The sequence below is a fragment of the Lampetra planeri genome, chromosome 57 (genome assembly GCF_965212315.1).
Source record: "Lampetra planeri chromosome 57, kcLamPlan1.2.h2, whole genome shotgun sequence".
Lineage (NCBI taxonomy): Eukaryota > Metazoa > Chordata > Hyperoartia > Petromyzontiformes > Petromyzontidae > Lampetra > Lampetra planeri.
In genome coordinates this window covers 1,185,750-1,246,697 of record NC_136163.1, presented here as the reverse complement: position 1 = coordinate 1,246,697, position 60,948 = coordinate 1,185,750, and the positions used below count along the sequence as shown (strand labels likewise).

At 55.5% G+C, this 60,948-nt stretch overlaps 3 protein-coding genes across 6 annotated transcripts in view; all 3 read left to right on the top strand.

Annotated features, from left to right (window-relative positions):
- The first annotated feature begins 202 nt into the window (after nt 1–202).
- LOC144735877 (uncharacterized) lies at nt 203–45,571 on the top strand. Its single transcript, XM_078618440.1, has 24 exons — nt 203–249; nt 368–488; nt 15,542–15,626; nt 15,833–15,893; nt 16,463–16,514; nt 18,548–18,661; nt 19,996–20,093; nt 21,173–21,286; nt 22,836–22,957; nt 23,709–23,878; nt 25,198–25,515; nt 26,154–26,328; nt 28,968–29,213; nt 30,981–31,198; nt 32,100–32,315; nt 33,471–33,498; nt 38,387–38,563; nt 38,925–39,193; nt 39,615–39,742; nt 40,214–40,330; nt 41,414–41,536; nt 42,111–42,203; nt 44,329–44,662; nt 45,255–45,571. The coding sequence occupies exons 3-24, from the start codon at nt 15,596–15,598 to the stop codon at nt 45,378–45,380; spliced, it is 3,330 nt and encodes a 1,109-aa protein (XP_078474566.1). The 5' UTR covers nt 203–249; nt 368–488; nt 15,542–15,595; the 3' UTR covers nt 45,381–45,571.
- Nucleotides 45,572–45,766: 195 nt separating this feature from the next.
- LOC144735878 (uncharacterized) lies at nt 45,767–53,197 on the top strand. Its single transcript, XM_078618441.1, has 3 exons — nt 45,767–46,391; nt 47,583–47,733; nt 48,254–53,197. The coding sequence occupies exons 1-3, from the start codon at nt 46,339–46,341 to the stop codon at nt 48,779–48,781; spliced, it is 732 nt and encodes a 243-aa protein (XP_078474567.1). The 5' UTR covers nt 45,767–46,338; the 3' UTR covers nt 48,782–53,197.
- A 7,128-nt stretch (nt 53,198–60,325) lies between these two features.
- Nucleotides 60,326–60,948, top strand: part of PGM3 (phosphoglucomutase 3) — a 17,225-nt gene continuing 16,602 nt past the window's right edge. For all 4 annotated transcript variants that reach the window (XM_078618420.1, XM_078618417.1, XM_078618419.1 and 1 more), the window contains exon 1: nt 60,326–60,603. The gene's annotated coding sequence lies outside the window, so the exon portion shown is untranslated. The remainder of the gene's footprint in view (nt 60,604–60,948) is intronic.

The following is a 60,948-nucleotide window of genomic DNA, read 5'->3' as shown; positions in this document are numbered from 1 at the left end:
TCTGAATTCCAGCAGTCACGAAAACTTTAAATCAAGATGGCCAGTCTCCCTCTCCCCTAAGTAAGATGGCCACCATCTCACTCTACCCCGAGTAAGATGGCCACCATATCACTTTTCCCTGAGTAAGATGGCCGCCGTCTCGATCTCCTCCCCAAGTAAGATGGCCGCCGTCTTGGATGTTGCTTCATTTGCCCGCGGTGACGCAATCAATGTCATTCGAAGTGACGTCAGTCAAGAGGTTCATCACGCGTAAGGTCTGTTGACGTCGTGTGTTGGCTTTCGTCATCAAGTTACGTCACGTCTCCCTCCATACAGACCCCTCGACTAGGCTCTGATTCCCCCCCGGTCTCTGCTGCTCCCATTGCAGCGACTGCTGCTGCGTTCCACACAAAGTGCGGTGCCTGGAACCTGGGCCTCGTCAAAGCGACCGGCCCTTTCCCCCGCCAACCCTCCCCGGCTGGGAGACACCGGACCCCGCCGTGGCTCAGGCAAGAGATGGGGGCCCGAGGCAGTCCAGGCCGCAGCTTCCATTGCTGCGAAACTTGAATTCTGAGTTATTGGGTCTCTTGTGGCCTGTGTCTCCCATGTCTTCTGTTCGTTCCCCCCTGTTTTCTCCTCAGGTTTTCGTGTCTCCCGGCCCCCGTGTCTCCTGTCTCCCTGTATCTATTTCCCCTCGTCTCCTGTGTCTCTCTGTGTCTACTGCCCCCTGTGTCTTCTGTCTCCTCTCCTCGTGTCTCTCTGTCTCCTGTCAACCTTGTCTCCTGTCGCCTGTCTTCTGTCTCCCCGTGTCTCCCGTTCCCCATGTCTCTCTGTCTCTCCGTGTCTCCTACCCCCTTGTCTCATGTGCATCTTGTCCCCTGCGTATCCTGTCTCTCCGTGTCTCCTCTCCCCCTTGTCCCTCTGTGTGTTCTGTGTCTCTCTGTCCCCCCATGTCTCCATTATCCCTGTGTCTCCTCTTTCCCCTCGTCTCTCTGTCTCCCGTCCCCAGTGTCTTCTGTGTAGCCTGTGTGTTTTGTCCCCCGTGTCTCTCTGTCTCCTGTCAACCTTGTCCCCTGTGTCTCTCTGTCCCATGTGTCTCTCTATCTCCCGTGTCTCTCTGTGTCTCCTGTCCCCCCGTGTCTCCTGTCCCCCCGTGTCTCGCTGTGTCTCCCACGTCTCTACCCACCCCCCCACCGTATCTCCTGTCCTGTGTCTCCTCTTCTCCTTGTCCCCCGTGTCTCTCCCCCGAGTCTCTCTATCTCCTGTGTCTCTGTGTCTCCTGTCAACCTTGTCTCCTGTCCCCCCGTGTCTCTATCTCCTGTGTCTCTGTGTCTCCTGTCAACCTTGTCTCCTGTCCCCCCGTGTCTCTATCTCCTGTGTCTCTCTGTGTCTCCTGTCCCCCCCGTGTCTCCGTGTCTCGCTGTGTCTCCCACGTCTCTACCCCCCACCCCCCACCGTATCTCCTGTCCTGTGTCTCCTGTTCCTTTGTGTCCCCTCGTCCCCAGTGGCTTGTGTGTCGCGCCTGCTTAGCCTCTTGAGATGTGGGTGAACGGAGACGTTCCATGTTGCTTCTAGTTGTGTTTGAGACGGCTAAGAACCTGGCTGGGGGAGAGCTGTGGCCGCTTTGGTTGGCGCACTTCACCGCGAATCCAGTCGCGATTGATATCTGCAGTGATCTTCCCTGGTCCACCCGGTACTCAGCAGACACTTGACCATGGTGGTGAAGTATGATCTAACACATCTCATGGCCAATACGGCCTTCATCCGGCTGTGAATTGTCAAAGGGCTGTCAGTCATAGTTACGTTTTGATTATTAAAACGCCTTCTTGAATCCAGAAGGATATTTTTCAAGCGAGACCTGGATGGCGTATAAATACATTGTAACGGCGCGGATTATCGTGCAACACACAGGATTCAAGAGGATGACAGCAAACAGCTTCCAAGTCTACAGATTGAAACGCACGGTGCATATGTGTATAGGGGTCCCTCTGAGGTTCATTTACCAATACCGCCTTGCCACCATCCATCCATTCAACCTCACTCGAATTCCCTTCACTCACGTTGAGGACTCGCTGTATCAGACGTAAATGTTTAATCTCATTCACAATGTGCACAATCGCCACCACCAACACTGCATCTCACAACCACCCACTCACTTGCCCACTTAAGCAAAAAGACAAAGATCCCCCCTATAGGCTGAACAGACTGTTGGGGCAAATTCTGTTAGCAAGCAGCTATGAAGGCCGATACAGCACATGAGGGTGTGGGTGGCCAGCAGCATGCCAGACCGCCTTTGTCTCTCCACTGGCGATGTTTACACACCGCACCAGTTACTAATTTGAGGCTGAGTCAACCTAGGGGAGGCCCAGGACCAGTTGAGATAATCGTCACTGGTGTTAACCGTGAGAATAAATTGAACTCGGGTCGCCGGATTCGTAGAGCAGCGCGCTAACCACTAAACCGCCGGTCCCCATTGCACCCAAACACACACACACTCATCCACTCCCCCACTACCTACACACCCACTGTTATTTGACCAGGTAAGGTCCGCTTGAGCAACGTAGCTCTTTTTCAGAAGCGACGTGGCCACAAATGACAGCTCAACGAAGTGGCTAATCGTGTGGGACATTCATAGCAGGAGACAGAATACTCGAAACGCGTGATGCTGAATGTGGACGGAAATAAAACCGGAAGACCCGGAGAAACATTAACTCTATCACGGGAAGAACATGCAAACTCAATATATACAGGGGCTTTAGGGTCGGGATCGAACCCACGACCTGCTGCATACCAGGCAGTTAACGTCTCACCACCACTGCGCCCATAACTCAACCACCACAAGACAAATATCCCCCATACAGCTGTAACAGATTCGAGATTTGAAGCTTTCGTGACTGCAGGAAACCATACTCTCTGGTTCTTTCGGTAAAGTCACGTAGGTAGAAAAAATTACTTATTTTATTTTATACCTACGTGACTTTACCGAAAGCTCTAATAGAGTTTTGAGGCACATGCTGTTAGCGAGCACAACGCACTCTTTTATCACGCACACACCCGCCCGATGACAACTCACAATCTCACCCACCCAGCCACCACACCTGCAGATCAGAGCAAAAGACACAAACACTTCTCTCCAGCTTCCAACCTCGTACTGCTTTGACTCGGGAATTCGCTCCGGGTCTTTCTCTTCCCCAAGCTGTTATAAACCTTGCTCAACTCAGGAGACACGTTCACGGCCACCTATTGTTACATCTGAAGTATTGGAAAATGACGGCAGGAAACTCCTTGACGGGAACACACTTCTTTTATTAAATCTTGACTTGTAACAATACAACGCGTGGCCTTTCTTCTTCACAATGCGCTTCTCTTGACTCTGGATTCTGTGCTGCTGGCTCTCTGTGCCTCGTGTAGACTCCGCGCCTCGGCTACACTCCTCTCTCGCCTCGTGTAGACTCTGCGCCTCTGCTACACTCTCCACTCGCCTCGTGTAGACTTTGCATCTCTCTCTCTGGCTACACCGTATGCATACTCGGCTCGTGTAGACCTTCCTCTCTCTCTGGCTACACCGTATGCATACTCGGCTCGTGTAGACCGTTCTCTCTCGCTGGCTACACACTATACATCACTCAGCTCGTGTAGACCGTTCTCTCTCGCTGGCTACACACTATACATCACTCAGCTCGTGTAGACCGTTCTCTCTCGCTGGCTACACACTATACATTACTCAGCTCGTGTAGACCGTTCTCTCTCGCTTGCTACACACTATACATTACTCAGCTCGTGTAGACCGTTCTCTCTCGCTGGCTACACACTATACATTACTCAGCTCGTGTAGACCGTTCTCTCTCGCTGGCTACACACTTATACCTTACTCTCCTCTACTCTCCATTACTCTCCATTACTCTCCTCTCCGGGCTCTATCTCTGCACCTTCGTCTTCATTCTTAGATGGTTCCACTTCTGCCCCTGCTCCTCTGTGCATCACCTTATATACCCCTTCTTCCCGGGAGACGGAGCGGATGCGGACCTCAACGTCGGCACCGCTCCTCAGTTACCCAATCCCCACGCGCTATCCCTACGATCCGGTTCCGCTCAGCGCGTGTTTCCACTCCCCGACCAATCACACCGCGCTGCTACCCGATCACTCCCTCTGGGCGCGTCACCGGCACACAGCCAATCAGCAGCACTACCCCCACCCGCGCACTGACGCCTGCTCCTCCCCGTCAGCGCGCGTCACCACACACACACCCGTACATACGCGCTGGCACACGACATATACACCCAGCGCGTATCACCACTACATCACCCCCTCCCACATAGCTCGCAGCCGGCCCGGCTGCTAACAACAACCAACCGCGACGATAAAACGACAACCAACAAAAAAAAACCCCGTAGCCCCCCGAGTGTGCCCCGTAACATAACACAACAACAACAACAACAAGAATAACTATGTACAGATTGACAATGAACCCGAAAAGTCAACAATAACACGATACGAGCAAATTCGAAACGAACGCGCCCCACGTCCCTGCGACTACACGCAGTGACGAGGCGCTCCAACTGCCCCGACTCCTCACGAGGCAGGTCATGCAAAGTAGCACGACCTGGCGCGAGTCCGTCTGGCTGGTCCATCGTATGGGGCGGGACACTGACGACCGTCCGGCGGTTCCGGCTGCTCCAGACGGCGCGGAACGGGCCTGAAAGGGCCGGCCCCGCCGCGGAGATCCGGCCGCCGGTGATCGGCAGCTGTCAGTTCCGAGACACCTGGGAGCAGATCAGGCGAAAATACGTGTGGATCAGGCAGAGACATTTCCCCCTCTGGGTCGCCGGTCACGTCACACACCCGGCCATCACGACACAAGGGGAGGCCATATGGAGGCGAGAACGGTTTCAGTCGGGAGGGGTGAACGTACCACCGGCGCTTTCCCCACTTTATCTGAACGCACTGGGGCCGTGCAACGCGCACGACCTCCACGGGTCCCCTCCACGGTCTCAACAATTTAGGCGACGTAGCCAAGGGTGCCTGAGGGCAATGCAGCCAGGCCCTGTCACCTGGTTTCCATTCGTGCATGGACACCTTCCGTGCCCGCAACCGTTCATTAGCAATTTGGCGAGCCCGCGAATTAAGCCGCGCGGCCTCCCTCGCCTCTGTCAGCTTGTGAATATTAAACTTAATATGTTCTGCCAAATTAGAATTAGTTCGTGGAGCGGACAGGCCAAGTTGCGTTTCTATTGGCGGGTCAGCTTCCCGACCGTACATCAAATAGAATGGGGAAAACCCCGTAGCTGCATGGGGGGCCATTCTATACGCGGCAAGGACTCCCGGGACCTGCAGGTCCCAATCTACATGTGCCTCGCACACCTGCTGGCACAGCATGGAAGTCAAGGTTTTGTGGAGTCTCTCCACCATCCCGTCAGTCTGCGGGTGGTACGGGGAGGTACGCACCTTCTTGGTACCCAACAGATCGCACACCTCTTGCAACAATTTACTCGAAAAATTTTTACCTTGGTCGGTCAGCAGGCGTTCGGGAGCCCCCTTGTCCAGGACATAGCCCTGGACGAAGGCATCCGTCACAGCCGCTGCCGACTGGTTAGCGAGAGGCCACGCCATAGGCCATCGGGTAAAGTATTCGACCCCCACTAACAAATATTTATTCCCTCTCGGCGTGACTGGGAAGGGCCCCAAAATATCGAGTGCAACGAGCTCGTTGGTACGCGAGACCTGAATAGATTGCAGCGGTGGATTAGCTGCCACGGCCGGTGGTTTACGCCTGGCGCACTCAACGCACCCCTTCAGAATATGCACCACATCACTTCCCATTCCCGGCCAGTAATAGTCACGCTGAAGCAGGGCAAGCGTCTTGTTAACTCCCAAGTGCAAGAGGCGTTCGTGTGCCGCCAAGACAACCCTCCCCCTCACAGCGGAAGGCACCACGAGTGCGTTCCGCCGGGACAAACTGTCCCATTTCAATAACACGCCCCGCTCAAGTACATAGGAGCCGGTACGCTCCTGGTCCCCCTCGGGACCCCCAACCTTGCGGCGCAATGCTAGCAGCGAGCTGTCCGCCATCTGGAGGCGGCCCCATTCGCTGAGCGACAGCGAGAGCAGCGAGTCCCGACCCTGAGAGGCAGTGGAATCATCCCCGATCGGTGCGCCCGCTGTCGCAGCCAGTGCCCCCATCTCCCCCGCAAGCGTCGGTTTACAGCGCGCCGATCCCGACAAACACGCGCATTCATCACAAGGCAACAACCGCGACAAGCAATCGGCATTCGTGTGTCGCAACCCCTTACGGTACGTAGTCGTAAACTGATAGTCCTGGAGGACTTCCAACCAACGCGACAACTGGCCCGAGGGCTGGGCGACCCTCAATGAATACTGTAGCGCCGCGTGGTCCGTTCGGACTGTAAAGTGACGACCATAAAGATATGGCCTAAACTGCTGCACAAAAAAAACAATGGCAAGCAGCTCGCGACGGGTGACACAGTAGCGCTGCTCCGCCGGAGACAACACCCTACTACCGTAGGCGACAACTCTTTCGACACCCCCAACGACTTGGGATAGCACCCCCCCAATGCCCGTGTTGCTAGCATCCGTGTCCAGCAAAAAGGGACTGGCAAAATCGGGATAACACAAGGGTGGGGCACCCACCAAGGCGTCCCGGAGGGAGCGAAACGCGGCCTCCTCCTCCGGTCCCCATTTGAACTTCACTCCCTTCGCCGTTAGAGCGTGCAAGGGTTTTGCAATAGTGGCGAAGTGCTCAACGAACCGCCGATAATAAGAAGCAAACCCGATGAAACTACGCACGTCGGAAACGGACGTAGGTGTCGGCCACGAACCGACACAATCCGTCTTCGCGGGATCGGTGGAGATCCCCGAAGAATCGACAATGTGACCCAAGTATCTAACGGACCTACGAAGGAGGTGACATTTGGCCGGTTTAAATTTCAACTTAGCCGATCGCATTCGCAAGAACACCCCTCTCAATCGCCGGAGGTGTTCCTCAAACGTTTTACTGAAAACAATGACATCGTCCATATAAATCAAGCATGTATCCCACTGCAAGCCCGACAAAACCAGCTCCATAAGTCGCTGAAACGTCGCTGGAGAGGAGTGAAGTCCCATGGGTAACCGGTTAAACTGGAACAGCCCCCCTGGAGTCCGAAATGCTGTCTTAGGTTTCGACTCTTCGTCGAGCGGCAACTGCCAAAACCCCGATAACAAATCAAGAGTCGAAAAATATCGCGCACCAGACAATGCATCGAGGGACTCATCCATCCTGGGGAGCGGATACGCGTCAGCCACAGAGATCTTATTCAGGCGACGGAAATCAACGCAGAATCGCAGGGACCCGTCCTGCTTCTTAACCAGCACAATAGGCGCTCCCCACGGGCTAGAGGAGGGCGAAATAATATCGGCTTCTAGCATATCGTTAACAGCCGACTGAACATGTTCCTTCTCCACGGGACTCAGTCGGAAGGGATTTAGCCTGACCGGCGCCGCATCGCCCGTTTCAATGTGATGGTGCAACAAATCCGTGCACCCAATGTCATACTTATGTTTACTGAATACATCAGAGAATTCAATGAGCAACTCGCGCAGCGCACCCAACTGCGCCGCCGACAAATCGTCCGAGGCGGCACATAACGAATGGACCCACTCAAGGTCTTCCCTTGGCTCAACGTTCCGCGCGGGGCTCGAGCCCACCTGCGCAACCAACCCATCATCCCCAGGGACCTGCGCCGCGTGAGCCAGCACGGTGCCCTGCGGAATGACAGCTGGTCGCGACCCCGCGTTCAAAACCATCACAAACGGATCCCTGTCAGCCCGCACCAAAGTGTGAGCCACCGATAAATCAAGACCCCCGACAGCCTTGTTAGAAGGACCCAAAAGCATACTCTGTCCCGAAGCCTCCCTCACCCATGGTTTCCGCAACCGGAGGGGAATCAACATCTGTGAACCCGGGGGCACTTGCACTGTCTGCGTCGCCACCGCTTGTATCGTAGCGCACGCCGTCCGAATGTCAGTAGGGCCCGTCAAAAATGAAATCCGGCGACCCGATGGCAGTTCAATGCATCGTTGATCGATAAGAATTTTAATGGGCATTTTAGCCAAAAAGTCAGTGCCCAAAAGACACGGAACTGCCAAAGAAGACGAAACGAAAACGGGTCCCGACAATTTGATATCTCCAATGCAAATGGACGCCCTAACCTGACCGATAATGCCCAACGATCCCCCATTAGCGGCGTAAAATGGCACATCCACTGGAAGCAGCGGACGACATTGGACCGGAAGAATATTATAAATGAGGTCCGATATAATAGTTGCCGATGCCCCCGTGTCCACTAACACCCTAATCTCAACCCCATCAATAGATCCCGTAACAACGGACGAACCCGCCGAAGCAGCCACAATTCTATGCCCCAATTCCGCCCATTCAATGTCTCCCTGGTCCCGGCCGAACCCCCCTCGCCGAACCGAATCCCCGAACCTTAACCGGCCCTCCTCCGCCGCAACGCGGCGTCCCATGTGTGCCGAATAAACAGGCCGAGCGTGTGAGGTGCCGCGACTTGCCGGGGATTGTAGAGATGACTTGGGCTCTCGGTCGTCGTCCAGCCGAGCTCCCATGGCGCGCTGCCGCGGAGCGCGGCACCCGGACGCCACGTGGCCCCGGAGGCCGCAGTTATAGCACGTGACGAGGGTCGGAGTAGATCTTGGTTGCTCCGACTTTCGGCCCGATCGCAGAGGCGACCGGGCCCCCGGCCTCCAGTCCCCTGGTCGTCCCGTGGCGAACGCCTCCTCTCGTGGGCTGACGACTTGGGGTTCGGCGACCACCAAACCCGGGGCTGCGACGACAGCAGCGTTGCAACCAACGCCTTGCTTCCGTTGTAGGGCCTCGTGCGCTTGAATACTCGTGGCGACTCTCAAAGAAGAAATATCAATCTCGTCAGCTGTGTTGATAGGGACCCCCAGGTCCTGCGCCAACTTGAGCAGCTGCTCCAAAACCATCGCGTCTTGGCCCTCCTCATCCATCCGAGGGAACGCAGCATCAGCAAGAGCCAGCAACGCCGTGCGATAGGCCAGCGCGGTCTCCGTGGCCGCTTTCCGTCTTGCGTAGAACTGATGGCGGCACGTAGAGGGAGGCCCGTAGACCCTGGCCAACAAACCCAGCGCATCCTTCAGCGTGGAGCGGTCCGACTTCCGTGCAGCCCTGAAGGCCGCGAGCGCATCGTCGTCCAGCATGGCGGGCAATGCCCGCAGCGCCGTAGCATCGGACCACGCTGACATCTCTTGATGCGCCAAAAACCTTCGCTGAAATTGGCCCCAGTCTCCGCCTTCCGCCTTGAAGGCTGACAACGTGGGCAGGCGCTGCTGAAAAATGAAGTCATCCGCCTCGTGGTTCCTCTCCGCCTGTCCGTCGGTGTCTAAGATGGCGGCTCCAGCAGCAGACGTAAGATGGCGGACCCCCTCGCGCGCTGATGACGTCGATGCGCGCGCTTGGGAACCCACCACCACGTGGCGCTCGCCGTTCCCGCCAAAAGTAGGCCCAGGCGCAATGGCGGGAATCCCCCATTCGTTTTGGCGGGAATCTGCGGGGCGACCTTGTAAAATGTCCCCCACCGTCCCCGCTCCTCCCGACGAGCTGATCTCCGCCAAGATGGACGCGGCGGCGAGCAGCAGCTCCGCCAGTCGGGAGTGCGCCTCACGAAGCCCGGCGTCTGTCCCCGGTCGCTCGGCCGGCGCCGTCGACGGACCCTGCAGCGTGGGCAAGCCCTCTTCCTCACCCCCCGCCACCAGCGGCCCCGAGTCGTCCAGGTCTTCCTCGCGGTCAATCCCGTGGGTCCTACGGGTCTTCCTCGTCTCCATACTTGGAAGCCCACCCCACTTCTGACACCAGATGAAGTATTGGAAAATGACGGCAGGAAACTCCTTGACGGGAACACACTTCTTTTATTAAATCTTGACTTGTAACAATACAACGCGTGGCCTCTCTTCTTCACAATGCGCTTCTCTTGACTCTGGATTCTGTGCTGCTGGCTCTCTGTGCCTCGTGTAGACTCCGCGCCTCGGCTACACTCCTCTCTCGCCTCGTGTAGACTCTGCGCCTCTGCTACACTCTCCACTCGCCTCGTGTAGACTTTGCATCTCTCTCTCTGGCTACACCGTATGCATACTCGGCTCGTGTAGACCTTCCTCTCTCTCTGGCTACACCGTATGCATACTCGGCTCGTGTAGACCGTTCTCTCTCGCTGGCTACACACTATACATCACTCAGCTCGTGTAGACCGTTCTCTCTCGCTGGCTACACACTATACATCACTCAGCTCGTGTAGACCGTTCTCTCTCGCTGGCTACACACTATACATTACTCAGCTCGTGTAGACCGTTCTCTCTCGCTGGCTACACACTATACATTACTCAGCTCGTGTAGACCGTTCTCTCTCGCTGGCTACACACTATACATTACTCAGCTCGTGTAGACCGTTCTCTCTCGCTGGCTACACACTTATACCTTACTCTCCTCTACTCTCCATTACTCTCCATTACTCTCCTCTCCGGGCTCTATCTCTGCACCTTCGTCTTCATTCTTAGATGGTTCCACTTCTGCCCCTGCTCCTCTGTGCATCACCTTATATACCCCTTCTTCCCGGGAGACGGAGCGGATGCGGACCTCAACGTCGGCACCGCTCCTCAGTTACCCAATCCCCACGCGCTATCCCTACGATCCGGTTCCGCTCAGCGCGTGTTTCCACTCCCCGACCAATCACACCGCGCTGCTACCCGATCACTCCCTCTGGGCGCGTCACCGGCACACAGCCAATCAGCAGCACTACCCCCACCCGCGCACTGACGCCTGCTCCTCCCCGTCAGCGCGCGTCACCACACACACACCCGTACATACGCGCTGGCACACGACATATACACCCAGCGCGTATCACCACTACACATCTATCCGTCTGCCTGATGCAGAAGGGTGGACTTAATAGAGGAGCAGTTTGAGCGAAACGTCTCGCAGGGCGATGTCAAATTTAGCCACGAAAAGTCTCAGGCCCCCACCGTTGAGTAGAGAGGAGCTTTATCGGTCAGAATATGATCAATATATTGGCACGCGTGAATTATGTCTTTGTATGCGTGACAAGGTTGTGGAGAGTTGAGTTGACAACAATTTTGGTGTAGGACTGTTACTCGCTCTACACCGGAACACACTCCCACTGCTCAGAAAACAATCATCTTCGCTATAACCTCCTTCTGTTACTCCCTTAAAACAACCTCCATCTCTTCACCCCTAGCCCATCATTCTGCTGCTACTGCTGCTCCCTGCCCCCGCTCGCCGGCTATGACCAGGCCTACCGTATCCCCTATCACTACTCCTATTACTATCCCATCCCATATCACTACCCCATCCCATATCGCTACCCCCATCACTACCCCCTATCACTACCCCATCCCATATCACTACCCCAACCCCCATCACTACCCCATATCACTACCACAACCCCTATCACTATCTCTATCACTACCCCATCCCATATCACTACCTCTATCACTACCTCTATCACTACCCCATCCCATATCACTACCCCTATCACTACCCCTATCACTGCATCAACTTCTATTCACTATCCCTATCACTACTCCCACCCCTATCACTACTCCCACCCCTATCACTACCCCAACCCCTATCACTACCCCAACCCATATCACTACCCCATATCACTACCACAACCCCTATCACTACCCCTATCACTACCCCTATCACTACCCCTATCACTACTCCTATCACTACCCCTATCACTACTGCTATCACTACCCCAACCAATATCACTACCCCTATCAATATCACTACCCCTATCACTGCATCAACCTCTGTTCACTACCCCTATCACTACTCCCACCCCTATCACTACCCCAACCCCTTTCACTTCTCCAACCCCTATCACTACCCCAACCCATCCTTAACCACTCCCACCTGTTCTTCTAACTGTCACCACCTCTACACCACCACCTTTTTCTTTAATAACAATCCCACTCTTTATTTCAACCACTGTCATCTTACGTACAATGTTACGATTGTTGTGAAGCGCCTTGGGTTTAAGGCGCTATGTAAACCTATGTAAGGTAAATAGACTTGGCCTGACCCAAAAGACAAATACTGAATGGATCCTTGATCGTGCTGTTTGTTGCTGGTCTCTTGACGTGTTTGCCGCCTTTGGGCTCCTGTGGCGGCCAAGGTTGCTGAGAAATTAATAACGGTGGGATGGGTTGTGTTTATTTACTTCCGTGTATGTGGGAGTGCAGTTAACCGATAAGCTGTGCGGGGTCACCGCCACCGCCTCCTGAACAGCGTGAGAAGCTGCTTACCGTTGTGTGATCCGCGTCACACCACGCGGGGTCGATTCTGCCAAGACACACGCACGCCTGTGTGGCATGGGAGATCGTTCCATGTTGAAGCGGCAGTTGTGTGTCTGAGCTAGAGTGCGCATGTTTTTGCTATGGGGACGATTCAAAAGTTTTGATTTTGGGTCCAAAGAGCAGCGTTATTACTGGAGTAATATCACCGTCACGATCCATGGGCAGATTGCCCGTAGGTGTCCGCTGTACACTTGAACATTTGTTTCCACTTTCCTCCGTCTTGTGCCAACTTGCTCAAGGAGTGCGTCACCAGGCTACTGGCACCAATCTCTTGTGATGTCGTCGTCAAGCCATTCTCTGTGAGGTCTTTCTCTCTTTCCGGTTCCTTAAAATTTTTCCCGAACAACAACACGCTGTTAATTTCCCTGTTGTTGTCCATCCTGCATGTGTGTCCCAATAGTGCCAGTTTCATCCTCATCACTGCCTGCATCATCAGGTTGTCTTCTATGTGCTACTTTTTTCTTACTTCTACGCTGCTCACTCTTTGGGTGCAACTTAGATGCAGTATCCTTCTGTAGCACTCCATTTCGAGTGCCAATATGTGATCTGATAAGTGTTATATAATAGATGCCCAGTGAGACAGACTTCCATTGCGCAGCGCGTGGTGGCAAGTGACGTGGATTTGATTGTGTGCGTGTATGGTTATGGCAAGTAGCTGTTGATGTGTTTGTGCGTCGGTATGGGGAGCGGTGGCGCAGTGGCCAGGAGTGCATCGACAAGCAATTGAGTGAGTCCTTTAGGGAGTGAACGGGTGTGTGAATGAATAAGTGAATGAGTGTGTTGCATGAGCGAGTGCGTAACTGAAGGAATCTTGCTGGCTATAAACTAAACAAAACTATAAACTATTTTCATTTTACCAGGTAAGGTCCCCTGAGCCATATAGCTCTTCTTCAGAAGTGACTTGGCCATAAATGATAGCTCAACGATGTGGCTTATGTGGAAATATAAAGCAGCCAAATACTCTTAAACGCATGTTTCTAAATGTGGACTGAAAAACCGGAAGACCCAGAAAAAAAATCCGCGCGACCATGGAGAGCGAGACACGCACACTCCAAATACACAGCAGCAGCGAGACACGCACACTCCAAATACACAGCAGCAGCGAGACACGCACACTCCAAATACACAGCAGCAGCGAGACACGCACAACTCCAAATACACAGCAGCAGCGAGACACGCACACTCCAAATACACAGCAGCAGCGAGACACGCACAACTCCAAATACACAGCAGCAGCGAGACACGCACACTCCAAATACACAGCAGCAGCGAGACACGCACACTCCAAATACACAGCAGCAGCGAGACACGCACACTCCAAATACACAGCAGCAGCGAGACACGCACACTCCAAATACACAGCAGCAGCGAGACACGCACACTCCAAATACACAGCAGCAGCGAGACACGCACACTCCAAATACACAGCAGCAGCGAGACACGCACACTCCAAATACACAGCAGCAGCGAGACACGCACACTCCAAATATACAGCAGCAGCGAGACACGCACACTCCAAATGCACAGCAGCAGCGAGACACGCACACTCCAAATACACAGCCGCAGCGAGACACGCACACTCCAAATATACAGCAGCAGCGAGACACGCACACTCCAAATGCACAGCAGCAGCGAGACACGCACACTCCAAATACACAGCAGCAGCGAGACACGCACACTCCAAATACACAGCAGCAGCGAGACACGCACACTCCAAATGCACAGCAGCAGCGAGACACGCACACTCCAAATGCACAGCAGCAGCGAGACACGCACACTCCAAATACACAGCAGCAGCGAGACACGCACACTCCAAATACACAGCAGCAGCGAGACACGCACACTCCAAATGCACAGCAGCAGCGAGTCACGCACACTCCAAATATACAGCAGCAGCGAGAAACGCACACTCCAAATACACAGCAGCAGCGAGACACGCACAACTCCAAATACACCGCAGCAGCGAGACACGCACACTCCAAATATACAACGGCAGCGAGACACGCACACTCCAAATACACAGCAGCAGCGAGACACGCACAACTCCAAATACACAGCAGCAGCGAGACACGCACACTCCAAATATACAACGGACCGCCCGGCTTGGGTTTGATCTTCAGCGCTGTGACCCCGGACCCTCCTCAAGCAGGGTCCGAACTCGCCAAGGCTGCCTCCTGTGTGTGTAGCAGAGGTCGCAACCGGGTACCCGATACCCGTACCCTACCCGATACCCGGCTACCCGGCCGGGTACGGGTACCCGTTTGCGACCTCTGGTGTGTAGCAAGGCCTAGGGCGGGTAGGGGCTCGTTACGCTGCAACCCGAACTGTAGCCGTGGCACAAGACAAACGATGACATCGTTGACGACTGCGTAGATTGTGAAGCTGCTGCCTGGCTCGCTTCTAAAGCACCACGCTCAATGTGTGAATGGTCAATGAGTTGAGTGTGCGAGCGAGTGAGTGAGTGAGTTAACGAGTGAGCGAGTGAGTGAATGAGTGAGTTAACGAGTGAGCGAGTGAGTGAATGAGTGAGTTAACGAGTGAGCGAGTGAGTGAATGAGTGAGTTAACGAGTGAGCGAGTGAGTGAATGAGTGAGTTAACGAGTGAGCGAGTGAGTGAATGAGTGAGTTAACGAGTGAGCGAGTGAGTGAATGAGTGAGTTAACGAGTGAGCGAGTGAGTGAATGAGTGAGTTAACGAGTGAGCGAGTGAGTGAATGAGTGAGTTAACGAGTGAGCGAGTGAGTGAATGAGTGAGTTAACGAGTGAGCGAGTGAGTGAATGAGTGAGTTAACGAGTGAGCGAGTGAGTGAATGAGTGAGTTAACGAGTGAGCGAGTGAGTGAATGAGTGAGTTAACGAGTGAGCGAGTGAGTGAATGAGTGAGTTAACGAGTGAGCGAGTGAGTGAATGAGTGAGTTAACGAGTGAATGAGTGAGTGAATGAGTGAGTGAGCGAGTGAGTGAATGAGTGAGTTAACGAGTGAGCGAGTGAGTGAATGAGTGAGTTAACGAGTGAGCGAGTGAGTGAATGAGTGAGCTAACGAGTGAGCGAGTGAGTGAATGAGTGAGTGAGCGAGTGAGTGAATGAGTGAGTTAACGAGTGAATGAGTGGATGAGCAAGCTCGTGGTTACTGAGCGTTGTGTTCCGCCGCAGGAGGAGAGGCACGGGGCGGTCAGCAGACCCAGTGGGATCGACGCTCCCTCGACCATGTCGGAGCGGAGGTCTAAACTCTTAAAAGGTACGTCGCTCGCCGCTCACCGTCACAAATATCTGAACCGGTCGTGGATCTCCCTCAGGTCCACTCAGCCCTTAAATGATTACCAGGTGTGGTCTGTCAACATCACCACTAGGGAGACAAGGACAGCCGGGTGTGGTGCCGGATACCCACTCCCTCGTGTGCCATGCCGGTCTTCATAAGCCTTGTGTACGTGTGTGTGTGTACAGCTCTGGATGCAGTGGAACGCATACAGGAAACATCAAGTGACGAAGAGAAACCTCGACACGAGTGAGACACGGAACTCACCCCATTCACCTCACTCGCCTCGCCTCACTCACCACACACACACAACAGCACACCACACACACACAACAGCACACCACACACACACAACACCATGCTAACCACACCACACACAGTACAACACATTCGCCTCGCCACACTCGCCACACTGCACTGACCGCAACACTCACCACACCACATTCGCCACACTCCCAACCCTCGCACAACATACACCGTTATCATATGCCCCCAACACACACTCTCAAACCCACTCTCGCCACACACGCACTGCGCTTCAAACCCCGCGACCTGAGTTTGATTCCCACTCACGGCCACCAACACCAGTTCACTATTATCTGAACTGGTCCCGGGGCCCTTCCCTAGGTCGACTCGGCCTCAAATGAGTACCCGGTGCGGTGTGTAAACATCGCCACTAGGGAGACAAAGACGGCCAGGCGTGGTGTTGGCCACCCACCACCTCGTGTACCGTGCCGGCCTTCATAGGTGTTGCTACTCGCTAACGGCACTTGCTCCAACATTTGTCTTTTGTGTCCTGTGTGCGTGTGTGTGCACAGTGAGATAATTCTGTTGAACGAGGAGGACAGCGAGTCTCCAGATGACAAGCAGGTATTTGTTGACGCCAGTTGTAATGACGACTGGACACACTTCTCTTGAGATGGCACTTTATTGCGGACACGTTCACTTGACATCGGCGGAGACCCCCACTGCAACAGCCCCGGGTCTCCCACGCATCTCCCCCTTTTATACCAACACGAGGCCACGCCCCCCTTCTCGAACCGTCTCGTTGACTCTGGACGCTCGCTCCACCGGCAGACTCCACGGCCTCTTCCATCACCTGACCACGCTCCCTTCTAGAACATTCCCGTAGCCACCAGTCCCTTCACACTCACAACTGACTCTCCTGTCATTACCTCCCATAGCCACCAGTCCCTTCGCACTCACAACTGACTCTCCTGTCATTACCTCCCATAGCCACCAGTCCCTTCGCACTCACAACTGACTCCCCTGTCATTACCTCCCATAGCCACCAGTCCCTTCACACTCACAACTGACTCTCCTGTCATTACCTCCCATAGCCACCAGTCCCTTCGCACTCACAACTGACTCTCCTGTCATTACCTCCCATAGCCACCAGTCCCTTCGCACTCACAACTGATACCCGTGTCATTACCTCCCGTGGCCACCAGTCTCTTCAAACAACTGATACCCCTGTCATTACCTCCCATAGCCACCAGTCCCTTCTCACTCACAACTGACTCCCCTGTCATTACCTCCCGTGGCCACCAGTCCCTTCGCACTCACAACTGACTCTCCTGTCATTACCTCCCATGGCCACCAGTCCCTTCGCACTCACAACTGATACCCGTGTCATTACCTCCCGTGGCCACCAGTCCCTTCACACTCACAACTGACTCCCCTGTCATTACCTCCCGTAGCCACCAGTCCCTTCGCACTCACAACTGATACCCCTGTCATTACCTCCCATAGCCACTAGTCCCTTCACACTCACAACTGACTCCCCTGTCATTACCTCCCGTAGCCACCAGTCCCTTCGCACTCACAACTGACTCCCCTTTCATTACCTCCCGTGGCCACTAGTCCACTCACACCGCATGTAGGCTCTACTGTCAATACAATAATACTAATTATTACTATTGCACCGATTTACCTCGGAAAGCATCACTGAGACTCTTATTCAGGAGGGTTCTACCAAGTTTTCGCAGTATGTGGGAGATATTGCCGCTGTGTGTAATCCCCCGCACCTCTGATTAGCACGGTTGGCTACGTACAGAGCGAAAGAAATACGTACAGTTGAGTCATTTGCAGGTAAACTGCCAGCATTTTTTTTTGCCAATACCGGTTACGCTGTGGATTTATTTTTAAACAATGGGAGGAGGAAACCGGAGAAACCCAAGGAAACCCATGCAGGACAGCAGGCGACAGAGAGAGAGAGAGAGATGATGTACCAACTCCACTCGGTGAGGGCGGCCTTAGTGGGGAGTCGAACCCAGGCGACGAGTGCCACCACGAGCTCTCTCCCGCCGCTCCAACCTAAACTCTTCAACTAAACTATTTTTATTTGACCAGGTAAGGCCTATGGAGCTCCATAGCTCGTTTTCAGAAGCGACCTGGCGATCAGAAATGATAGCCCAACAAAGTGGGTTTCCATCGCGTGGAAATGTATCCCAGCAGGCAAATACTCTCTACACGCATGGCGTCGATTCTAAATGTGGAGGAGAAAACTGGAGGACCCGCAACAAAATCCATGCGACCACGGGGAGAGAGACACGCAAACTCGAAATATACAGCAGCAGGTAACACAAGTCTCCGTCATCAGGTGGGACCGTCACAGCCAGATTAGCTGCATCAAATTGAACCCATGACCTCCTGTAGGCCAGGCGAGGTAGTTAACGTCTCCTAGCCACCGTTGACTGTCACTGTTCACCTCTGATGCTGCGGCGGCCAGCCACGGGACTCGTGGTTCTTCTGGGCGTGCCGCTGGTGATGGACGTGGCGATGAACCCACGACCTCCTGTAGACCAGGCGAGGTAGTTAACATCTCCTAGCCACCGCGGCGTCCCGCTGCTGCCGCATTTTGCCACACGGCTGAATCTGCGTGCCGCTTTTTATGTCCCAAGGAGGTGAAGAGCGTGGCGTTCACCATCCCGCTGAGGACGGATCTGACCAAGGACGTGTCCATGGTTCAGCTGTCTCCGCTGAGGCACCTCAATACGGAATGCGGTGATGTCAAGGTGGGTTCTGCCACGGTGGCGAGGAGATGTTAACTACCTCGCCTGGTATACAGGAGGTCTTGGGTTCGATCCTGACCCTGATGCTTGCTGCTGTATATTTGGAGTTGCGTGTCTCTCTCTCTTTCACCGTGGTCTTGTGAATTTTTCCCGGGGTCCTCCGGTTTTTCCCTCCACACTGAGCGTTTAAGAGTATTTGGCTGAATCTTGATTTGACGCTTTCGTGACTGCAGGAATCCATACTCTTTGGTTCTTTCGGTGAAGTCACGTAGGTAGAAATAAAATTAAACAAATCACGACGTTTCGATCGCAACACAAGCGGTTGTCTTCATGACGACCGCTTGTGTTGCGATCGAAACGAATTTGGCTGCTTTAAATTTCCAAGTGACAAGCCGCTTCGTTGAGCTGTCGTTTGTGATGTTCAGTTCGCTTCTGAAAAAGAGCTACATAGCTCGGTGGGCCTTACCGGGTTAAATACAAAATTGTTTAGTTTAGGTTGGGGTCGGCGTCGTGCGGATTTCAGCAGCGGTCACAGTAGGTAACGCGCCACGGTTGGTCGATCGTCAGGTCGCGTGCGGTGGGGTAAAGTGTGGGTACCCCACCTCTTCCGAAAACGTCTGGCCGGCGTGGGGTCAAGGGGAGAAATATATTCCCAGAGGGGCTCTCCAGAGCTCCCACTCTTGGGGGGTCTTTCTGTCAACAGCGGTGCGAGTAAGACGTTGCAGGGCTGCGCCTCTTTATCCTTTGTGCGTACATATGTTGAACTTCTTTCGCACCGTACGTTGCCAACCGTGCTCATCGGAGTTGCAGGGGGAAGGACAACAAACTAAACACAAGAAGCACTTCTCAAGAAATTAGTTTGTCAATTCTAGTGCTTGTGACGTGGCGGTGGTGACGATGTGGCGGTGGTGACGATGTGGCGGTGGTGACGATGTGGCGGTGGTGACGATGTGGCGGTGACGATACGGCGGTGGTGACGATGTGGCGGTGGTGACGATGCGGCGGTGGTGACGATGCGGCGGTGGTGACGATGTGGCGGTGACGATGCGGCGGTGGTGACGATGCGGCGGTGGTGACGATGCGGCGGTGGTGACGATGCGGCGGTGGTGACGATGCGGCGGTGGTGACGATGCGGCGGTGGTAACGATGCGGCGGTGGTGACGATGCGGCGGTGGTGACGATGCGGCGGTGGTGACGCGGTGGTGACGCGGTGGTGGTGGTGACGCGGTGGTGGTGACGTGGTGGTGGTGACGCGGTGGTGGTGGTGACGCGGTGGCGGTGGTGACGCGGTGGTGGTGGTGACGCGGTGGCTGTGACGCGGTGTGTGTTGTGCGCAGAAGTCTACGAGCTCGTACTTCGCCAAAGGAGGACGCGGGATACGAACGTCGCCCACCCAGACCAGGGCCCGGTTGCCCTCCACGGAAAACTCGTCCAGGTAGAGAACTCGGCGAGGTCGCTTCCGGGGTTCCACAATCTGTAGCCCATTACGCTTCTGTTGAACTTCTTTCGAATCGTACGCAGCCAGCCGTGCCAATCGAAGGCGCGGATGGGGGAAGGGCGGCAAATGTGGCAGGGTGGTGACAGCGCAGTGCCGACACTCCTGCCTCGAAAATCAAGAAAGCACCTGGGTTCGTTTCCCAACTCCTGACGCCTCTCTGTGTGGAGTTTGTACGCTCTCCCCCTGTTCTGCGTGTCTTGCCTCCTGCCATACGCTGGAAAATAGGCATTTACATTATTGTTCAACTGACTCGTAACCTTTTGGCCACTCCACCACCTCTCCAGTGAAAGTTCTCCAGAATCCGGCAAAATGTTGGGATTGTGGTGTGGGGTATGGAGAGCGAACGGATTTATTTAAATACATTTTGTCTGCGATTATTTTTTGCTTGTCATGTGCATTTTTTCTTGTTATTTATGTATTCATATTGTTTTAAATTTGCTAAGTAGTGGGGAACTTTTTTGTACGGAACTGAATAATTGATGTGCAATTGCATGAATGACGCTCTATAAAATTAAATTATTATTATTAATGATGATGAGTAAACAGCCATTATTATTAATAACCGAGTTGGCCAAAACATCCCAACATAGCACCCCAGAGCTCAGGCAGTCGTTGTTGGCTCCGGTTCTGGCCGCCTTGCCTCCCGTCCGTCTGTGGTTTACGCGACAACCTCGCAGCTCTTACAGATTCAGCAGCAGCGGTTCGTGCTTTCGCTGCGCGACGAACCAGGCAAATTACCCGAGTTCGATTCCCGCTCACGGCCACCAACAGCGGTGACGATTATCTTGAACTGGTCCTGGGGCCCTCCCCTAGGTCGACTCGGCCTCAAATGAGTACCCGGTGCTGTGTGTAAACATCGCCGGGCGTGGTGTTGGCCACCCACCCCCTCGTGCGCCGTGCCGGCCTTCCTTTGCAGGTGCTGCTCGCAAACGGCACTTGCCCCGGCGGTCGTGTGAAGGCTATACGGGGAGGATCCTTTGTCTTGTCTTGTTGTGCCACTGCACCGTCTGGCCTAGGGAGCAGCTGCGCCCGCTGCGCAGCAGCCCGCAGGCGTCCACGGCGGGCGGCACGCTGGTGGGAGGGCGCTGGTTCCTGCACGCCAACGCCCAGAGCAAGGAGCCATCCCCGCGGTGAGCGCAGCCAGGCGCCTCCGGTGGGAGTCGCTCTTCACGCGGATTTCTCGTTGTTCGTTGTTACGGTGCCGGCGCCGGTGCCAGCGTGCCGTGGCTGCTGCTGCCGCCAGGCCGCTGTGTTTTGCAGAGGGGAGGGGCGGGCAGGGGGGGCGTAGGTTGCGGGAGTTTCGAAGTTGGTGAATGTGTATATTTATTTACGTATGTTGAAATAAGTCTAGTGTCGTCATGTATAGTAGTTTAGTGTATAATGAAGTGTATTGCGTAGTGTGTGTAGTGTATAGTGTAATGTATTGTAGTGTATAGTGTAGTGTAGTGTATAGTGTAGTGTATAGTGTAGTGTATTCTAGTGTATAGCGTAGTGTATAGTGTAGTGTATTCTAGTGTATTGTATTCTAGTGTATAGCATAGTGTATAGCGTAGTGTATTCTAGTGTATAGCGTAGTGTATAGTGTAGTGTATTCTAGTGTATTGTATTCTAGTGTATAGCGTAGTGTATAGTCTATTGTATTCTAGTGTATAGCTTAGTGTATAGCGTAGTGTATAGTGTAGTGTATTCTAGTGTATTGTATTCTAGTGTATAGCGTAGTGTATAGCGTAGTGTATTCTAGTGTATAGTGTAGTGTATAGTGTAGTGTATTCTAGTGTATTGTATTCTAGTGTATAGCGTAGTGTATAGCGTAGTGTATAGTGTAGTGTATAGTGTAGTGTATAGTGTAGTGTATAGTGTAGTGTATAGCGTAGTGTATAGCGTATTGTGTATGTATGTTGAACTTCCTTTGCACCGTACATAGCCAACCGTGCTAACCGGAGGACAACAAACTAAACGCACAAAGCAGTTTTAAAGAAGTCAGTTTTCACTCTAGACGATATCAAAGTGCTTAGCTCCAGTGGCTTCCTAATATCGGAGGGGAGAGCGTTCCAGACGGCCGCAGAAGTGCATCTGAAAGTGCCCGCCATCTTGTGACCATCTTTGTTGGATGGCCAGCCTAAAGCCGTTGCTTGTTCATTACGAGAGTGTGTGTTACGGATGTGTGTGTTGTGAGTGTGTGTGTTGTGTGTGTGTTGTGAGTGTGTGTGTTGTGTGTTTGTTGTGAGTGTGTGTTGTGAGAGTGTGTGTGTTGTGAGTGTGTGATATGATTGCGCAAGTGGATTGATTGTTACGAGTGTGTGTTGTGAGTGTGTGTTGTGAGTCTGTGTGTTGTGAGCGTGTGTGTGTTGTGAGTGTGTGTGTGTTGTGAGTGTGTGTGTGTGTTGTGAGTGTGTGTGTGTGTTGTGAGTGTGTGTGTGTTGTGAGCGTGTGTGTTGTGAGCGTGTGTGTTGTGAGCGTGTGTGTTATGGGTGTGTGTGTGTGTTGTGAGTGTGTGTGTTGTGAGCGTGTGTGTTGTGAGCGTGTGTGTTGTGTGTGTGTGTGTTGTGAGTGTGTGTGTTGTGAGTGTGTATTACGAGCGTGTGAGCAGAGTGTTCGTTGCGAGCGAGTGTGTAATGAGCATGTGTGGTGAGAGACGCGAATAAGAACAACCCCCGCCCCGCTGTGTTTGTCTAACAGCAAGGATGGTGACACGACTGTGAGGCCGCAGCTCTACCCCGTGGTGGTGCTGGGAGTGAAGGACAGACTCGGCAATGGCAGTGACTCCGTGACCCGGGTGACCTCCGCTGCTGATGCAGCAGGTAACTGCGCTCAAGTCCTTGTGAACCACAGCAAGCGTGCTCCTCTGGGCAGCGCGGCAGCGGAGGCCGACCCCGGTTTGAAATTCGAACGTGTCTGAAAAATAAGAGCCGATGAGCAAAGCCGCCCAGAATGCCGTCGGTTCTCGGCCGTCTGATTTGGCATCGGTTTGTGTTTTGTGCAACATTTTGGATTTCATCTGCAATGCGGTTGTTGTTTTTTGCGCTCCTAGATTTCTGTTCGGCTGCCGCTGTTGTTGTTTTCGTCGTTGTCGTTGCTCCGGTAGCGGTTTGCGTCGTCGCTCGACTCGCTTCGATGCTATCGCTCGAGTCTAGTTCTATTTTACCAGGCCTAAGGCCCTCTGAGCTATGTAGCTCCTTTTTCAGAAGTCACCTGGCCATAAATGATGGCTCAACAAAGTGGCTTATCTCGTGGAAATTTATGATTCTAAATGTGGAGGGAAAAACCGGAGGGCCAAATATACAGCAGCAGGCCTCATGGTCGGTGTCCAACCCACAACCTCCTGCATACCAGGCGAGGTAGTGAACATCTCACTCTTGCAAACGAGATTTCCCCCCCCCCCCACTCTCTCTTGAGCCTCGTGACTTCTCGCCTGCTGCAACAAAAATAAAGCTGACGAAACTCCTGACGCCCGTGCGTGCGTCTTCCCCCCACCCCACCCACCCCCCTGCCCCACCCACCCCCCCACCCCCCCTCCCCCCGGCGCGTCGTGACGCCCGCTGGTGCACGCAGACGACGACTCCCTGGACGCCGCCGCCGCCAACGTGGAGAAGGCGTCGGAGTTTTGCCGCAAGGTGATTTTCAAGCGGGGCGGCAGGGACGTGACGGCGGGCGGCCTCCTGCTCTCCCCCGGCACGCCCACGGAGCCGGCCTCCGCCAACGTCACCGCCCATCGCTCGGCGGTGAGAGGGACGCGCCGCCCCTTGCCCCTTGCCCCTTGCCCCTTGCCCCACGTTTCGGCCTAGCGCGGGGCGTCAATCCCCGCGCACCTGTAGCCGCGTCGGTTGCTGCTGCGCCCTCCGTGTGTGTGTGTGTACGTTGAACTTCTTTCGCGCCGTACGTAGCCAACCGCGCTCATCGGAGGTGCGGGGGGGGGTAGAAGGACAACAAACTAAGCACAAAAAGCAGTGCACAGCTCCCAATGGCTTCCTCATATTGGAAGAGACCCACAAAAATCCTCATATAGAACCATAGACAACCCAGAGAGCCCATAGAGAACTAACAGAAACCCATAGAGACCCACACTCATGTGTATGTACGTATCGAACCGTAGAGAACCCACAGAGACCCATAGAGACCCACACTCATGTGTATGTACGTATCGAACTGTAGAAAACTAACAGAGACCCATAGAGACCCAAACTCATGTGCATGTACGTATCGAACTGTAGAGAACCCACAGAGACCCATAGACACCCACACTCATGTGTATGTACGTATAGAACTGTAGAGAACTAACAGAGACCCATAGAGACCCACACTCATGTGCATGTACGTATCGAACTGTAGAGAACCCACCGAGACCCATAGAGACCCACACTCATGTGCATGTACGTATCGAACTGTAGAAAACCCACCGAGACCCATAGAGACCCACACTCGTGTGCATGTACGTAGGCATCTGGTTGAACTTCTTTCGCGCCGTGCGTAGCCGACCGTGCTCATCGGAGGTGCAGGGGGAAGAACAATGGCGGCAGTGCGGTCAGGGGCTCGATGTCGAGGAGGGCTGCTGCTGCTGGTCATGACGAGAGCGCTTCAGCAGAGAGAGAGTTTGTGTGGCCCTCCCCCCTGCCTCCGCCTCCGTTGAAGGAGTGTAGATAACAGCGGTGTTTACTGTGTGGTTCTGTAGTGTTGGTTGCATGGCCACAATCCCACTCCTGTGGCTTGTCTTTAACGTATCTCGATGAGTATGTGTCTCTGAGTCTCTGAGCGCCTCAATTGGTTGACTATACGGTCCATGGTTTGCATTGCATGGCCACAATTGCGTTACTGTGGCTTGTGATTAATGTATCTACTTGTTTCTGTGTCTCCGTGAGTATCTATGTATCTCTATAGGTCTCTGTGTGTCTCTATGTGTCTCAATGGGTTTACTAGACATAGCCAAACGTGCTAATCGGAGGTGCGAGATCGGTTTCTCCGTGTGTCCGTGTCGAGACGAGGTCGTGGGCCGTGCCGAGTCGAGGTCACCGCAGTATGTTAATGCGCTCGCTCGCTCTCTCAGTTGCGCCCGTCCCTCGACGGCGCTGACAAACAGTTCTGGGCGGTCTGCAACAACTGTGGCAAGAAGAGCGAGAACCTCACCACGTGCGACTCGTGCCACAAGGTGATCCCCGACACGGCGCGCAAGCGCCTCAAGGAAGCGGCCGAGGGCGGCGGCGGAACCGGCGCCGCCAGCGGTGCCAGCGGGACGGGGAGCGGCACGTCCAGCAACTACCAGCACCTGACGGCGATCGGCAAGAGGTCGCCGCTGCTGCTGACGCTGAGCCTGCGGGCGCAGAATGCATACAGGTCGCCGGAGGAGCGCCTGCAGGCCGTAGAGGTGGGTGGACAACCTCCCCTCGCCCCATTGTGAGCCGACGTTGCGGCGATTTCGGGAGAATGTGGCCGGCTTGCTCGTGCGGTCGTGACCGCGGTTGGGGTGTTGTTGTGACTGTGGTTGTGGTGTAGTTGTGACTGTGGTGTAGTTGTGAGTGGTTGCACTGTGGTCGCGACTGTGGTTGTGGTGTAGTTGTGAGTGGTTGCACTGTGGTCGCGACTGTGGTTGTGGTGTAGTTGTGAGTGGTTGCACTGTGGTCGCGACTGTGGTTGTGGTGTAGTTGTGAGTGGTTGCACTGTAGTTGTGACTGTGGTTGTGGTGTAGTTGTGAGTGGTTGCACTGTAGTTGTGACTGTGGTTGTGGTGTAGTTGTGGCTGTGGTTGTGGTGTAGTTGTGACTGTGGTTGTGGTGTAGTTGCGACTGTGGTTGTGGTGTAGTTGCGACTGTGGTTGTGGTGTAGTGAGTGGTTGCACTGTGCTTGCGACTGTGGTTGCGTGTGCGGTCTTAACCGTGGTTGCGCGCGTGCAGTTGGAACTGGTTGCGCGCGCGCTTAAGAATTGGCCGCTCGCTAACGGCACTCGCCCCGCCGCGTCCTGCAAAAGCTACGAGGGAGGTATCTTTGTCTCTGCTTGCGAGTGCAGTCGGCTGCCTTGAGGCTGAGATCGAACGACTTCAGCGGAGTGTCGCCGCTGGGCAGACCCGACCACGTCAGACTCGCCCACAGCGGAAGCAGCACCGTCCCTCGCACGTCCGTGCGGGGCAGAGGGAGGGGGAGGGGTCGTGGGGCGCGGAAGCCTCAGCTGCCCACGGAGCCGAGTGAGTGACCTCTGGACGAGCCGCGCGACCTCCGGGCCTGGTAGTCGAGTCGTCAGCGACGTGTTTACAATCACGGGGTGGAAACCCCCGGTGAGCCGGACTCCGGATGGCCGGGGCTTGTCAACAAAAACAACGTCTGTGAAATAAAGTGGACTGTAGATTATCCGCGTGCGGATTGTCCAATTTTCAGATGAACCGCGCGCACCTGAGATTTTGACGTAAATTAATAACTCATGGATTTTCCCTGAAGCCGAAATTCACGTTCAAAAATCATTTCTAAATTGTTATTCTCGGAAATGTTCATTACTAGTCACGTGCTTCGATCGAACAAATATGTTGCTCCGGTGAATTTGATATCCACGTGATCGCTCCTTCAGTACAGTAGTTGCAATATCTTTACAACAGTGGGCTGAGTTTTATTGATTTTGATTGGCGTGGCTCTACTGCTGTCCACCTCGTGGGTCGAGTGTTCTGCGCGGGAACAGGAAAGTTCTTGCTCTTTGGTTTTTTCGGTAAAGTCACGTAGGTAAAACAATTAATAAAATAAAATAAATGGAAACAACTATATTAAATCACGACGTTTCGGAGGCAACACAAGCCTCCCTCATCAGCTGTAAAAAGGCACGGCAAAATAACTAGCCAGAGTTATTTGTGATGAGACATTTAGTTTTCATTTATTTTATTTTATTAATTGTTTTACCTACGTGACTTTACCGAAAAAACCAAAGAGTACGATTCCTTGCAGTCACGAAAGCTTCAAATCTAGAAGGAAAGTTGTTATCACTGAGCCACGCGCGCATCCATCGGTCGATCGTTTTTGGAATAGAGATCCGCGGAAAATGTATCTTTATAGATTATACGCGATTTTGAATTTTCCGCGGTCGTCCTCGCCTTCATTAGCGCGGATAATCGAGAGTCTACTGTACTTGAAATGTAAAAACGATAGCAGAAGTAATATAACATGGGACCTTTTTTGGCAGAATCAAAGTATGAAAAATAAGAATAGGTTTCACCCTTTGTGGCAAGAAAACAATCGGTGCTAAGATTCAGTTTCATTTATTGGCGACAGCCCTGTGAGCCGTGTGGATCTTGACTCGGGTGCAACCGCAACAAACAAACACACGAACATGTTCAATCGCCAAACAGAAACCCCTTTAGCAAGGAATAAAGTCTGCATTAACCACACTTGCTGGTGGCGGATATGCAAACAAAGCATGCTCCGATAATTAAAAATTCATTTTTTCTCCTTGAAAAAGCTTTTTATTTGGTGTTTGAACATCCTAACACCTGTATTGTTGCCACAAAGAGAAAACCCTAATCTTTTGTTTCTCAAGTCATGAAATAATTAAATGCAATATGTTACATAATATAATATGTAAGCATGAGAGGTTTTTTGCGTTAGATCGCGTAAATATATAAATGTGGCGTTAAAACCCGACACAGCCAACTAGTAAGGGTTGTCACGTAAACAGAACGTGGCCAATTCGTCACCAGTACAGCACTAGTGTATAGTGTATAGTGCAGTGTATAGTAGTGTAGTATATAGTGTAGTGTATAGTGCAGTGTATAGTAGTGTAGTATATAGTGTAGTGTATAGTGCAGTGTATAGTAGTGTAGTGTATAGTGTAGTGTATAGTGCAGTGTATAGTAGTGTAGTATATAGTGTAGTGTATAGTGCAGTGTATAGTAGTGTAGTATATAGTGTAGTGTATAGTGCAGTGTATAGTAGTGTAGTATATAGTGTAGTGTATAGTGCAGTGTATAGTAGTGTAGTGTATAGTGTAGTGTATAGTGTAGTGTATAGTAGTGTAGTATATAGTGTAATATACTAGTACATCACACCGGTGTGTTGGAGAGCAAAGCCACAACATTTACAATCTGAGTACTGTGACATTTCGCCACTAATTACAACCAGCTTCATCAGGCGACAGCCAGGTTTGCGGAGAAGTCCACCTGTTTCGTTCCTTATGTAGCGGCGCAGATGTGGTGACCACGCTTCTGCGCTCTTACGCAAAGTGGTGGGGGGGGAGAGGATTAATGAGTCAACGTACATTATGCATGCGCATTATGCGAGCCCTTTGATCTTGTCCTTCCTCTCCATTGTATGTATTTAAATAGCTGTACCAACGGTAATTCCTATTGAAGTATGGTGCCGTGTATAGGTTCGCATTTAAACATTTGATTATTTGACGATTTGCTTCCACGCAGCACTAAGTCAGTCGCTATCCGAACGGTAAAATTTTGTTTAATTTCTTTAGTCGCTAGTGTTGCACAGAATTTCAACATTATCAAAATCAATTGAGTGTCCTTGTTGGCACGCGTGTTTTGCTACTGCTGACAGTTGCATTTGGGAGTATTTCATATTTCTCTGATGTTCTTGTAGTCTCGTGCTGATCATTCGGCTCTCCAACACACCGGTGTGCTGTACTAGTGACGAATTGGCACGTTCTGTTTACGTGACAACCCTTACTCGTTGGCTGTGTCGGGTGGTGGCGGATTTTAACGACACATTTACACATTTACGCTATCCAACCCCAAAATAACCTCTTATGGATGACATTGGTTTGCGAAAGTCTACGTGTTAAACTAATATATAAGCACAATAATGGTTTCTCCCTCCCACGCTCCCTCCCCTCCAGTCGTGCTGTCGAGTGACGATGAGGACGAGGAGAACGAGACTCGGAGCTCCGGCACCACCACCCCGACCTCGACGCCGCTGTTGGTGTCTGAGCTCGACACGGGCTGGTGTGCCACCCCCACCAGCACCGCCAGCACCGCCAGCGCCGCCAACTCCTCGGCCTGCGCTTCCCCCATCGCCACGTCCATCACCAGCGGCACGCCCAGGGGGACCACAAGTCCCGTGGCTGGCCGCCGCAGCATCAGAGGTGAGCAGTGGCAGTCAACGGTGGCTAGGAGATGTTAACTACCTCGCCAGCTTTGCAGAAGGTTGTGGGTTCGATCCCGATCCTGACGCCTGCTGCTGTATATTTGGAGTTTGCTTGTCTCTCTCTCTTCATCATCACGGTGGCTAGGAGATGTTAACTACCTCGCCAGGTATACAGGAGGTCGTGGGTTCGATCCCGACCCCGACGCCTGCTGCTGTATATTTGGAGTTTGCGGTGTCTCTCTCCCCGTGGTCTCGTGGATTTTTCTCCGGGTCCTCCGGTTTTTCCCACCACATTTAGAATCGACTTCACGCGTTTACAGTATTTGGCTACTATAAATTTACACGTGAAAAGCCACTTCGTCGAGCTATCATTTGTGGCCAGGTCGCTTCTGTAAAAATAACGACGTTAGTTAACGGGGTTGTCCTGTGGATAAGACTTTGCCCTCGCCATGGGAATGAGGACTTTCCACCGCTGGCTCAGCAGGGTGGTAAACAAGAGATGACCACCAATGCCTCAAAGTACTCGCATAGCTGCTACTCGTATTCTTGTGCAGGGAAATTGCGTTCTCAGGTCCATACAGCATACAGCTGTTTCAATACGGGCAAAAAAAAAAAATTTTGCGTTTTAGTTTCTCCCTTGTGATGGGACTTGGAGATCTATAAGGGCACGGGGTCACCAATCGGGTCTAATTTGGTCTGTAATAAAGTAGGCACTGATAAGGGGTTGACAGGTATGTACTCGTGAGCAGCAGGAAATCATCTTCTTGGTTCTTTCGGTAAAGTCACGTAGAAGGGAAGTAATTAAATAATAAAAAAATAATAAAAATTATTACTTCCCTTCTACGTGACTTTACCGAAAGAACCAAGAAGATGAATCCCTGCAGTCACGAAAGCTTTAAATCGAAATCAGCAGGAAATCATTCTGACGTCCACCGCAGTTTCCAGTTTGCTCTGGCGTGCCGTGGTGAGGAGATTTTATCTCTTTTGCCTGCTGCGCAGGAATTCGTGGGTTCGATCCGAAGCCCTGACGAGGCCTCTTCTTATATGTTTGGAGTCCGCTTTGTTCTCTCGCTCTCTCTCTCAATGGGTGGTCTTGTGGATCGTTCTGCCAGTTCCTCCGGTGTTTTCCCTCGACTCGAGTCTAGATTATTTGGCTCCCACGCTGTGATTGTGATATCGGCCACTTTGCTGAGCTATTATCACGTGTGGCCAGATCGCCTCTGAAAAAATAGCGAATCCCTCGGTGGGCTCGAGCTCGTGGATAATAGAATCATCGAGTAAAGTAGAGCAGCAGACCACGACGTTGTCATCGAGCCCCTGAGCACACCTTGTCATCATACGCAAGAGCAGATATGTCGAATTAAAAATTGACAATAAAAACAAATACACGTCCCGCAACGACAGTCCACACAAAACGACTATTTGCAAAAACAAGCCCGTGATAAATTATTAAAGGATGTGGAAAGTAACTCGCGTCCGACAGACCGTCCTTCCGTTTGTCCGACTCTCCATCCATCCTACCGGCCGATGGACCATCTGTCCAACCGACCGATGGTCCATCAGCCGTCCATCCGACCGACCAACCGTCCGTCCGTCGGACCATCCATCCGTCCGACCGACCGGCTGGGCATCCGTCGGACTGTCCGTCCGACCGGCCAACCGTCCATCGGACCGTCTGTCGGACCATCCATCCATCCGGCCGGCCATCCGTCGGACTGTCCGTCCATCAGACCGACCGTCTGACCGTCCGTCCCTGTCCCCGTAGAGCCGAGCGACCGTCGCGAGACCTCGTCGCCCGTCTCGGGCCCGTGCTCGGCCGACGAGCGTCCCGCGCTGCTGAGCGACGACGCGGCGTCGGTGGACGAACAGCCCGCGGCCGGCGACCAGCCCGCGGGAGGAGACGACGACGACGGAGACTTTGGGAGCCTCTTCCAGATGTCCACGAAATCCACCATGAGCATCAAGGCCAGGATGAAGAACAAGGTGGGGGAGCTCGCCCCGCTGGGCCTGTGAGGGCCTGGCTCGCCGGAATGTATAAATATATACGATTAGACATTCACCACTTTTCCCGTTCACCGCCGAATCTCGGAACGCGCCAGCGTCGTCGTAGCATCGTCGTTTTTAAAGACGTTGCTGCTCACCACACAGAACCGTAGCGGCACGACCGCCGCCACTCTACGATAGCTGGCACCAAACTGTGCCACGCGCCCTTCCCAAATGGCCTTGCGGGAGCCTTAGTACCGATTAAGTTATTTTATCTTGATAATTGGTTTTTTACCCTTTTATCTGGCAACAAAACTGGCACATTTTTTTTTTACAAGGAGTCATTTTTGGTTTAAAGCTTTCGTGACTGCAGGGATTCATCTTCTTGGTTCTTTCGGTAAAGTCACGTAGAAGGGAAGTAATAAAATAATAAAAATAAAACATAACAAAATAATTCTCACGACGTTTAGGCCACAACGCAAGCAGCCGTCCTCAGGTGAAGAACAGGTCTGTCGAGAAGGCTGCCACAGAGGGTTTAGCAACCCCGGCGACGGTCGCGCCAGTCGCTCGTCGTGGTCGCGCCGCCGCTGCTGCTGCCACCGCTGCGTAGCTCTCCGGCGTGTGTCTCTGGTTGTCGCGCGATTTCCGACGTTTTGCCCCCCCCCCTTCCCCCCCACCCCGTTCCCCTCAACCCCCTCCCCCCTTACACGGTGCCGGAAGCTTCTTCAGGGAACGGATATGGAAGCTCCCCCACCTTGGTAGCTGGCCGCTCGCTAACAGCACGGTTGGCTACGCACGGTGCGGAAGAAGTTCAGTGTGCGTGCGTACAGCAGTCTGTTAGAGGGATGCGGTGTGGTGAGGAGGTGTCTCCTTTTCTCTGCTTGTGCGTGCGACCTCGCAGTTTGGTCAAAGCCCGGTGCCGGTGAAACGGCCGCGTCTCGCGGTGGGGAGGAGGGGGTCCCGCGGCGGCAGCAGCGGCGCCAGCACGGCCGCCAGGCCGGCGGCAACGGCCGCCCCCAGCAGGCTGGCGGGGCTTGACGAGTCAGCCGCCATCAGCCTGGTGTGCCGCATGTTCCGTGTGGGGACGCTCAAGATCAGGGAGCCGTGCCTCGCCGTGGTGACAACGCACGCGGCTTCACACAACCTGCCACCGCTACCACAGCCACCGCCAACACCACCGCAGCCACCACCGCCGGCACCGCCACAGCCACAGCCACCGCTACGACATCCACCGCTACCACAGCCACCGCCAACAGCACCGCAGCCACTGCTACGACATCCACCGCTACCACAGCCACTGCTACCAACAGCCACCGCCAACAGCACCGCAGCCACCACCACAGCCACTGCTACGACATCCACCGCTACGACATCCACCGCTACCACAGCCACCGCTACCACAGCCACCGTCACAACCGCAGCAGGCACCACCACCGCCACCACAGCCACCGCTACGACATCCACCACTACCACAGCCACCGTCACAACCACCGCCGGCACCGCCGGCACCGCCACAACTGCCACCACCACAGCCACAGCCACCGTCACAACCACCGCAGCCACCACCGCCGGCACCGCCACCACCGCCACCACCGCCACCACAGCCACCGCTACGACATCCACCGCTACCACAGCCACCGTCACAACCACAGCAGGCACCACCGCCGGCACCGCCACAACTGCCACCACAAACACCACCACAGCCACCACCACCGCAGGCACCACCGCCGGCGCCACCACCACCGCCACCCCAGCCACCACGGAACAGCGGCAGGGCGTGGTCGGTGCGGGATGGAGTTGGACCCCAGAGGGTTTCGCTCGTACGGCGGGGGGGGGGGGGGAAGGGGAAATCTCTGCTCTGCCATTTGTTTACCCCGGGAATGTCTCGCTGAGCTGCTTGAGACTCGTTGGGTCAGGGAGGGTCTTGCATTGGGACCTTTGGGCAATTTTTTTTCTTTCGTTAACATTGTTCATTTTTTTTCTTTCCGCATTTTCCTTGGCCGTATCAAAGATTGCGTTCTCTTCCTCCGCACGGATCACTCTGATGCCTGTTCCTCCGCACGGATCACTCTGATGCCTGTTCCTCTGCACCACGGATCTGCCTTGCAAACCTAGCTGGGTAACGGGCTACACGGGACTTTCCATGTAACAAATACATCTTGATTTGATTGAATGATTTTGCATTTAGGAGGAGAAAACCCATGCGTACGAGGAAAGCATCCAAATTCTGTGTATGTGTTTAAATATTTTTTTTACTTTGTTTATCTTTCAGTTTTCGGAGGACGGATTGCGGTTTGAAGGTGAGTCGCACGCTCGCCAGCGGGAAGAGACGATCGCAAGGCGACATTCACACCGATTCATCTTCTTGGTTCTTTTGGTAAAGTCACGTAGATGGGAAGTAATAAAATAATAAATATGCTGAATTCCTCTTGATATGCAAATTATTTTGTCAAGGCGCCCTTTCCCCCCCTTCCAACCCAGCTTAAATATATGCTCCAAGCATGGTGCTGTTTCATTAAGACGCTGTTACCTCGACAGACCTGGTTTTCACATGAGGACGGCTGCTTGCGTTGTGGCCGAAACGTCGTGAGAATAATTTTATTATGTTTTATTTTTATTATTTAATATTTCCCTTCTACGTGACTTTACCGAAAGAACCAAGAAGATTCACACCGATACTAATACAAATAAGTATTATCACTACTACTGTCCACCCAGGAAAGTCTCCACAAGTCTCAATCAAGACTCTTATTCAGGAGGGTCCTGCAACGTTGTCACAGTGGGGGGGGGGGGGGGGGGGGGCAATGCTGCTGCTGCGTGATCCCCATTGAGTGACTTAGCCGGACAAACCCCGTGAAGAACAGGGGGAGAATGTACAAAACTACACACGGGAAGGCGCCTGGTTCGGGAATCAACCCCAGGCACTTGTACAGAATAGCTGTAAGCATAGCTGCCCCCTGCGGTGCCCGTGGCTAGACCACATGGCAATCATCGCCCCCAATACCGGCAGACTTGTGCCCGATTGCAGGCCAGGCGCTGGTTTACCTTGTGCCACTAATTACACAAATGAAGCGCAATACCTCGCTCCTCTTGGCAAGGAGCATGGACCATCAGGTGAACTCCGGTCGTCTTTGCAGCGGCTTTTGGCGAGCCATCGAACAAAGACGCTCACCGCATCGCGCTTTTCCCAAAAGCGTCTGCGGCCATCTGGAACTCTCTTCCTTCCGATATTAGGTGGCCACTGGAGCCACGCACTTTTACGTCTAGATTGAAAACTAATTTCTTTAGAACGGCTTATTCGTGTTTAGATTGATGTCCCCCCCCCGCACCTCCGATTAGCACAGTTGGCTACGTACGGTGTGAAAGAAGTTCAACAAAAACAAAGATTGCCCGTATAGTCTCAACAGACTGTTGGGGCATGTGCTGTTAGCAAACACCTGTGAAGGTCAGAACGGGACACAAAGGGGTGAGTAACCAACACCACACAAAGACAAAGATTCCCCACCCCCCGTGTAGCCTTAGCGGACTGTTGGGGCAAGTGTTGTGCAGCATCTATGAAGGCCGGCACGGCTCACGAGGGGGTGGGTGGCCAGCACCACGCCCGGCCGCCTTTGTCTCCCCAGTGGCGATGTTTACACACCCGCACCAGGTACTCATTTGAGGCGGAGTCGACCTAGGGGAGGCCCATGACCAGTTCAGATAATCGTCACTGGTGTTGGCCGTGTGCAGGAATCGATCTCGGGTTGCCGGGTTCGTAGTGCAGTGCGCTAACCCCTGCACTGCCGCTCCGCACACACACTGACACACACACTGACACACACACTGACACACGCACACTGACACACGCACTGACACACGTGCACTGACACGCGCACTGACGACGCACACTGACACGCGCACTGACACACGTGCACTGACACACGTGCACTGACACGCACTGACGACGCACACTGACACACGCACTGACACACTGCCGCTCCGCACACACACTGACACACACACTGACACACGCACACTGACACACGTGCACTGACACGCACTGACGACGCACACTGACACGCGCACTGACACACGTGCACTGACACGCGCACTGACGACGCACACTGACACGCGCACTGACACACGTGCACTGACACGCGCACTGACACGCGCACTGACACGCGCACTGACGACGCACACTGACACGCGCACTGACACACGTGCACTGACACGCGCACTGACACACGTGCACTGACACGCGCACTGACGACGCACACTGACACGTGCACTGACAAGAGCACTGACACGCGCACTGACACGCGCACTGACACGCGCACTGACACGTGCACTGACAAGAGCACTGACACGCGCACTGACACGCGCACTGACACGCGCACTGACACGTGCACTGACAAGAGCACTGACACGCGCACTGACACGCGCACTGACACGTGCACTGACAAGAGCACTGACACGCGCACTGACACGTGCACTGACAAGAGCACTGACACGCGCACTGACACGCGCACTGACACGTGCACTGACAAGAGCACTGACACGTGCACTGACAAGAGCACTGACACGCGCACTGACACGTGCACTGACAAGAGCACTGACGCGCGCACTGACACGCGCACTGACAAGAGCACTGACACGCGCACTGACACGCGCACTGACACGTGCACTGACACGTGCACTGACAAGAGCACTGACACGCGCACTGACAAGAGCACTGACACGCGCACTGACACGCGCACTGACACGTGCACTGACAAGAGCACTGACACGCGCACTGACACGCGCACTGACACGCGCACTGACACGTGCACTGACAAGAGCACTGACACGCGCACTGACACGCGCACTGACACGCGCACTGACACGTGCACTGATACGCGCACTGACACACGCACTGACACGCGCACTGACAAGAGCACTGACACACGCACTGACACGCGCACTGACAAGAGCACTGACACGCGCACTGACACGCGCACTGACACACGCACTGACACACGCACTGACACGCGCACTGACAAGAGCACTGACGACACGCACTGACACGCGCACTGACACGCGCACTGACACGCGCACTGACACGCGCACTGACACGTGCACTGACAAGAGCACTGACGCGCACTGACACGCGCACTGACACGTGCACTGACAAGAGCACTGACACGCGCACTGACACACGCACTGACACGTGCACTGACAAGAGCACTGACACACGCACTGACACGTGCACTGACACGCGCACTGACACACGCACTGACACGTGCACTGACAAGAGCACTGACACGTGCACTGACAAGAGCACTGACACGCGCACTGACACACGCACTGACACGCGCACTGACACGCGCACTGACACACGCACTGACACGTGCACTGACACGTGCACTGACAAGAGCACTGACACGCGCACTGACACACGCACTGACACGTGCACTGACACGCGCACTGACACACGCACTGACACGTGCACTGACAAGAGCACTGACACGTGCACTGACAAGAGCACTGACACGCGCACTGACACGTGCACTGACACGCGCACTGACACGTGCACTGACAAGAGCACTGACACGCGCACTGACACGCGCACTGACACGTGCACTGACAAGAGCACTGACACGCGCACTGACACGCGCACTGACACGTGCACTGACAAGAGCACTGACACACGCACTGACACGCGCACTGACACGCGCACTGACACGTGCACTGACAAGAGCACTGACACGCGCACTGACACGCGCACTGACACGCGCACTGACACGTGCACTGACACGCGCACTGACACACGCACTGACACGCGCACTGACAAGAGCACTGACACACGCACTGACACGCGCACTGACAAGAGCACTGACGACACGCACTGACACGCGCACTGACACGCGCACTGACACGCGCACTGACGACACGCACTGACGACAGGCACTGACACGCGCACTGACACGCGCACTGACACGCGCACTGACACGCGCACTGACACACGCACTGACGACACGCACTGACGACAGGCACTGACACGCGCACTGACACGCGCACTGACACGCGCACTGACACGCGCACTGACACGCGCACTGACACGCGCACTGACGACACGCACTGACGACACGCACTGACACGCGCACTGACAAGAGCACTGACGACACGCACTGACACGCGCACTGACACGCGCACTGACGCGCACTGACACGCGCACTGACACGCGCACTGACACGCGCACTGACACGTGCACTGACACGCGCATTGACACGCGCACTGACAAGAGCACTGACGACACGCACTGACACGCGCACTGACACGCGCACTGACACGCGCACTGACACGCGCACTGACACGCGCACTGACACGCGCACTGACACGTGCACTGACACGTGCACTGACGACAGGCACTGACACGCGCACTGACACGCGCACTGACACGCGCACTGACACGCGCACTGACACGCGCACTGACACGTGCACTGACGACAGGCACTGACACGCGCACTGACACGCGCACTGACACGTGCACTGACAAGAGCACTGACGACACGCACTGACACGCGCACTGACACGCGCACTGACACGCGCACTGACACGCGCACTGACACGCGCACTGACAAGAGCACTGACGACACGCACTGACACGCGCACTGACACGCGCACTGACACGTGCACTGACACGCGCACTGACACGCGCACTGACACGCGCACTGACACGCGCACTGACACGCGCACTGACACGCGCACTGACACGCGCACTGACACGCGCACTGACACGCGCACTGACACGCGCACTGACACGCGCACTGACATGCGCACTGACACGCGCACTGACACGTGCACTGACACGCGCACTGACACGTGCACTGACACGCGCACTGACACGTGCACTGACGACAGGCACTGACACGCGCACTGACGACAGGCACTGACACGCGCACTGACACGCGCACTGACACGCGCACTGACACGCGCACTGACACGTGCACTGACGACAGGCACTGACACGTGCACTGACGACAGGCACTGACACGCGCACTGACACGCGCACTGACACGCGCACTGACACGCGCACTGACACGCGCACTGACACGCGCACTGACACGCACGCACACTGACACGCACGCACACTGACACGCACACACACTGACACACACACTGACACACACACTGACACACACACTGACACACATGGTTCTCGTTCCACAGACATGAAGGCGGAGGCCCTGACGTTGGCCGCCAGGGAGCTCACGTCGTTCGAGATGGCATTCAGCCGCACGTGCTCCATGCTCTTCATCCAGACCACATCCGTCGCGGCGCACCGCTTCTGCCACCAGCTGAACATGAGCCGCGACAAGCAGGAATGGTTCAACCCGGCGGGCAACGGTGAGTGAAGGCGGAGACGTGTGTGTGTAGAGCCCGGTGAGCAGTGGGTCAGCGGTTGGCGCCCTGCACTTTGTACCTGGTGACCCGAGTTTTATTCCCATTCACGAGTAACACCTTCGACAAATGATAGTCCCGGGCCTCGCCAAGGTCGACTCAACCTTAAATGAGTACCCGGCGCGATATGTGAACGTTGCCACTGGGGAGACAAATTTGGCCCGGCGTGACGCTGACCCACCCAACCCGCGCCGGCCTTGCCAAGTGCCGGCACTCGCTAACAGCGCTCGTCCCAACAGTCCGTGAAGGGTTTACGGATTGTCGTGGTGATGGTGGTGATGGTGGTGGGGGGTCTGTGTCTTTGTAGACCCCAGGGAGATGTACATCATCCTGGTGCTGGACAGCTACCCCGAGTATCCGGCCCAGAAGGAGCTGAAAACCCTCATGGAAGCCGTCGGATGCCGCAACAGCATCCGGGGATTCTGCCGGCAGATCAAGACCATCGAGGCTAACCAGAGGCTCATCCTGAGCACCGCCGGCACCGCCGAGCCGGCGGGCCCCGCCGCGGCCGACGAGGGCCTCGCCTCCTCGTCGCCCGCCGACGACGGAGCCCCGTCGCCCGCCGCTGGTCGCAAGGTGCGGGGGGGGGGGGGGCCTGCGGAGCGAGAGCGGGGTTTGGGCGACGCTGTGCCCACTCACCTCCCCACCCCTCCCCACCTTCCTCCAATGGCCACAGTACCCTGTGCCAGGCTAGGTGCACTGCCTTAGGTCAACATTCCCTGTGCCCCCCACCCCCTCTTTTACCGAGTGCCTGGCGCAGCATGTAAAATCGGTCCTGGGCCTCCCCTAGGTCGACTCGGCTTCAAATGAGCAGCTGGCACGGCGATGCAAAACGTCGTCATTGGGGAGACGAAGGCGGCCGCGGCCCGGACGCGGTGCCGATCAACCCCACCCCCTCGTGTGCCGTTGCCGGCATTCTCACCGGCGCTCGCCAATGGCACTTTTGCCCCCCTCCCCCGGGGGGGGTCTTTCTCCGTCTCTTTTGCCGCGTACGCAGGCGCCCGTCTGCACGCTCCCGTCGTACCAGCTGCGCACCACGCGGAGGATCGCCGTCAGCACGAGCAGCGCGAGCAGCGCGAGCGCCTCGCCGACCGGCGCCGACGGCTTCTCGGTGACCGTGGAGAAGTCAGTTTCACCGCCGAGCACGGCCGCACGCGAACCGACACAGAACAACGAACACCGACGTGGCACCGCCACCGCCAACATCATCGCCACCAGGGCCGGCCCTAGGAGGGGGTGTTTCGGGCCTGGGGAAAATCACACCGTGTGGGTCCCCCGCCCCCATCTCCCCCGAGAGACGCCTTCAAACTACCCGGAATTATTCCGTCCGACACCGTGACGTCGAAGCGCGGGGCCCGGAGCGGTCGCCCCCGATCCGCCGAGTGCCCCCCTAGGGGCGGCTCCGACCACACCGCACCGCCACCAGTGCGGTGCCGCACCGCCACCAGTGCGGTGCCGCACCGCCGATTGCGACGGTTGGCAACGTGTGCGGTGAGACGGAAGTTCAACGTACGTACTTACAAACACCGCGACGGCACTAACACGGAGGCACGTGCGTCGCCCCGCGTGCTCTACCCCGCCCCGTTTGCTCTCCAGGCTCGTGGTGTTCCCTCCGCCACCCGCCAAGGGCGCCATCAGTGTGACGAGCGAGGACCTCTCCTGCCTCAACCCGGGAGAGTTCCTCAACGACGTCATCATCGATTTCTATCTCAAGTGAGCGGCACGGCAGCGGCAGAAGCTGCAGAAGCAGCTGTAGAAGTAGCAGCAGTGGTAGTAGCAGAAGCAGCAGCAGTAGTAGCAGCAGAAGCAGCAGTAGCAGCAGAAGCAGCAGTAGTAGCAGCAGTAGTAGCAGCAGTAGCAGCAGCAGTAGCAGCAGTAGTAGCAGCAGCAGCAGTAGCAGCAGTAGTAGCAGCAGCAGGAGTAGCAGCAGTCGCAGATGCTGCAGGGGCAGCGGATGTAGCAGAAGCTGCAGCAGTAAAAGCAGCAGCAGCAGAAGAAGTGTCGGCAGAAGCGGCAGCAGAATCAGCAGCGGCGGAGTGAGCGTCAAGACCTCGGCCTATGCAGGAGGGCCGGCAGCTCAGGGATCACAGCGCCGAGATCGCGGGCGATGAACCACCCGGGTTCCACGGGCAGTGCAGCGTTGATGGTCTCTGCTGTGTGCGGCGTGCGTCACGTTTGTCGTGTTGTGTGTGCTGTGTGTGTGTGGCGTGCGTCACGTTTGGCGTGCTGCGTGTGCTGTGTGTGCTGTGTGTGCTGTGTGTGCTGTGTGTGCTGTGTGTGTGCGGCGTGCGTCACGTTTGTCGTGCTGTGTGTGCTGTGTGTGTGCGGCGTGCGTCACGTTTGTCGTGTTGTGTGTGCTGCGTGTGCTGTGTGTGCTGTGTGTGCTGTGTGTGTGCGGCGTGCGTCACGTTTGTCGTGTTGTGTGTGCTGTGTGTGCTGTGTGTGCTGTGTGTGTGCGGCGTGCGTCACGTTTGTCGTGCTGTGTGTGCTGTGTGTGTGTGGCGTGCGTCACGTTTGTCGTGCTGTGTGTGCTGTGTGTGTGTGGCGTGCGTCACGTTTGTCGTGCTGTGTGTGCTGTGTGTGTGCGGCGTGCGTCACGTTTGTCGTGCTGTGTGTGCTGTGTGTGTGTGGCGTGCGTCACGTTTGTCGTGTTGTGTGTGCTGCGTGTGTGTGGCGTGCGTCACGTTTGTCGTGTTGTGTGTGCTGCGTGTGTGTGGCGTGCGTCACGTTTGTTGTGCTGCGTCTGCTGTGTGTGTGTGGCGTACGTCACGTTTCCTGTGCGCGCCGCCGACCCAGGTACCTGGTGATGGAGAAGTTGGCCAAGGCCGACTCTGAAAAGATCCATATCTTCAGCTCCTTCTTTTACAAGCGACTCAACCAGCGCGACAAGAGCCACTCAGAGGAGGCGGCCGGCCTCACGTGAGCTTCTCCCCCCCCACCGACCGACCCTCATGCCTTCTCGCACCCCGAGACGGAGTGTGCGGTAGCGTGTGTGTGTGTGTGCTCTGCGCGGCAGTGTTTGACTTCGACATTTTCGATCGCGACACAAGCGGCGATCGAAACGTCGTAGTTTTTTGTTATTTTCTTTGAACCTATCTATGTGACTTTACCGAAAGACCCAAATAATATGAATTCCTGCAGTCACGAAAGCTACAAGTCAAGATTTAGTGTAGCGGTTAGCGCTGCGCTACAAACCCGGTGGCCCGAGTTCGATTCTCGCTTATCTGAACCGGTCATGGACCTTGCCTAGGTCGACTCAGCCTCAAATGAGTACCCGGTGCATTATGTAAAACAACACTAGGGAGACAAAGGCGGCCGGGCGTGGTCGTGGCCACCCACCCCCTCGTGTGCCGTGCAGGCTGTCCGCGAGTCTTATTGACCTTCTGCGTGCACGCCCCCCCCCCCCCGACGTGCTCGCCCCCCCTCCCACGTGCTCGTCCCCCCCCCCCCCCCGACGTGCTTGCCCCCCCCCCCCCCCACGTGCTCGTCCCAGGCTGCCTCAGCGGAGGCACCGGCGCGTGCGAACCTGGACGCGCCACGTAGACATCTTCGCCAAGGACTTCGTCTTCGTACCGATCAACGAGACGTGAGTGGTGGGGACGGGCGTGGGGACGGGCGTGGGGACGGGCGTGGGGACGGGCGTGGGGACGGGCGTGGGGACGGGCGTGGGGACGGGCGTGGGGACGGGCGTGGGGACGGGCGTGGGGACGGGCGGTGGGACGGGCGTGGGGACGGGCGGTGGGACGGGCGTGGGGACGGGCGTGGGGACGGGCGGTGGGACGGGCGTGGGGACGGGCGGTGGGACGGGCGTGGGGACGGGCGGTGGGACGGGCGGTGGGACGGGCGGTGGGACGGGCGTGGGGACGGGCGGTGGGACGGGCGGTGGGACGGGCGGTGGGACGGGCGTGGGGACGGGCGTGGGGACGGGCGTGGGGACGGGCGGTGGGACGGGCGGTGGGACGGGCGTGGGGACGGGCGTGGGGACGGGCGGTGGGACGGGCGTGGGGACGGGCGTGGGGACGGGCGGTGGGACGGGCGGTGGGACGGGCGGTGGGACGGGCGTGGGGACGGGCGTGGGGACGGGCGGTGGGACGGGCGGTGGGACGGGCGTGGGGACGGGCGGTGGGACGGGCGTGGGGACGAGCGGTGGGACGGGCGGTGGGACGGGCGGTGGGACGGGCGGTGGGACGGGCGTGGGGACGGGCGTGGGGACGGGCGTGGGGACGAGCGGTGGGACGGGCGTGGGGACGAGCGGTGGGACGGGCGGTGGGACGGGCGGTGGGACGGGCGGTGGGACGGGCGGTGGGACGGGCGGTGGGACGGGCGTGGGGACGGGCGTGGGGACGGGCGTGGGGACGGGCGGTGGGACGGGCGTGGGGACGGGCGTGGGGACGGGCGGTGGGACGGGCGGTGGGACGGGCGTGGGGACGGGCGGTGGGACGGGCGGTGGGACGGGCGTGGGGACGGGCGGTGGGACGGGCGTGGGGACGGGCGTGGGGACGGGCGGTGGGACGGGCGTGGGGACGGGCGTGGGGACGGGCAGTGGGACGGGCGGTGGGACGGGCGTGGGGACGGGCGTGGGGACGGGCGTGGGGACGGGCGGTGGGACGGGCGTGGGGACGGGCGCGGGGACGGGCGCGGGGACGGGTGCGGGGACGGGCGCGGGGACGGGCGTGGGGACGGGCGTGGGGACGGGCGCGGGGACGGGCAGTGGGACGGGCGTGGGGACGGGCGCGGGGACGGGCGCGGGGACGGGTGCGGGGACGGGCGCGGGGACGGGCGCGGGGACGGGCGTGGGGACGGGCGTGGGGACGGGCGTGGGGACGGGCGGTGGGACGGGCGTGGGGACGGGCGGTGGGACGGGCGTGGGGACGGGCGTGGGGACGGGCGGTGGGACGGGCGTGGGGACGGGCGTGGGGACGGGCGGTGGGACGGGCGTGGGGACGGGCGTGGGGACGGGCGGTGGGACGGGCGGTGGGACGGGCGTGGGGACGGGCGGTGGGACGGGCGGTGGGACGGGCGTGGGGACGGGCGTGGGGACGGGCGTGGGGACGGGCGTGGGGACGGGCGGTGGGACGGGCGTGGGGACGGGCGGTGGGACGGGCGGTGGGACGGGCGTGGGGACGGGCGTGGGGACGGGCGTGGGGACGGGCGGTGGGACGAGCGGTGGGACGGGCGTGGGGACGGGCGTGGGGACGGGCGTGGGGACGGGCGGTGGGACGGGCGGTGGGACGGGCGTGGGGACGGGCGGTGGGACGGGCGGTGGGACGGGCGTGGGGACGGGCGTGGGGACGGGCGTGGGGACGGGCGTGGGGACGGGCGTGGGGACGGGCGTGGGGACGGGCGTGGGGACGGGCGGTGGGACGGGCGTGGGGACGGGCGTGGGGACGGGCAGTGGGACGGGCGGTGGGACGGGCGTGGGGACGGGCGTGGGGACGGGCGTGGGGACGGGCGTGGGGACGGGCGTGGGGACGGGCGTGGGGACGGGCGGTGGGACGGGCGTGGGGACGGGCGTGGGGACGGGCGGTGGGACGGGCGGTGGGACGGGCGTGGGGACGGGCGTGGGGACGGGCGTGGGGACGGGCGTGGGGACGGGCGGTGGGACGGGCGTGGGGACGGGCGTGGGGACGGGCGCGGGGACGGGCGCGGGGACGGGTGCGGGGACGGGCGTGGGGACGAGCTTGTTTGTGTGTCTGTGTGTCTCTGTACAGTTCCCACTGGTTCCTGGCCATCATTTGCTTCCCTGGGCTCCAGGGAAAGTGCTACGTCCCAAAGGCTAAGAGCCTCGCCTTCGCAGCCAGCAACAGCAGCGGCAAGCAGGGCGGCACCACCATCACCCCCACCAAGAACAACAGCAGCAACAGCAGCAGCAGCAACAGCAGCAGCAGCAACAGCAGCAATGCTGCCCCCACCAGGGTGGAGGTGTTTGATGGGTCGAAGGTCGCAGAGGAGGAGGACGGAGAGACGGAGAGCCAGGCCGGGTCGGACGACACCACGGAGCAGCTGATGCAGCAGACGATAAGCCTGGAGCACTCGCCCAACAACGTGAGTCGCTCGCCTTCACCGCATCGCTCACCTTCACCGAGCCGCTCGCCTTCACCGCATCGCTCACCTTCACCGCATCGCTCACCTTCACCGCATCGCTCACCTTCACCGCATCGCTCACCTTCACCGAGCCGCTCGCCTTCACCGCATCGCTCACCTTCACCGCATCGCTCGCCTTCACCGCATCGCTCACCTTCACCGAGCCGCTCGCCTTCACCGCATCGCTCACCTTCACCGCATCGCTCACCTTCACCGAGCCGCTCACCTTCACCGCATCGCTCACCTTCACCGCATCGCTCACCTTCACCGAGCCGCTCACCTTCACCGCATCGCTCACCTTTACCGCATCGCTCACCTTCACCGCATCGCTCACCTTCACCAAGCCGCTCGCCTTCACCGCATCGCTCACCTTCACCGCATCGCTCACCTTCACCAAGCCGCTCGCCTTCACCGCATCGCTCACCTTCACCGCATCGCTCACCTTCACCGCATCGCTCTTCTCCACCACGTCGCCCACAATGCTGCGAGTCACACTTCTCTGCCGTGGGCCAGTGACGACGACGATGACGTGGGCGTGTCGCCCCCTGTCCAGGACTCGGGCGAGGAGGTGGGGGAGAGCGAGGAGGGGGGGCAGCGTCCCGCGCGTAACGGCGTCGTCCCAGCGGCACGCACCTCAGGACGCTGCCAGCGCGACGCGGACACTGTCTGCAAGCAGTGAGTGACGCCGGTGCCGCGATGGTCGTGCGGCCCGCGACGAGCTCGCCGAGCGCACCGCGTCGACCCGGCTAACCCTTCGCCATTCCGACGACTCGCGTGTACGTCGCCGAGCAGAACGACTTTATCGGTACCGAGGCTCTATGAGACATCTCCTTTACCAGTGGCAAAATATAGTAGTAGGTTTTTACCCTTTCAACTGGTACTAAACTGACACCTTTATACAAGGGATCATGTTTGCAATAACCACAGCACAAGCAGTCAAAATGCAAACAAAAAGAAACAACTCTGATAATGATAATAATATGGACAGTGCATATCATTATCAGAGTTGTTTCTTTTTGTTTGCATTTTGACTGCTTGTGTTGTGGTTATTGTCAGTTTTGTACCAGTTGAAAGTGTAAAAACCTACTACAACAACTGCGCTGCTGCTACTGCTGCTACTGCTACTACTACGCCTCCTGTAAATGAAATGAACGCCAAGCCGCTCGCGCGTTCGGAGATTCGTCAGTGAGCGGAGACGCCCACCCTGCAACTTGCAGACGTCTCGGAACGGGGAGAGGGTGGTCAGGGGTTGCCCAGTGGTAACACCCGTGGGCTCACAGCAATAAGGGTTCGGCCTGGGTTCGATTCCAAACTCGGGCGTCCTCGCTGTGCGTGCGGAGTTACAAACCCGGCGACCCCAGTTCGATTCCCGCTCACAGCCAACACCAGTGACAATTATCTGAAGCGGTCCTGTGTCTCCCCGAGGTCGACTGCCTTAAATGAGTACCTGATGCGGTGTGTAAAAACATCGCCACTGGGGAGACAAAGGAGGCCGGGCGTGGTGCTGGCCACCCACCCCCTCGTGAGCCGTGCCGGCCTTCATAGATGCTGCACAACACTTGCCCCAGCAGTCCGCTAAGGCTACACGGGGGGCGGGGAATCTTTGTCTTTGTGTGCGCAGGCCCTGCATTGTCATCATGGACTCCCTCAAGGGCTCGTGTCGCAACGCGGTCGCCAAGACGCTGCGCGAGTGAGTGGCGCTCGGGCGGCCGCGGGTCTCTTCCCCCACCGCGCCGCACCATGCCGTGCCGTGCCGCGCCGTTGGCGGCTCGGCAGCGCTCGGCGGGAGAGCGGGTGGTTGACCCGGACCCGTCGTTTGCAGCGACAGGGTGGTGGCACGGTGGTAACACACACACGAGAGAGGGTGCCGCGGCGGCGAGATGTTAACTACCTCGCCTGGTCTACAGGAGGTCGTGGGTTCGATCCCGACCCTGACACCTGCTGCTGTATATTTGGGGTTTGCGTCTCTCTCATCATCATCACGGTGGCTAGGAGATGTTAACTACCTCGCCTGGTCTACAGGAGGTCGTGGGTTCGATCCCGACCCTGACGCCTGCTGCTGTATATTCGGAGTCTGCGTGTCTCTCTCTCTCCCCGTGGTCGCGTGGATTTTTCTCCAGGTTCTCCAGTCTTTCCCTCCACGTTTAGAATCGACGTATTTGGCTGCTGCTGTTAATGTCCACGTGATAACCCACTTCGCTTCTGAAAAAGCTGTTACAGCTCAATGGGCCTCACCTGGTAAACAAAAAAAAAGTTTATTTTTAGTTTAGTTTAGGAATCTCCTGGGTTCCATTACAGACTCGGGCGCATCTCTGTCTGTGTGTTCTGTGTCTCTCCCACTGTTCTGTGTGCGTTCCCTCCGGGTTCTCCGGTTTCCTCCCACGGCTAAACACACACACACACAATATGACTGTATTGGCCGAAACATTCCAATGCTGAAATATTACCCGCAAATTACTCAATTGAGATGCAGCAGCAGCAGGAAGCATCAACGCCTCCCAACTCTTGGCAGGACCCTCCTGAAAACGAGTCGCTATAGCTCAGTGAAGGGTTGTCCTTTGCATGGACTTTTCCCCCGCCATAGGAATGAGGAATTTCCAGCACTGGCCTTGCACGGCCGGCTACGTACGATGCGAAAGAAGTTGAACACACGTACGTACGTACGTACATACAACGTACATACGTAAACAGGAGGATGCGCACGTCAATGCCTCGTTGTGGAATTTCCACCACTGGCTTTGCAGCAGTCGGCTACGTACGGTGCTAAAGAGGTTCGACGCACGTGCGTGCGTACGCACAGCTTACGTACGTAGACACGGGGATGCGCACACCAATGACCCGGCACTCGGTTGAGCGGGAACTCGCTTTGGCTTCTGGGCAGGTACCTTGAGGTGGAGTGGTTCGTCCGCCGAGGGGAATCTCGGCCCTTCACCAAGGACTCCATGAGATACTGCTGCCCCAAGGTGCCGCAGCAGGACAATTTCAGCGACTGCGGCGTGTACCTGCTGCAGTACGTGGAAAGCTTCTTTGAGGTACTGCTACCCCACGTGGTGGTGGTGGTGAGGGTGGTGTGTCGGGTGTGGTGAGATGGATGTGATGTTGTGAGTGTGGTGAGTTGAGTGTGGTGAATGGTGAGATGAAGGTGTTGTTGTTAGTGTGATGAGTTGAGTGTGATGTAGTGAATGCGGTCAGTGTGGTCAGCATGGTGAGTTGAGTGTGGCGAGTGCTGTGAGTGTCGTGCGTTCTGTGTTTCACTCATATTGAAGTTTGCCATCGTCACTTGATGAATCTTGCGTGCGCTCCACCACATCCAGCTCTGTACCCGCTCTGTACACGCACAAACACACACGAGACAAAGATCCCATCTATAGCCTTAACAGACTGTCTCGTAAGACCCTCCACCACCCGACCCAGCCAATTGTTGTTGTTTCATCGCACCGAGCGGCGAGTTGCGGAACGATCCTCGCAGCCAACACAAAAGTAGTCGATTATAGTTGCACGAGTGGCTCTTAATCGACCCTTCTCCTCCCGCACCGCGTCCCTCTCCCCCAGAGCCCCGTCACGTCCTTCGAGCTGCCGCTGCAGCTGGAGAACTGGTTTCCGCAGGAGCGCGTCAAGCGCAAACGCGAGGAGTTGCAGCAGCTCATCCTGCTGCTTCACCACCAGCTGCGGCGTGCACCCCGCACGGTGCCGCGCGACCGCTCACCTCGGCACGCCACCCCCAACTCCTCCGGCGCTCCGAGCCCCGAGGCCAACGGGGACGCGTGCGGGGCGCCCCGGAGGGAGGGAGACTCGGGCGAGGGGCAGCAGCAGCAGCCCGCGGGGGACTCGCGGCGGAGGAGAAGTGGGGAAGAGAGAGGGGATCGGGAGGAGGAGGCCGATGAGGAGATGACGATGTCGGAGCCCGAGGAGCGGGAGGACGAGGAGGAGGAGAAGGAGGAGCGGGTGGTGGAGTCGTCCAACGACTGTGAGCTGGAGTTCATGATGGAGGAGGAGGAGGGGGGGCTGGTTCGAGGTTCGGATTCCTCGTCGTCGACGACGGACGAGTCGGAGCACAAAAAGTTCGGCGTCGAGACGTGACGGCGGTTGTGCGGTGTGCGTGGTTGCGCGTCGGCGCGCGTGCGAGAGTGTGACTGCGCGCGTGCGTGCGAGAGTATGAATGCACGCGCGCGTGCGAGAGTATGAATGCACGCGCGCGTGCGAGAGTATGAATGCACGCGCGCGTGCGAGAGTGTGAATGCGCGCGTGCGTGCGAGAGTATGAATGCACGCGCGCGTGCGAGAGTGTGAATGCGCGCGTGCGTGCGTGCGTGCGAGGGTATGAATGCGCGTGTGAGTGGGGAGCGGTGGCGCAGCAGTCGGCGCGCCGTGCTAGGAACACGACGAACCGAGCTTCATTCCAACTGAACCAGTCCTGTGCCTCCCATAGGTTGACTCAGCCTCAAATGAGCACCTGGTGCAGTGTGTGAATATCAGCACTGGGGAGACGAAGGCGGCCCGGCATGGTATTGTTGGCCCCCCCGCCCCCTTGCGTGCCATCGGGTGCTTGCAGCACTTGCCCGACAGTCTGGTCACGTCGACACGGCGGGGTCTTTGCGTGTGCAAGGCGTGCACCTCCTTTGCTTGCCGTCATTAGTTAAGCCTCGCTCTGCTTGCACGCGGATGAGAAGCGGATTCTCATGTCATTGGCGGGGCCCACTTGGCCCATCGCCCCTCCACCGTTGATCAATAACGAGCTCAGGAGAGCGAAACCCAACGTGCTCTTGCGTTCTCCAATCCAGGGGTCGAGGGTCCACTCGGCCATCATCCCTCCATAGTCACGATGACGATTGCAACTGTGTGGAATGTCAACTGTTGTTAGTCCCGGCCATAGTAATGTGGAATTTGGTGGCGAGGGGGCGGGTGGCTGCTGTGTGTATTGCCCTGCAATCGGCAGGAACGTCGATGGGGACCGAGGCGTCCCGTCGTGTAAGAAGCAATCGCCCCTCGGGCCGACGCACGCGCCGCCAAGTTCAACGCGAGCGGCCTTCTTGCCGCCTCGGCTCTCGAGCGCAGGCTACCGCCGCGTTCACCCGCGCGTCACCCCCCCCCCCCGCTCCCCCCCCCCACACACGGCCCCCCGCGTCCGCTCACGTTGCGCGCGAGCGATGTTTATAAGAGAATTGTAAATAGTGAAGTATCGGTATTTTTGTTGTTCTTTTTTTTTTCTTTGATTCTTTTCCGTACCCGTCGTGCGTCCGTTTAAATAAGCGAAAAAGGGTTTGCCGCGCCAGTTCGACTCCTGCGCGAGCAAGCGCACCCGCACGCGCACGAACGCACTCGCACGCACACATGCGGGCGGGCAATCGGTCCGCGCGATTTCGTGATGACGCACGATTCGGAGGTGCAAACGATGACATCCATGTTATCGTGTCGATCCCCTTCTGCTCGCGCCGTGAACATTGTACATCCCGGGTTCGCTTGACCCCCCCTCCCCGCCCTCCCCCGCAGCCACTAGAGGCCGCTACATTAAACCACAGTGTTATAAAGTAATAAGTGGATCGTGACCGCCCCCTCCCCTCCCTCCCACCAACTGGTGTCGACCTAGGGAGGGAGGGAGTGAATCGTTGCGCCTCTACGCACGGGAGAGACACGGCCTTACATTTCCACCACACGACGCACACACGCGCGCAGTGCATCTTTGTCTGCTTTTTTAACGCACAAGGATGGCCGGCGTGTAAATATCGTTCTGGGAAAATCCGTACGGTGTAATAAAAGCGCGAGTGTGTCCCCGAGACCAGCGGCGATTGTAACGATTGTAATGCAAGCTTGTGCCCGTGCGGGGATATGCACGAACGCGGCAGGTTGCACAGACTTGAGGCTCGCACGTCGCTTGAAGTCGCAGGTTTGTCTCGGGCTTCCCTCTTGCTTTCAGGTGAGCCAGCAGCCACGCGCTTTAACTCGGAGCTGGCTCGGGAGCAGTGGTGGGTGGGGGGTCCCAGCCGCACTTCAGGATTTTCCACCAGCTGAGCCACGGCGGAGCCCAATCGTTCATCAGGCTGAGCGGCTCAAAGCTTGAGCCGCGATTGATCCAATCCAGAGCCGAGCTGCGACTTGGAATACAGCAATTGTGTGTATGAATTAGAGATGTAAAAACATTTTTTATAACAAGTAAACGAGACGGGCAAGTGATCTTTTGATTTGAGTCGCAAACACGAATTGTTGATATTTATCGAATCGATGTTGGTGGTGGTGATGGGGTTTGAAGGATTTAATGTATTACTAAATTACTTTTCCACACAAACCGTATTCGATAAAGGTACGTAGAAATAAAATAAGTAATTGAATACGACGTTTCGATTGCAACACAAGCAACCGTCATCAGGTGTGAATGAATGCAAGCCCGGAGAGAGAGACACACACAGACACGGAGAGAGACACCGAGAGGGAGAGAGACAGAGAGAGAGAGAGACAGACAAACAAACACAGACACGGAGAGAGACAGAGAGAGAAAAAAACGGAGAGAGACACAGAGAGGGAGACACATGGGGGAGAGAGAGAGACACAGAGAGAGACAAACAGACAGAGAGAGACCGAGAGAGACAGAGAGACACACATGGGGGGGGAGACAGAGAGAGAGACACATGGGGGAGAGACACAGACACACGCAGAGAGAGACACAGAGAAACAACGCATCTGTGACGAGGCATTATATATAGAGAGAGCAGTAGGGGAAGAGAAATTGGAAGTTGACAAATCTAGTAAAATTTAGAGAGCGGTAGGGGGAGAGAAATTGGAAGTTTGAAAAAACAAACTTCGTAAACTTAGAAATGTAATGCAATGCAACACGGAGAGTCTGCTAACACAACAGTTAACACTTTACTTGGTTGATTACGTTCTGCCAAAGATTGATAAATTTTAAGTTTAAGTGTGATTTAATAATAACCATTATTAATCGGCCTTTTAAAAGCAAAAGTTGGAGGGAGGGAGGGGGGGAGGAGGGTGCATTTTTTTTATCCGTAAGTTATGTGTGTGTGTGTGACCAGGCCCCAATAGTCTGTTCAGGCTCTACAGGGGGATCTTTGATCCCACTGGTACCGGGCCAGCGCCTTATATTCCCAAGAGAATACAGAAATGCGGTCATTCTGCCGTAGAAATACAATATTTCTAAGCCCTCTCAATGTCCCCCCCCCCAACCCTCGGAGTGGTGGTGCGGGGGTCATGCTTGGTGCCTCACAGCAAGAAGTGCCTGGGTTCGATTCGTGACTCGGTCATCCCTCTCTCAGTGGAGTTGTGTTACGTTCTCTCTCTCTCGCCCCCGATGTTCTGCATGGGGTTCCTCCGGGTTCTCTGTTTTCCTCAATCATCTTAACAAAACCAACCCCCCCCTCCCCCCCATACAACGTGGCCAGTATTGGCCAAAACATCCCAATGCCGATGGATAACCTGCAAATCGGCGAGGCGTCTCTGGGTGAATACGCATCATAATAATAATGATAACCCAAAGAGCAGGAACGATGGTTCTCCTTTTTTTTACTTTTTGCACAAATGTTGGACCCTGTGCTGAAATACAAATAGAATGTTTATTTTTTATTGCTTCGTGGTTGGCAGGATTTTTTTAAAGTGGATTAAACATCGTGAAGGCAAGCAGCCCCAAGTGTGCGTCCTACATTCTTGCAGGCTCGTCCGAACTTCGTGAACGGCCGAGATGCCCGTTTTTGTCGTGGTTTTATCATTTGAACACACGCAGCCGCTTGGCGCAGTTGCCCAGAGGCCTAAAATGCCAAGCGGCCAGCGACAAACAGCACTGTTTATCAAAGGGTTAATTTGGTAAGACTGTATAACACGCGTGTCTTGAATTTGTGAGCCCAAGGTTATTAGTACTAGTCTGAATAAGCAGGAGCTTTGGTGGTGCGATCAGAGACGACGATGGGGATGAGAGGGAGGGAGGGAATTCCAAAAGTGCAGCTGTGCGAACGGGAAGAAGGCGGAGGAGGTGCGAGGTGGATGTGATGGTTGACCTCGGCGTTTGGAAGCCCGCTGGGTGGACACGGGCGATGCTGATGGTTGTATTCGCATTCCAAGAAACGGCGGCGGCGGATTTGAAAACGTCTCTCGCAAACAGAAATGATTTCAGAGCCGTCGGCTGCCTGCGCGTGCGGTCTAGCTTGGTTTTGAGCGCAGTACGGACCACGAGTTTATTTTGAATGTGAAGCGGTGTTAGCGGCGTGGTGGTGGTGGCGTGGGAGGGGGTGGGCAACACGGAGAGAGAATGAATTCGTTGCCCTCGGATTGGTCACCCCGGGTCGAAGGCGTCGGCCTTTTGGACGGCCACTTGGTTTGTGTTACTTCTGTGCGTTGACGATTTTTGTGTTGTTTGTTGTTGTTGTTCGGCCCCCTTTGTGTGTGTGTGTGTATCATATACCTCAGCTTTACAACAAGGCCAACAGCAATGTGTACACTGTTTTCGTTTAGAACTTGTTGCATAATAAAAAAAAATCCAACGTTGAAAAACATCGCTAAGTTGCCTCCTCCCCCCGTGGTAACTTCTTGACCCTGGCACCGTGTGAACGTCGAGTCGTGCAAATTAATTTATTATTTAATTTATAATGTCATCATTCACTGCTGGATGGACGCTCTGCCCCGAAAACGGCCTTTAGCAGTTGGTCACCATCCAACTCCTCCACACGAGGTGACATCATTGATCCCCTCCGCTCGCTCCGGTCACAACAACATCACGTTCTGTGTCGTGTGTGTAGATGTGTGTAATGCAGGCGTAAACGGCCTCGCGGATATGACGTAACGGGGGGAGGGGTTAGGTCACGTGGGGGAGAGGGGTAAGCTCTTAAGGGCGGTAACCGGAAGAGACGGGAGGAGGCCACGCAGGGCAGAGTGGAGAGTGGCGCGATCGCCACAGGACGGGACTCGGCACCGTTGGCCAGCGGTGTCCGGGCACGGGGGAGACGGAGAGCAGCGGTGGGGCTGCAGAGAGAGCAGCTGGGAGACTGCACAAAGGCGGAGAGGCTAAGAGGGAAGCCAGCAGCGGAGCTGCATCGGGAGCGGGGAGAAAAGGCTACGGGAGCGACGGCAGCTGTCAAGCTGCCAAGCGGAAGGCTCTGAGCGAGGGCCGTGTGGGGCAAAGTTGTAAGAACCCAAATAAAGGACAACAGAGACAGGCAGTGAAAGAGTACTTTATTACAGATGTACAGGCACTCCTCTACTTACGAACGAGTTCGGTTCCAGAGGTCTGTTCGTAAATCGATTTGTTCGTAAGTACAACTTTACTCCTGTCGATTCCAAATGTGTTGTACGGAATGTACACCAAACACGGGGAAGGGCTTTAAAGTTGTATAATCTCCTGTAGATACCACTGGTTCTTCACGTTCTGCAGATGTAGATGCCACTGGGTCACGTTCTGCAGATGGAGATGCCACTGGTTCTTAACGTTCTGCAGATGTAGATGTCACTGGTTCTTAACGTTCAGCAGATGTAGATGCCACTGGTTCTTAACGTTCTGCAGATGTAGATGCCACTGGTTCTTAACGTTCTGCAGATGGAGATGCCACTGGTTCTCCACGTTCTGCAGATGGAGATGCCACTGGTTCTTCACGTCTGCAGATGTAGATGCCACTGGTTCTTAACGTTCTGCAGATATAGATGCCACTGGTTCTTAACGTTCTGCAGATGTAGATGCCACTGGTTCTTAATGTTCTGCAGATGTAGATGCCATTGGTTCTTCATGTTCTGTAGATGTATATTCCACTGGTTCTTCACGTTCTGCAGATGGAGATGCCACTGGTTCTTCACGTTCTGCAGATGTAGATGCCACTCGTTCTTCATGTTCTATAGATGTAGATGCCACTGGTTGTTCACGTTCTGCAGATGTAGATGCCACTCGTTCTTCAAGTTCTGCAGATGTAGATGCCACTCGTTCTTCACGTTCGGCAGATGTAGATGCCACTGGTTCTTCACGTTCTGCAGATGTAGATGCCACTGGTTCTTCGCGTTCTGCAGATGTAGATGCCACTGGTTCTTAACGTTCTGCAGATGTAGATGCCACTGGTTCTTCACGTTCTGCTGATGTAGATGCCACTGGTTCTTCACGTTCTGCAGATGTAGATGCCACTGGTTCTTCACGTTCTGCAGATGTAGATGCCACTGGTTCTTCACGTTCTGCAGATGTAGATGCCACTGGTTCTTCACGTTCTGCAGATGTAGATGCCACTGGTTCTTCACGTTCTGCAGATTTAGATATCACTGGTTCTTCACGTTCTGCAGATGTAGATGCCACTGGTTCTTCACGTTCTGCAGATGTAGATGCCACTGGTTCTTCACGTTCTGCAGATGTAGATGCCACTGGTTCTTCACGTTCTGCAGATGTAGATGCCACTGGTTCTTCACGTTCTGCAGATGTAGATGCCACTGGTTCTTCACGTTCTGCAGATGTAGATGCCACTGGTTCTTCACGTTCTGCAGATTTAGATATCACTGGTTCTTCACGTTCTGCAGATGTAGATGCCACTGGTTCTTCACGTTCTGCAGATGTAGATGCCACTGGTTCTTCACGTTCTGCAGATGTAGATGCCACTGGTTCTTCACGTTCTGCAGATGTAGATGCCACTGGTTCTTCACGTTCTGTAGATGTAGATGCCACTGGTTCTTCACGTTCTGTAGATGTAGATGTCACTGGTTCTTCACGTTCTGCAGATGTAGATGCCACTGGTTCTTCACGTTCTGCAGATGTAAATGCCACTGGTTCTTCATGTTCTGTAGATGTAGATGCCACTGGTTCTTCACGTTCTGCAGATGTAGATACCACTGGTTCTTCACGTACTGCAGATGTAGATGCCACTGGTTCTTCACGTTCTGCAGATGTAGATACCACTGGTTCTTCACGTACTGCAGATGTAAATGCCACTGGTTCTTCACGTTCTGCAGATGTAGATGCCACTGGTTCTTCACATACTGCAGATGTAGATGCCACTGGTTCTTCACGTTCTGTAGATGTAGATGCCACTGGTTCTTCACGTTCTGCAGATGCCACTACCGCTGTATATTGCGCGGAGCGGTTGAACTTACGACTCCCGGTCCGAACGGGCACCTGGACATATGGACAGGTTTGTTCGTATCTCTGACAGTTCCCAAGTTGAATGTTCACAAGAAACGGAGTCTCTCCCTATAACGCAATATTCACGCCCTGCAGTATCCGATTAGTGTGGTTAAGATGCTCGCAGGGACGGAATGACAGTGAGTATCCGTTGCTTAATAGTGATCAAATACGCCCATTGGTCAAACAATATTAAACCCATTGATCAAATAATCCAGTTGATCAAATAAACCAATTGATCAAACAAGCCCATTGATCAAATAATATCGATCAAATAAAGCACATTGATCAAATAAGCACATTGATCAAATAACAACTATATTCTATGGGTCTTTTGGTAAAGTCACGTAGATAGGTTCAAAGAAAATAACAAAAAACGACCTTTTACAAGCGGTCGTCTTCAGGAAAAGGGGGGTTAGCTTCCAAGGCAAACTGTTTTTTAATCCTTTATATTAAGTTCACTTGCTTGCATGCTTGCGTGCTTGCTTGCTTGCTTACGATTGTGCAAATCTTTCGGTCGTTTTTTAACCCACTTCCCGTTATCCAATCGAGCTGACATTTCCCACACAGACTCGTTGTGCGAGACAATTATTGTTCGTGAAAAAAAAATTCCCAAAATGTTACACTGTTTAGGGAAAACAAATTAAATATTTAATTACCAATTGCTTAATACTGGCAGACAATCATCTGACCCATAGGTGGCAGCCATCTCAAGCCAGAGGACGAGAAGACTCGCATATAAAGGATTTATAGTGAAAAACTTTGTTTTTACGGGTTTACTTGTTTAGGGTTTGAAATGGGCGTAGCCCAAATGTCAGCAGCCAATGATAATGTGAGTGGTGGGCAGCCAACCCGACGGTGGTTGGTTTTCCACCAATCAAAGGGCTGCCAGGTAAAAATTAGCATGTTAATGAGAAATTCTTGGTGATGTTGACCGCACGTGGCCACTGGGGCTCATGAAACGAAGTCTGCCCCGCGGGTCGTGTCACCCCCCACCTCCCCCACCCCCCCGTGCCCCCACCCCTCTCCCGGTAAAGTCACGTAGGTATTCAATAAAATAAATCACGACGTTTCAGGCGCACAAGCGTCCGTCATGATGACGGACACTTGTGTTGCGCTCGAAACGTGATTTATTTTATTTTCTACCCACGTGACTTTACCGAAAGAACCAAAGAGTATAGATTCCTGCAGTCACGAAAGCTTCAAATCAAGATTGCATTTACCTTTTCCACTATGACATCACTGTTAGACACCTGATCTGATATAAACAGAACTCCAAAGAGACTGGTCAAACGCTTGTGAGCGTCCAAGCGATGTTCAAGGCATGCCACAAGCTTATCAGTGACCACATCAAATGTTTCTCTTTTGAACTTCTCCCTCGCCTCAAGTGTCACACCTGGCTCTGAGCTCTCCTCTAAAAATGTTTCTTTGTTTCTTTCGCTGAAGATCGTGCTCAGATGACTGAGAGACACCTGCCACATTTAAGGCCGCCCTTTCAAAAGCCTCAAACTGGTCTCGCTGTCCCGCCACAAAACCCCTCCACGAAGACAAAAGCTGCGCCGCTACAGAGATGTCAATGTCACTTGTCTGTAGGTGCACGCTTGCGGCGTGGAACCGGTCAAGTACGACGTCCCAGAAATGTGCCATGAACACCATCTCTAAGGTGTCCAATTTAGCACGTAGTCCAGCGGCCTCAATTCGAGTATCTCTTTTCTCATTACCATCATTGCACACCAGAGGTGGGACAAAGTCATTGTTATGCAAGTCCAAGTCGAGTCGCAAGTCATCAAATTCATGACTCGAGTCTGACTCGAGTCCAAGTCACATGACTCGAGTCCACATCTCATAGGTGGGACAAAGTCATTGTTATGCAAGTCCAAGTCGAGTCGCAAGTCATCAAATTCATGACTCGAGTCTGACTCGAGTCCAAGTCACATGACTCGAGTCCACACCTCTGTTGCACACACCACAGAAGGCCTCTCTACTAGTGTGGGTGTCATTTCTCTACAGTGCCTTGGTTGACTCTGCCCGAGCCACTCCACCAAGTACTGGACAGCGATTTTAATGTCTTCTGAAAGACTTTCCCCCATCTGTGTGTGGATGAAGAGCAAAATGTGTACAGTGACTGTAACATGTTAAAAAAACTTGTCAGCCTCTGGGCTACTGCCGTCTAAGGTGTTAACAGCAACTAAGGTGGGACCGTCACAGCTAAATTTAGCGATACAGTAAATCTGGCTGACGGTCCCACCTGATGACGGAGACTTGTGTTGCCTCCGAAACGTCGTGATTTATTATTTTATTTCTATTATTATATATATTATTTTTTTACCTACGTGACTTTACCGAAAGAACCTAAGAGTATGAATCCTTGCAGTCACGAAAGCTTCAAATCTAGAATGAACTGACTTGTTGGTGAATATTGCATCACGTCACAGCATATTGCAGCGTGCCACCCAGTGGCTCAGTTGTACAGAAGCACTGCACACTTCGAGAGGCTCTCGTGTTCAGCACGCGCTGCGTGTGCCAAGGGGCCCCCAGGTGTCACCTCGATGTGTGCACCGAGGGCCTGGGGGCCCTAGTGGTCAACTCACGTGTGAAGCGCGGGGGGGCCCAAAAACCCTCGTGGTGAGCTCACGTTGTAAACACTACGAGGTCTGGGGGTCTAGTGGTGAGCTCACGTTGTAAACACCAGGAGGTCTGGGGGTCTAGTGGTGAGCTCACGTTGTAAACACCAGGAGGTCTGGGGGCCTAGTGGTGAGCTCACGTTGTAAACACCAAGAGGTCTGGGGGCCTAGTGGTGAGCTCACGTTGTAAACACCAGGAGGTCTGGGGGCCTAGTGGTGAGCTCACGTTGTAAACACCAAGAGGTCTGGGGGTCTAGTGGTGAGCTCACGTTGTAAACACCAAGAGGTCTGGGGGTCTAGTGGTGAGCTCACGTTGTAAACACCAGGAGGTCTGGGGGCCTAGTGGTGAGCTCACGTTGTAAACACCAAGAGGTCTGGGGGTCTAGTGGTGAGCTCACGTTGTAAACACCAAGAGGTCTGGGGGTCTAGTGGTGAGCTCACGTTGTAAACACCAGGAGGTCTGGGGGCCTAGTGGTGAGCTCACGTTGTAAACACCAAGAGGTCTGGGGGTTTAGTGGTGAGCTCACGTTGTAAACACCAAGAGGTCTGGGGGCCTAGTGGTGAGCTCACGTTGTAGACACCAAGAGGTCTGGGGGCCTAGTGGTGAGCTCACGTTGTAAACACCAAGAGGTCTGGGGGCCTAGTGGTGAGCTCACGTTGTAAACACCAAGAGGTCTGGGGGCCTAGTGGTGAGCTCACGTTGTAGACACCAAGAGGTCTGGGGGCCTAGTGGTGAGCTCACGTTGTAGACACCAAGAGGTCTGGGGGTCTAGTGGTGAGCTCACGTTGTAGACACCAAGAGGTCTGGGGGTCTAGTGGTGAGCTCACGTTGTAAACACGAAGTGGTCTGGGGGTCTAGTGGTGAGCTCACGTAAACACTACGAGGTCTAGGGGCCTAGTGGTGAGCTCACGTTGTAAACACCAAGAGGTCTGGGGGTCTAGTGGTGAGCTCACGTAAACACCAAGAGGTCTGGGGGGCTAGTGGTCAGCTCACGTTGTAAACACCAGGAGGTCTGGGGGCCTAGTGGTGAGCTCACGTTGTAAACACCAAGAGGTCTGGGGGTCTAGTGGTGAGCTCACGTTGTAAACACCAAGAGGTCTGGGGGTCTAGTGGAGAGCTCACTTTGTAAACACCAAGAGGTCTGGGGGGCTAGTGGTGAGCTCACGTTGTAAACACCAAGAGGTCTGGAGGCCTAGTGGTGAGCTCACGTTGTAGACACCAAGAGGTCTGGGGGTCTAGTGGTGAGCTCACGTTGTAGACACCAAGAGGTCTGGGGGTCTAGTGGTGAGCTCACGTTGTAAACACCAAGAGGTCTAGGGGCCTAGTGGTGAGCTCACGTTGTAAACACCAGGGGGTCTGGGGGGCTAGTGGTGAGCTCACGTTGTAAACACCAGGGGGTCTGGGGGGCTAGTGGTGAGCTCACGTTGTAAACACCAGGGGGTCTGGGGGGCTAGTGGTGAGCTCACGTTGTAGACACCAGGGGGTCTGGGGGCCCTAGTGGTCAGCTTGCTCTGTGCGCATTGAGAGCCCTGGCGTTGAACTTCTTCGGAGGTCTTGGGCCACGCACCGCGCGCGGCCCGAGGCTTGGAGGCCCCCTGGTAGTGCGAGGCCCCGGGGCACTGGCCCCGCTGGCCCGGTCCATAATCATGCAGCCTCGCTCCCCCGTGGCCCCCCGAATTAAACCCCCAGAAACACGCGCAGGAGCGCTCCCCACTCCACGCTGGGCGATACGTTTCCCATTACGGCCCACCCCCTCGACCCCCCGGGGTCAGGTGTGACTCGGATACAGGCCCCGCCCCATATTAATAAAAAATGTCTCCCGACCCCGCCCCCTCCCCACAAGCCCCGCCCCCTTTCTCCCCGGCTCCACCCCGCGCCCCTCCCCACACGGAAGCGATGGGCACGCGCCACGTGTCCCTGTCAGAGAGGGAGAGAGAGGGCGGGAGAGAGTTCAGTGCGCAGGGAGAGAGAGTTCAGTGCGCAGGGAGAGAGCGTTCAGTGCCCAGGGAGAGAGAGTTCAGTGCCCAGGGAGAGAGTAAAGCTCCCAGGGGGAGAGTAAAGAGAGAGCGTGCTGAGCAGTCGCCCCGCAGAGGTAGAGGAGAGCTGAGGGGGGGGGGCAGGTCACGAGGTGATCCCGGACACAGCTGGGCCCACGACCCCACGGGTTCGACACCAGCCGCGGCCTCCTCACGGTAACAACAACAACAATCGTTAGACTATTGTGATTGTCTAGTTGGGTTGTCGTAGTGCGGTGTTTGTTGCTGTTGTTGCGATAATGAACGCTGCCGTCAGGGTTGCCTCGGGCCAGCTGATGAGACATCGCTTTGCCGAAACCGCTTCGCGGATTTAAAAAAAATATTTGTTTGTTAATTGGCGCTGTGCCGATTGTGGACGCGCCCTCGCCAGCAAGGCCGTGCGAGACGGCTCGATTGGGATGCTGTCAACAACAACAACAACAGCACACTTTGTGTTGTGTGTGTGTTGTGTGTGTGTGTCACTCGCTCGCTGGGGGAGCGGTGGTGTAGTGGTGAGCGCTA

What these genes read in the sequence shown, in the direction of transcription:
- LOC144735878 (XM_078618441.1), top strand. Translation starts at nt 46,339, where the DNA reads ATGGACTCCCTCAAGGGCTCGTGTCGCAACGCGGTCGCCAAGACGCTG. An exon ending in GTCGCCAAGACGCTGCGCGA is followed by an intron (nt 46,392 to 47,582) that starts GTGAGTGGCGCT and finishes GCTTCTGGGCAG; the next exon opens with GTACCTTGAGGTGGAGTGGT. An exon ending in ACGTGGAAAGCTTCTTTGAG is followed by an intron (nt 47,734 to 48,253) that starts GTACTGCTACCC and finishes CCTCTCCCCCAG; the next exon opens with AGCCCCGTCACGTCCTTCGA.
- LOC144735877 (XM_078618440.1), top strand. Translation starts at nt 15,596, where the DNA reads ATGTCGGAGCGGAGGTCTAAACTCTTAAAAG. An exon ending in GAGGTCTAAACTCTTAAAAG is followed by an intron (nt 15,627 to 15,832) that starts GTACGTCGCTCG and finishes GTGTGTGTACAG; the next exon opens with CTCTGGATGCAGTGGAACGC. An exon ending in GAAGAGAAACCTCGACACGA is followed by an intron (nt 15,894 to 16,462) that starts GTGAGACACGGA and finishes GTGTGTGCACAG; the next exon opens with TGAGATAATTCTGTTGAACG.